Source organism: Balaenoptera ricei, chromosome 10 (assembly GCF_028023285.1).
Source record: "Balaenoptera ricei isolate mBalRic1 chromosome 10, mBalRic1.hap2, whole genome shotgun sequence".
Classification (NCBI taxonomy): Eukaryota; Metazoa; Chordata; class Mammalia; order Artiodactyla; family Balaenopteridae; genus Balaenoptera; species Balaenoptera ricei.
The window spans coordinates 87,683,991-87,756,079 of record NC_082648.1 but is presented as its reverse complement, the minus strand read 5'-3'; the positions used below and the strand labels follow the sequence as shown (position 1 = coordinate 87,756,079).

The window sequence follows — 72,089 nt, the reverse complement described above, 5'->3', positions numbered from 1 at the left end:
AGATTTATGGAATTACAGAATTGAAAGAGATCTTCAAGTTTCTGCCAGGCATTTTGCAAAATGGAAATACTGTGAATAGTTATTGAGAGGGAAAAAGGCTTCTGTGCTTAAATACGTTTGGATAGCTTTGAGTTAAAGTTACTACTGCTAGATTTCTTAGAGCCTTTATTAATATTTTCTGAAAAAGAAGTCTCTGAATTTTTGTTTTGCACTGTGTCCCACAGATTATGTAGCTGGTCTTGCTGGGAAGGCTTAACTCTGATGGGAACTTTCGCACAGAAACTTGAAGGATGTAAGAGAGAAACTGAGGCTATGGAGGAAGAGCATTCCGGGCAGAGGGAAAACCAAGTGCAAAGCTCTTGAGTGGCAGTGTGCCCAGTGCATTCTAGGCACAGCAAGGAGGACGAGAAAATGAGCAGGAGGGGAGGAAAAGCAGCTGAGATCGCAGTGGTGCAGGTGCGGGGAGAGGCGTGAGGACTAGCATAGGGCCCTGGAGGCCTTTGTGGAGATTTCAGCTTTTCTCTGAGTGGGATGGAAACCCATAAGAGGACAGTTTTGAGCAGAGGAGTGACATGATCTGACTTACTTTTTAACAGGATCACCTTTGCTTCAGGGTTGAGGATAGATTCCAGCAGTGGTGTGAGGGTAGGGAATGGGCAGGGAGAATATTAAGGCCAAAGCAGGGAGGCCACATAGGAGGCATTGGCCATAATCCAAGCAAAAGATGATGGCGGTCTGGACCAAGGTGGTTGCAGTGGAAGTGGTGAGAAGTGGTCTGATATTGGGTATTTTCTGAAAGGGGCACAAACCATGCGTGCTGAAAGATTGGCTGCAGGATGTCAGAGACGGTTGAGATGACTACAAGAGTTTTGGCTTACAACTAGAAGAATGGAATTGCCAGTAAATATGATAGGGAAAACTGGATGGAGTGGGTTTTAGGAAAAAGCTTCCACTTTGGACATGTTAAGTTTAAAACTTCAGAGCAAACACTAGGATATAAGCATTAGGACTCAGGGGAGATGCTGAGGCTGGAAAACAAATTTGAAAGTAGTCAGTTTACAGATGGTATTTAAAGCCAGGGGGTTGGATGAGATTCCATGGGAGAGGGAATTGATAAAGAGAAGTAAGACACAGGTCTGAGCCTTGGGTCATTCTAAAGTGAAGTGACCAGGGAGATGAGAAAATACTTCCAAAGGAGGCTAAGAATTTTCAAGAATACCAGAATCTTTACAATCATCATCATCCTCTTTTGATACTCATAATATTAATACGTAATACCTATCTTGTAAGGATTTCAGGGCATTATAGATATTTAGAACAATCGCTGGCCCAGCATAAGCATTCAATAAATTATAGCTATTTTTGCTAATATTTAAAGATTGCTCTCTTCATTTCTCCAATAAGGAAACAGGTTTAGTAACTCCCAGAAGTTCACTAGCTAATAACTGACAGAACCACAGTCACATCCAAGTCCTTTTGTCTCCAAATATCTGTGCTTTTCCCACTACTTATCCTATATGACTTTGTTTCCAAATATTTTTACATAAACCAACCAGGAAATAAAATTTAAAAATCATAACCATCAAGCACTTATTGAGCACTTTAATGTCCAAGAAACAGGTTGGAATGGAAATAGAGACTGTTACAACGTACTGAGCACTTAACACGTGGCAAGCATTGTGTTATCCCGTTTAACAGTCCTATGGAAGAGGAAATAGTATGACCCCTTTTTACAAATAAAGAGTGTGAGTCTTGGAGCAGTTAAATAAGTGTCTCTAGAGAGGTGTGCTTAGATTATAAAAGAGAAGAGTTATTAGAGTGAGATGGGTGGACATGGGCAGGGGGCTGTTTCAGGTGTACGGTTTCAGTTTGGGATCTTGGTCATCCTCGGCATTGACATTTAGTATTTACCAGCTCACCTGGGAATATGAGCAATTGGCCAAAACTTCTTTTTTTTTCAGGAGTGCCTATTCATTTATTTGTTTTCAGCTTTATAATGTGTGATTGACAAGTAAACATCGTAAGTATTTAAGGTGTACAATGTGATGGTTTGATATAAGGAAGGTACACCTGCACAGGGGAAGCTTAAATTCTATCAAGAATTTTCTCCAGAAATTTTCTCCTTCCTTCTTACCTCCCTCGCTTCTTCCTTCCCTTGCTCCTTCCTTCATTTCTCCATTCCTTTCTTCTTCCATCCCTCCCACCCCTCCTCCCTTCCTTCTTTCCTTTCTCCCTTCCTCTCTTCGTAGATAGATAGATAGAATTTGATATTTGGGACTTAAGGAAATTCCAGTTTAAAACAGCTTGTGTCTGATTACTTGTTTGACCACTTACTGAAATGTGACATTAGCATGTAATGCCTGAGGTTAGCTTCATTTGAAATTAGTCCTTGAACACTAAACATTCTTCATATTTGTTCCTGAAAAGCTAAAGGAAGACAATTCATGAGGCTTGTGTGCAGGGTTATTTGCAAATGTTTGCCTCAAACATTCTAGCTAACCTGCCACTTTTGGTCATAGCTGGGTAGCTCCTATATGACAAACGTCTTTAGAAATAACAACATAAAGTCTGGAAAGAATATAAGAAACAATTACCTGAAGGCATTACCAAAATGGGCAGAATCTGTGGGGGGATTGACACTAGGAAAAAGGAAATGGCGCTGAGTGAGTTTCCTGTTTTTATGGCAAGCCACAGTATTACTGGCTTGAAGAATTAAAGAACAGAGCAATTACAGGAAAAGAGGAGAGTCCCTGGATGAATAGAACAGAGAGACAGAGCCATAAACTCTGCGTATAAACTTTTGATCAAGTCTCCGGCTGATCTCTAAACTATACATGCATAGTTTAGGTACAAACTCCTAACAGTTCATCCAAAGCTCAAAGAACTGAACTAAAATTTCAGCTGCTGCCCACAGCAGGGAGACAAAATTTTGCAGCTGTGTTCAGCCAAGTTAACTGATAAAACAAACAAATAAAAATCATTACTCCTCAGAGGAATATAACACTATCAAGAGTCTAAACAATGTATTATTCACAATTTCCAGGTACAACTCAAAATTATTTGACATTTAAAGAAACAGGAAAATGTGACTTGTAGTTAAGAGACAATCAGTGGAACTGACTCTGAGATAACACAGATTTTGGAATTATTGGACAACAATTTAAAACCAGCTATTATCCTCATAATCTAAAAGACAGAAAAACCAGCAAAAAATAGAAACCATAAAATTCAAATGGAAATTTTATAACTGAAAAATGTATTATATGCAATAAAAGTCACTGGATAGGTTTAACATCAGTCAATTTCAAGATAAATCAACAGAAATGTTTCAACATGAAAAACAGTGATAAAAAAGATTTATCAGAACAAAGCCTCAGAGAGTTGTGAGACAATATCAAAAGGTTTAATATATATGTAATTGAAGTCTCAGAAGGAAAGGAGAGCTATACTAGGACATAAAATATTGTGAAGAAATAATGGCTGAAATTTTTTCCAAATTTGGTGAAAGACACAAAATTACATATTCAAGAAACTCAACCAATACCTAGCAAGATAAATAAAAAGAAAACCATATCTAAGGATATCATGGGCAAATTTATGAAAACTGAAAGAGAATAACCTGAAGGAGGCCAGATAAAAATGACACATAGCTACAGAGGAATGATGATTGGAGTGACCATTGACTTCTCATAAAAAATGATGGAGATCAGAAGATAGTAGAAGAACATTTTAAAAGCACTGGGAAAAAGGCCAATCCAGAATTTTATATCTACCAAAAATATCCTTCAAAAATTAAGGCAAAAAAATGACATTTTCTGATAAAAGAAAACTAAGAGAATTTATTGGTCGCACACCTATGCTACAAGAAATGCAAGAGAAAATTCTCAGACTAAAGGAAAATGATGTCAGATAGAAATATTAACTTTTGGGAAATAATGAAGAGAACTGAAAATGGTGAATATGGGAATGACAATAAAACACTCTTCCCTTTACATTCTTTAAAAGTTTATGTGACTGACCCCCAAATTATAACATTGTAATATGCAGTTAGTAATGTATGCTCTGTATTATAGAGTTAGTAACATAACTGTATCATAAAACATGTGGGAGGGATAATTTTATCTTTACAATTGTATACATTTTACATGAAGATACAACACTAACTCACAGTAAACTGAAATGCTAAGGATGTCTGTTGTAGTTCATAGTGAACACTGAAAAATAATGCAAAGAAGTATAAGTCATATCTTAAAAAAAAATCATTGCCAAGACCAGTGTCAAGGAGATTTTCCCTTGTTTTCTTCTAGGTGTTTTATGGTTTCAGGTCATACATTTAAGCCTTTAATCCACTTTGACTTAATTTTTGTGAGTGGTATAAGGATCCAATTTTGCTCTTTTGCATCTGTATATCTAGTTTTCCCAGCACCATTTATTGAAGAGACTATCCTTTCTCTATTGAGTATTCTTGGCTCTTTTAAAATATTAGTTGACTGTATATGCATAGGTTTATATCTTTCCTTTCAGTTCTGTTCCATTGGTCTATGTGTCTATTTTTATGCCAGCACCATACTGTTTTGATTACTCTAGCTTTGTAATATAGTTTGAAGTCAGAAAATATGATGCCTTCAGTTTTGTTCTTCTCTATCAGAATTGCTTTGGTTATTGGGAGCCTTTTATGGTCCCATATGAATTTGGGGATCATTTTTTCTATCTCTATAAAAGATGCCATTGGAATTTTGATAATTGCATTGAATCTGTGACTTTGGATAGTACAGATATTTTAACAATATACTTTTAATCCATGAACATAGGATATCTTTCCATTTATTTGTGTCTTTCTCTGTTTCTTTCATCAATTTCTTATAATTTTCAGTGTACATATCTCTCACCTTCTTGGTTAAATTTATTCCTAAGTATTTAATTGTTTTTGAAGCTATTGTAAGTGGGATTGTTTTCTTTATTCCTTTTTGCAGGTAGTTCATTGTTAGTGTATTGAAATACAACTGATTTTTGTATTTTGATGTCTGTGCCTTTGAAGGAGCAAACATCTCTTCCAGTCTTTACAGATTGGTTTTGGCAGGTTAAGTCCTTCTGTCAGTTCCCTGGGCTGACAAGATTACCTCTGGAATTGTAGTCATGCTAGACTGGAGCTAGTTTTGATGCTGCCACTAGGTCTACAGTGGGGTCTGCCATTAGCAGGCTTGTTACAAAGGATAGGGGTAGGCATGGATCCTTTCTGGTCTCTGGGTGGATGAGACTGCCTCAAAGACCTTGTTCAGTAGGGTGATACAGGGACAAGTGTCCGCTTCACGGTCCCTAGTTGGGTCCTCAGTCAGTGGGCCTATTACCAGGTGCACAGACAGGTGTGGCTCCTGCCAGGTCCCTGGGAGGGCACCTGTCTAATCACTGAATGTGTCCCTGGGTGGTCAGGACTGGCCCTGGACTGTGGCTGAGAGGGGCCAGAACCAAGCCACGGGTCTGTTTCAGGTTGCACAAGCCAAAACTGAGGTCTGCAGACCTGACTCTGGAGGCATGGATGGGCGTGTCTCCCACCAGTTCCCTGGGTGGGCTGGACTATTCCTTGACTGTGGGTGGTGGGGCTGAGGTGGGCTGGACTGCTCCCTGACTGTGGCTGGAGGGGCTGGAGCCATGTACAGGGCCTTTTCAGGATCTCTGGGGGGCACAGACAGGTGTGTCCTTTATCAGGTCCCTATGCCAGCAGGACCACTTGCAGACTATGGCTGGGATGGTCAGAAGCCCCATTAAGGGGAAACTTTCAGAATCTACAGTCTGGCTGAGTTTGCTGGGTTTGCCTCCAGAGGTTCCTGGACCATAGCTGAGAGGGGCTAGAGCTGGTTCATGGGCCACTTCAAGTCAACAGCTGGGACCAAGTTCTGTATGCTTATTATCCAATGCACAGGTGAGTGTGACTCCTTCTCAGTCCCTTGGTATATGGTGCTGGTGACAGGACCAAGCCAAATGGGCTGTGGCTGAGTCCTCAGGAATATGGAGTTGTTTCTAGGTCTGTAGCCAGGACCACAGTTGGTGAGTCAGCCACCTGGGTGCTAGCCTCAAAATGGCTCTCCTTGGTCTCGGACTATACCAGTGCTTCACTGTCTCCTACCTGGATTACAAAGCTCCCACAAAGGCACTTTTGTCCATAGATGGATGCCAAATTATTGTTGTTCAGAGGTGATAAAGGAGAGGACACCCTATTTAGCCATCTTGCTTTCATCACTCTCCACAACCTTGGTTTTCTGATCCAACTTTTTTATGGCATATTAGTCAGGTTTCTCCACAGAAACAGAACCAATAAAATATATATATAGAGAGAGATTTATTATAAGGAATTGGCTCAAGTAATTATGGAAAATGACAAGTCCAAACCTGCAGTGTTAGCCAGCAGGCTCAAGACCCAGGAGAGCTGATGGTACAGATGAACTCCATAGACCATCTGGTGGAGAATTCCTTCTTGTTCCAGGAAGCTGGTCTCCTTGTTCTATCAGGTCTTCAACTGATTGAATGAGGTCCACCCACATGATGGAGGGCAATCTGCTTACTTAAAGTTCACCAGTTTAAGTGTTAATCATATCCAAGAACACCTCCAAGTTGACACATAAAATTAACCATCACATATGTCTACTTATACTTCACTGTTTTCAAGAGTCTTGATGTTACCTGGTAACAATATTTGCTTTATTCCAAAGTCTGCTGGCGGTGGAAGGGAAGACATCTGAGGCCAGGCAGTGCTGAGTTTATATCCTGACTCAGTGAGACTTTAGGCAAGTTTATTAATTAAGCTCTCTGAAACTCATTTGCTTTATCGGTATGATTAAAATAAAAATGTCCTTGAGGCATATAGTTGTTAAAAAGATTAAAATATTACACACCTAACAGAATGTCTGGTACATGGAATATATTTAAATAAATATTAAATCTTTTCCTTCCTTATTCTCAATTTTCTATAGTTTTCATATGCCAAGGATATTATCTTTAGATACTTTGTCTTATTCAGGGAGTCATTAGCTGTAAACTAGCAAAAACCTGCCGAAATTAGCTCAACTAAAAAGAAAAGTGGGGGGAGTGAGGATTATTAATGTTGTAAGAGGCACTCTTACATAGTTCTTTAAAAAGGAAATTGGAATCAGCTGAGCCTCGCTGGGAAGGAGCTGGGAACTGGGCTCTGCATCCGTGGTGTCTGCCCCATTCATTTCTCTGTGGAGTCGCTTCCTCTCATTTCTACTTCACTCATCACTTCTACTCCTCCTTCAGTTTGGTTTGCATCTAGTTTTGATCAGAACTGACTCTGCTCCAGCTTGGTGTGATGTTAGTTCTCTCAAGAGTGAGAATTTGATTGGCTGTAGGCCACCCAATAGACTTCCTGACACCAATGCAAGTATCCATCCTGGTCCAATCAGGGGGTATGACACAGTACAAGCATGGTCGCTTAGTTTTGCCTGTCAGGGAAGACAGTGATAGAAAAAAGACTTCTATAGGGAAAAGCACTCCCAAAACATGTTGACCACTGCTCCCTCACTTTCCACCTATCAAATTCTGCATTTTTTTTTTTGCATTTTTTTAAGTTTCAGAGATAGGTACTCTTTGCTCTCTCAAAGAGGTTTTCTTCTCCCAGTGCTTCCTCCAGAGAAGAAAATTCTGTTTTCCCAAGAAAACTATGTTTTATTTCCCCAAGCTGAGATAACTCCAGTTTATTCACCTTCTTTTTAATAAGACATCTTAAAAAACTGTTTGAGCTGACATTCTCCCAAGAGACAGAGTCTGTGGGCTTACTTTCTTACTTATTGCCATGCCACTTAATTTAATTATGTCATCTTGTCATTGCTACACATAATCTCAGGGGGCCCTGGGAAATCGGGCCATGCTGAATACTTTGCATTCCAAGTACCTCATTCTCTTCTCATCAAATTGTAATTATCTTCACCCTGATGTTATTTATACAAAACGACCATCCCAAGATAGTTATGCCCACATGGTCAAAACCAAATGGAGACTTAAGGTATTATCTGATCAATTTTACCAGTTTTGACAACTGGTTAAGATAATTAGAGCAGGAGGAAAAGGATCTCTTTTTCTCAAAGTTTTGTCTTCTGGTCTAAATTGTTCATGTCACAGCTTTGTATCTTCTCTTTGCTTGATGGCTACACCTACGTTTTCTCAAGTCACAAAGCTTATTATCCAGGCAGCTTAGTAAATTTTCGGCTTTAGCCACCGTTTTTCCTGGGAAGAAAATTTTCATGGGTAAAATTATTCATTTTAGAGTATACAAGGCCAAAATTGACTCTGGCATTTTACTTTATGAGACCAAAGTTTGCATACAAAAGATCTACATACTATGCACATGTATTTTTAGTTTTTCTATGTAGCCTTCATAAAGCTTGGCAACTCCTTCCCCAAAGCCCTTAAATAATGCACTTGAATTTGAGATAGGTTAATTCAATAAAAGCTTTACTTTCTTTTCTGAAGGCACCTGAGTGACCAAATGCTGGCGTGTTATTGACACTGCCATAAAACAGTGTAATCTCACTCATTTATCAGTTTTTGCTCAGGAGGACCTGAAGCTGAGCTCATTTAGAAGCTGAATTATCTCTGGCCCTCAGAGCCAGATGGCAAGTTCCTGTGAAGGTGGGGGAATATTGCTTCCAGGAATTATTGGAAAGTAATCTCCACACCTGCCATAGCCTATGGAGCAGACTGATAAAAACAGAACATGCTACATTCCTCCCACCAACCCACAGCCCCAGACACTCCACAGCCAGAACCAAAGTCAGCGTGAAATGTAGAAGTGATCGCCCCCTGTGCTCACCAGTCCCATTTGACCCAAACTCTCACAAATACTAATTCTATATTTTCAAAAAGAAAAATTGGATTAGCTATCGCTTTCCATCCAGGTGCTTAAATAAGTCTTTTCTTCTTCTTGTCGTTATGAAACGGCATGGTCAAAGACAGAGAAGAATGGGAAACACTCATGGGTATGTTTACCAGAGTATTACTAAAGAGAAGGAATTACTTTGCTTCAAAGGTGGAGATTTACAATACCTGTATAATGTTTCTAAAGGGGATAATGAAAGGTTTGGCCAGAGTTCTACTTCTTATACTTATGGGGTTTTTTGACTTGTATGTATATGTTAAGCACACACACAAAATATATCTGTAATATATGTATCCCATATATCCTGCCTACCTCCTGGGGTTATCAAGAGAGTGATTCAATACTTACCTGGCAGGGGAAATACCGTGATCACGAAGGTGGTTTTCCCAGGGCGAGACTTATTCATTGCACTCCGGATGTGCTGAACCCTGCAATATCCCCAAACGTGGTAAACTCGACTACATAATTTGTGGTAGTGCGGGACTGCGTTCGCGCTTTCCCCTGTAAAGAAAAAAAAAGAGAGAAAGAGAGAGTGATTCATTCATTTTCTCACTTAATAACTGTGTTTGGTTGAAGGGATCCCAAAATGGAGAAGGCATGTTCTAGTTTCTAAAGGAATCCATCTTGGAGAAAGGATTAAATTATGTAATGATATGGATAGTAACTCATGGTGTTTAAGAAAGTTGTCATTGTGCTAATATGTTTTCATAATTGTGGACCTTTTATTTTCATCCAGAACTGCTAAATATAGGTGCTTTCAAAATTATTGGAGCAGGATGATTTATAGCAAAGACATATGCTGTGTTGGCATTTTCATAGTTCTATCTATTAGAATCTTATCATTTTAACAGGAATGCTTCTTACTATTTTCCTTTGGCTGTATTAAATTAATCAGAAAAAAGTGTTAGAGATTTTAAAGTCAGCCAGACCTGCAGCTGACTCTTGGTTTTACCAATAAGTCACTGAGTGACCTTGGGAAAAAAAATCACATAAACTCTCTGACCTTTATTGTCCTCATCTATTAAATGGGGATAACAGTCCTTAATTTTCAAGGTTTTTTTTATGAGTTATATATGATTCTGTATTTTAAAAGCACCTAAGAGAGTAAGTGGTTCTATAAATGGCAAAAATAAATGGTGGTCAGATATTGCTCTGTGGAAAACCTGGTCATTATAATATGACAAATTAACTGAAGAACTCAGACAAATTGATACCTTGTCAAGCCGAACTCTAGAGAATCATCTCAAGGAGGTCTTGAAATTTAAATAAAAACTATATATGAATTCCGTAGGAGATTTTTATCATATTAAATAAGTCTAGAAAATCATTGTATGATATCCTTCTCAGTCTGCTAGGAGAAAAAATGTTAAATCCAACAAGAGGATGAGGACCTGCTTTTTTTTCCTTCCAAGAGGGATAGCTCTTAATCAGAGTGCATTCTCCATTCAAAATAATCTGTGAAGATTGGCATGAAAATGCAGATTCCTAATTGAACAAAGACAATTATTTCCAGATTGAAGTACAGTGGTGAATAGCTCTGTGCTCCAATTACCGCCAGACTTTTATTTCAAATGGGAAGCTGAAATCACAGATGAGTTCGCCTTAATTGGGAGAAATGGCTGAAATTGTACTTTTAATACCCTACTGTAACATCGTCTATGTAGGTCATCTTTTTTTCATGTACACATGACAGTGCCCTGTTTATGTCCATTTGGGACAGCAAGCTGTGATGGTGAGAGGGATAGCCTTTTTTACCAACAAAGGTAAAAGCATCCAAAAGTTAATCAGAGCCATAAAACTGTATAGCTTGTAAATAAAGGAATGGAAGAGTACATTCTTTTTTATAACTATGTGTGAATTCACTGACTAACATGAAAACCTAACTCAAGATAGCGTTAGTTCAAGCAAGATTTTCCTTGAACCTGATTACTCCTTCGTAATGTATCCACTTAAAAATTATCAGAGGGTAGCCCAGCCATGAATACAAGGGCTCGCCAAATTAGGGTAGGTCTGACAGATTTTCTAAAGATTGAAAGAAAGAAAATTCAAAGGATAGATGTAGTCTGTGCTTCTCAAACAACCAGCAAACAACAAAGGAGAGCCTACCGTATGGTTGAGTTGGAGGTGGTGCTGGGTTGACAGAGATGAGGGTGCGGGAACTTAGGCAGTAAAGATTCCTCTTCTCGGGTCCTCTGTCACTCCAACTGGGGACTCTAGATCAGACATGAGGCCTTCTCACCAACCACCATGAACCATCGGTGTCTGTGTAGACGTTTCCTGTTTTCAAAGGGATTTCACAAACTATTTCGTTGTATCCTCATCCCTCCAGACTACAAGCTAGGTGTGGTGGATATCACCATCTCCTTTTACAAATGAAGAAACTAAGGCCCAGATCCTTGCTTAGGGGGCAGAGTGAATGAGTATAGGGCTAGGATGAGGACCCAGCCTCTGATTAACGGTAACCAATCCAAAGTGTCACATGTCACTGGAGGAATCCTAAATGACTTCCACGCCTTAGTGTGAGGACCACCACATGCCACTGTCTTTCAGGCGGTAGAAATAATAAGAAAAGTAACTGTGCTGTCTGTCGTCTTACAGTCATTGGCTTTCACCATTAGCTATATCCCGCAGATGTGGAACCTGGGGTGCACAAAGGTTAAGTGACTTTTCCAAAGTCCGACAATCAGTTAAGTGTTGGAGCTAGACCCAAACGAGCCTCAGTGACTCCAAACCCTGTGCTTTTTCCTTTCACCAGGAGAGACCCAGGTTTTTACATCCATCCCTTCTGCTTCTCTTCACAGAATTTATTCATTCGTTCAACAAAAATCACAGCAGTGGACAAAATAGACCCAAATCCCTGTCCCTATAGAGCTTACCTATTCTAGTAGGAAAAATAGACATTAGGCAAAATAAGTAAAAAGATACTGTACGTTTGATGGCGGTAAGTGCTATGGAGAAAAATAAAGCTAGAAAAGATTTTCTGGAGACTGAGAAGTTGCAAGTTTAGATCGGGTCATCTGGGGAGGCTTCACTGAAAGGTGGCAGTTCAGCAAAGTCCTGAGGGAGGTGAGCGAGTGAAGCTGCATTTCAGGCGGAGGGACAAGCAAGTAGTCCGGCCTCAGTGTTTGCCTGGCTTGGTCAAGGAACAGCGCAGAAGCGAAGGTGGCCGTAACTGGGTGGGCAGGGGGTGAAGGAGTAAGGGAGGAGGGCCTAGGGTAATGAGAGGTCAGGCAGACCCAGGCTCAAGCCAGTTTGAGGACTTTTCCGAGTGAAATGGAAGCTATTTCAGGGTTTTGATTAAAGGACATCACCATCTGACTTATGTCAAAAGGATAGCTCTAGATCTTTATGAGAATAGACTAACAAGGGTCCAAGATGGAGGCAGAAAAATCAATTAGGAGGCAGATAACAACAAGAGTAATTATTAAATTATTAAATTAAAAGGGCATAAAGATGATTTATATTGGCTTCAGCTAGGGAGATGGTAAGAAATGGTCAGAAAGATAAGAAATAGGGCTGGCTCTACCCCTGTTGCTGCCTGTTTGCCTTGGTTGCTAAAGTGTCTTGGAGATACTGAGAGGGAGGGAGCCCTCACAGGAAAACGCTCCCAGGTGCGGCAGGCAGCCACAGGAGTGCCTTGCTCAGATCTCCCTTCAAGAGATAACCTGCCAGTGGTAGTTTGATAGGGATTGCATTAAATCTGTAGATTGCTTTGGGTAGTAGAGTCATTTTCACAATGGTGATTCTTCCAATCCAAGAACATGGTATATCTCTCCATCTATTTGTATCATCTTTAATTTCTTTCATCAGTGTCTTATAATTTTCTGCATGCAGGTCTTTTGTCTCCTTAGGTAGGTTTATTCCTAGATATTTTATTCTTTTTGTTGCAATGGTAAATGGGAGTGTTTTCTTAATTTCACTTTCAGATTTTTCATCATTAGTGTATAGGAATGCCAGAGATTTCTGTGCATTAATTTTGTATCCTGCTACTTTACCAAATTCACTGATTAGCTCTAGTAGTTTTCTGGTAGCATCTTTAGGATTCTCTATGTATAGTATCAGCTCTATTTACAATAGCCAGGACATGGAAGCAACCTAAGTGTCCATCAACAGATGAATGGGTAAAGAAGATGTGGCACATATATACAATGGAATATTACTCAGCCATAAAAAGAAACAAAATTGAGTTATTTGTAGTGAGGTGGATGGACCTAGAGTCTGTCATACAGAGTGAAGTAAGTCAGAAAGAGAAAAACAGATACCGTATGCTAACACATATATATGGAATCTAAGAGAAAAAAAAAAAGTCATGAAGAACCTAGGGGCAAGATGGGAATAAAGACACAGACCTACTAGAGAATGGACTTGAGGATATGGGGAGGGAGAAGGATAAGCTGTGACAAAGTGAGAGAGTGGCATGGACATATATACACTACCAAACGTAAAATAGCTAGCTAGTGGGAAGCAGCCGAATAGCACAGGGAGATCAGCTTGGTGCTTTGTGACCACCTAGAGGGGTGGGAGGGAGATGCAAGAGGGAAGAGATATGGGGACATATGTATATGTATAGCTGATTCACTTTGTTATAAAGCAGAAACTAACATACCATTGTAAAGCAATTATACTCCAATAAAGTTAAAAAAAAAAAAAAAAAGAGATAACCTGCCGAGGAGAGGGGCTGGTTGGTGACCTCATCTGCACCCTGGGTGCTGTGCGGCAGTGCTCTTGCTGAGGCCACACTCTCCCCACGCTGCTCCCAGCCAGGTTCCTGCCTAATCAGGGCTCCTCTCACAGGCCGTCTTTGCTCCAATCCCCCTTCATCCTGTCTCTTCCTTCACAGACCTGCACAGACTGACATCCCTGGCCTCTCTCATCCACCTTGGGCTTCAGTAGCTCTGTCTTTCTCTCTGCTGAGGTTCTTGGAACCCCAATTGGCATATCCAGTTGTGTGCTCTAGCCAATAGCAAAAATGATCCTACTACTAATAAAAATAAATACAAACTGAGTTCTTACTATGTGCAAAAAACTGAGCTAAGTGCTTTACATGGAGTATATCTTTTTAATCTTTACTACAACCCAATGAGGAATGTACTATTCTATGTATGAGGAAACTGAGTCTTAGAAAGATTAATTGACTTCCCCAAATTCAAATATCTGGCAAATGGAGGAGTTGCCATTGAACTTGGGCAGCTTGGGTATAGACTCGAAACTCTGGCGACTATATCAGTCTCAGGACAGGGTCCTCCCACTGCCCTGCCTGACTGACTTCATGCTTCTTAGCTAACCTACAAACATCTTCATAAGATTTTAACCAAACTTATCCATGAGGTTCAGCAAGAAGCTAGTACCTTAGTACCCTGGTACCCTAGTACCATAGAACCCTAGTACCATCCCTGTAGTTAAAGTTTCCATTAACTTCCCAGGGTCATACAATTCCACCTGTCTAGAAGAGAGCTGTTCTCATTTCTCTGCAAATATTGGTCTGATGCCTGCCTAGTGTCTTTGCCACCACATTTCATAATTTGTATTTTATTATTTTTAAGTGACAACTATTTCATAAACTATCACGGGATGAAGAAAAGACCCCTGAATTGAGATCAGAAGACCAGATTTCTAGTTCCAACTCCAACACTAAGTCAGTTCAAGATGTGCCCTATTGCTAGTCATGAAACCCCATCTGAACTAGTCAAGGCAAAGAGGGAATCTATTTGTTACCCAAACTGGGAAGTCCAAAGGGTGACTCTAATTTCAGACATGACTGTGTCCAGATAACAGCATTAGGACTCTGTCTCTCTCACTGCATCTATCACCTCTGTCTGCCACTGTTTGGGCTTTGTTCTTTGTAGGCCCATTTTATTTGACAGTAAAGATGGCTCTCCCCAACTCCATGCTACATTTTTCTTAACACTGGATATCACAAAAGAAGAAAACCTCTCTCTCTGTATTCATATATATCCCTAATTAAGGACATGATTGGCCTTGTTTGGGGAAGGTGCTTGAGCGTGAATCAGCCATTGGGTCTAGGATGATGACACATTCTGATGGGCAGTCCGGGTCATGAGTACATCTCTGCAGTGTGGAATACAGGACCAACTGATTAATCATCACATCAGCAGGAGATATTTATTCCTGCAGTAAAAACAAAAAAAGATGCTTGGCAAGTAAATGTAACAACTTTACACAACAATCATCATAGGTCTTCCAAATATAAAACACATGCATGCCCCTCCGCAGGGCAACCCAAAGCCTCATCCACCTGCCACATCCAACTCAAAATCCCATCTCCTGGGTCATATGCAGTCCTCTTCATCAGATCTGGACCTGATGTGGCTCCCTGTGATGCAGCAGTTAAAACAAGACATAAGTTATCTGACCCCATACATCTCCCCCCCCCCCGACTCATATACACACATACAATACACTCAATATACATCATACACACACATACAATATACTCGGTATACAAGAGTGAAACAAGGACAGGCAACTTGCAACAAATGTCCTCCATTCAAGACAGAGAGGAATGGTAAACTAGCAGCCTCTAGTCTTTAGGAGTGACAAAATCCTTGACCTGGTAGTGGAGGAAGTTCCTTGATTGGATCCTAAATATGTCTTTTAGGATCTATTTGATTTTAGCCAGTTCTAAGGGCCAATAACCAAATCCAAAGTTCTTCCCTAAAGGAGTTTTTAAATCCTGCTTTACTTATTCATTTTCTCACCTTCTACTTCTTTCTTCCTCTCAGTTTAGTGTTGGCTCACTGGAGGTTATCTCAAGCAATAGCCATGATTAAGAAGGCAACACAATCTGAATTCTGCTACAGATCCAAGTCCTTCTAGTTAATTGAGAAATCTCTGGGGTCTTTTGTTATTTGACATCTTTCTGTTATTTCCTGCCATTTGGGGTCCAGATGTAAATAACTCTTCGCTATGAGATTCCCTATTTCTGGACCCTCTCTCTGTTCCCTTTCTTTTCTTTGCAATTATACCCAGGATCAACCTACACACACTAATATCCAGCTCTTCCAAATTCTTCTTCTAGAGATACAAGCTCCAAAGGTATTGATTCTGCCTTCCAATAGCTGCAGGCAATAGTTTTATCAAGCATTTTCTTTTAGCACCAGGGATTTCTGGTCTCAGGCTGCTCTGTTTTCTCGCCACCTGACAACCAAATACTAAGCCATTACCATATATTTTAGACTTTGCTTATGACATTACACCACTTCAATTAGTGGTAAGGTAATAAGCTACATGGCTGTGACAAATACATCTAAAAATAAATGATTCAAACACTATAGAGTTGTATTTCTTATTTATATACCAGTCTGGGGTCAATATCCCTAGTTTGTGGTTGGCTCTCTGCCGTGGTGATCATTTGGGGACCCAGGTTCTTTAGATTATTTTAATCTCACAGATCCACTATCCCTTAAAACTTTGCTATCATCTTCATTCAGTCAATAGACTGGAAAAAAAGAGAGCATGACAGCAAAGGAAACCATAAACAAGACGAAAAGACAACCCTCAGAATGGGAGAAAATATTTGCAAATGCAGCAACTGACAAAGGATTAATCTCCAAAGTATACAAGCAGCTCATGCAGCTCAATATCAAAAAAACAAACAACCCAATGCAAAAATGGACAGAAGACCTAAATAAACATTTCTCCAAAGAAGATATACAGATTGCCAGCAAACACATGAAAGGATGCTCAACATCACTAATCATTAGAGAAATGCAAATCAAAACCACAATGAGGTATCACCTCACACTGGTCAGAATGGCTATCATCAAAAAATCTAGAAACAATAAATGCTGGAGAGGGTGTGGAGAGAAGTGAACCCTCTTACACTGTTGGTGGGAATGTAAATTGATACAGCCACTATGGAGAACAGCATGGAGGTTCCTTAAAAAACTAAAAATAGAACTACCATATGACCCAGCAATCCCACTACTGGGCATATACCCTGAGAAAACCATTATTCAAAAAGAGACATGTACCACAATGTTCACTGCAGCACTATTTACAATCGCCAGGACATGGAAACAACCTAAGTGTCCATCAACAGATGAATGGATAAAGAAGATGTGACACATATATGCAATGGAATATTACTCAGCCGTAAAAAGAAACAAACCTGAGTTATTTGTAGTGAGGTGGATGGACCTAGAGTCTGTCATACAGAGTGAAGTAAGTCAGAAAGAGAAAAACAAATACCATATGCTAACACATATATATGGAATCTAAAAAAACTTGGTTCTGATGAACCTAGGGGCAGGACATGAATAAAGACGCAGATGTAGAGAATGGACTTGAGGACACAGCGAGGGGGAAGGGTAAGCTGGGATGAACTGAGAGAGTAGCCCTGACATATATACACTACCAAATGTAAAATAGATAGCTAGTGGGAGGCAGCTGCATAGCACAGGGAGATTAGCTCGGTGCTTTGTGACCACCTAGAGGGGTGGGATAGGGAGGGTGGGAGGGAGACACAAGAGGGAGGAGATATGGGGATACATGTATACATACAGCTGATTCACTTTGTTATACAGCAGAAACTAACACAACATTGTAAAGCAATTATACTCCAATAAAGATGTTTAAAAAAAAACACACAAATATATTATTTTACAGTTCTGGAGATCAGAGGCCCTAAAGTCATGGTTGATTGGCAGGGCTGAGCTCCTTCTGGAGGATGTAGTGGAGAATCCATCTCCTCGCCTTGTCCAGCTTCTAGAGGCCACCTGGACTCCTTGGCTCATGGCCCCATACTGTATTCAAAGACAACACCATAGCATCTTCCAATCTTTCTCTCTGCTTCCCTTTTCACTTTGCTTTTTTCTCCCCAATTCTCCTATTTCCTCTTTGTGATTACATTGGCTCCACCCCAATAAACAACCTACCTCCAGGTCCTTAACTTAATCTGTTTCGGAAAGTCCCTTTTTCCATGCAAGGCAACATATTCACAGGTTATGAAGATTAGGATGTGGACATCTTGGGGGTGGAAGGTGGTTGGCATTATTCAGCCTGCCACACGTGTATTATCTCAATCTCACAACAACACTATGGAGTTGAAATTAATTTTTTTTCCTTTTATAATCAAGGAAACAGACTAAATAAGACTAAATAAGCCATCACACTCAGATCTATTCAAAAAAAGAGAGAGAGAGAGAGAGAGAGAGCATGGAAGGACCTACCCACTTAAAGCTTTGGCTCAAAAATGGCATATGTCACTTCCACTCACATTCCATTGACTAGAATTTAGTCACTAGGACTCACTTAACGGCAAGAGACTGGGAAATGTAGCCTAGCTGTTAGGCCAAGAAGAAAAGGAAACAAATTTTAGGTAAACAGCTAGGAGACTCTGTTGTGCTAAGTAAAGAAAAAGTGTGTCTAAAGGGAGAAAGTGTTTTTAACTGCCAGTTGAAGCTTAGGGACCAAAGAAGTTGAGAGGTGATATATTACTAAATGACTTGGATTGTTGATTTTAATGAGAGTTTCTACGGAATTAACCAGATACAAGGTGGATTGCCAGAGGTTGAGAAAGGAGTGGGAGGTGAAGCATTGGAGGCAGCAAATGTAGTTGATCCTTTCTAGACCCTTGGGTGTGAAGGCATTTCCTATAACAAAGGGTCAAATCAAAAGAGCAGAGACTAGACCAGGAAATAAAGTATATCTAGTATAAGGGCATGTTATGAATTAAACTGTGTCCCCACATTAAAGATATGTTGGAGTCCTAACTCCCAGTACCTCAGAATGTGACCATTGGAGATAGGGTTGTAAGAGAGGTAATCAAGATAAAATGAAGTCATTAGAGTGTGCCCTAATCCAATATGGTGTTCTTATAAGAAGAGGAAATCTAGACACAGACAGATACATAAGGAGAATACCAGGTGAACATGAAGAGAGCCATCTACAAGCCAAGGAGAGAGACCTGGAACAGCTTCTCCTCTCACAGACCTCAGGAGGAACCAACCCTGCTGACACCTTGATTTCAGGCTTCTAGTCTCCAGAACTGAGACAATACATTTCCGACATTTAAGCCACCCAGTCTGTGGTACTTTGTTATGACAGCCCTAACAAATGAATACAAGACCTCTGTTGTTTTTTGCCAGCCTATCATCCATTCCCCCTATGGTTCTTTTGGGGAACTTCTCCTCCCCTCCTCTTAGTTCATGTGGTTCTTCTGGATCTGATCCAATCTGTAGTTCCAGGAGCTAGCAATGACCCAGGCTTAATCAGTGTATCCCATCCCCTGACCACAGCGATTGGTCAGTGAAAACAGGCCAGGTTTTTTGCTGAAATCTTTTTCAGGAGTTGCCGTGCTGACAGAATGCAGGCCTGGAGCTAGTGGTGGCCACCTTGCTAGCATGAAGGAATAACCTTCCTGAAAGTGGACCAATGCAGAGAAAATCCAATCTGAGAGATGGGGAGTACAAGAGTTCTATAATATGTAATTTGAGCACTTGGATACAACTGTTCCTGAAACTGCATACTCCTCTACCTTTCCAGATAAATCCAATAACTTTTCTTTTATTTGGATTTGATTTGGGTTTCTTTCACAGCAACTGAAATAGTTCTGGTCAAATGATACTGCTAGTTATTCCTGCCTGCTTCCAACTGCCTCTTGACTTTCTCTAGTCACATTTTTCCTAACCCCATCCTGAATTCTCCATCCAAGAGTCCCTCCCCTTTATACTCATGGAGAAACTCTAGTACAGAAGTGAGTTTAAGTAGCATTTATACACCTTTCATCTTCCTTGCTCTACATGAAACTTGAAAGAAAAGGTAATCCTAATCTAATCTTTTGAAGACTCCCTTCTTCCCTATGTCTCCCTTTTAAGCACACATTCAACCTCAGTTAGAGAACATTTTGCTTTAAAGTATCAAGGACATTTTGAAGGAAGAATGTGAGAAAAATATAGGTTTTGGTAAATTGTGTCACTCATTGCTAAGTAACATCAAGTGAGTAATTAAAATTGAGAATGGAATACCCAAAATGATTAAAAGTGGGCAAAATTAACTAAATACCTAGGATTCCCAAACAAGTCTTCTTTTAGAGTAAAAATACAAATTTGAAAATAAATATTGTATAAGTAGAATGCATGCGTAATTTTACTTTTGACCATGAAATGAAATATTTGGACAGGAGGTGAAAATAAACTGAGCTGTCTGTGGTCCTGAAAATTCAATTATTAAGAACATGGATACTTTTTATTATTTACTTTTATTACAAGAAATGATGAAACATTTTCCCATAAAGACAGAATGACTCTTAAAGAATTCTGAATACAGATAACTTAATCTCATTTTCTTTGACTTTAAGTACTCCTAAGCAGATAAATTAATGAAGCAGATTACTTTTCTCATTCTGACAGAGAGCTTTAAATTACAGTAATGTACAGCTACAGAGTAACAGTAAATACAAACAGGAAAAAATACTAAACAGGAACTAGAATGTCTAACCTTCTTGGTCTCAATTATAATTTTCTTTCAAGAAAAAGCATCCAACTCTCTTATCAAAACTTAAATATTGTCACATAATTTTCTTTGTTAGATTTTTCTTTCTAATATTTATAAACAAGAGCCTTTTCACAATTATGTTATGTTATTTCTTTTATTATGATATTTAAATAAATGTAGTTCTATATTGCTGATGTTTTCTTGATGCTTTTTCTATTTTCAGCAGGTTTTAGAGCTTGGTTTGTTGTGTTTTGGGTTTTTTTTTTTTTTTCTGTTAAAGTTAGAGGGAAAAGAAACATTTCTGCAATATGGGTGTCCACCTTGGTCACTGAGCTTTCTATAATATAGCTTTCCACAGGGTGGAAGACAGAAGTATGCCTGTGGATAAGGTATTATACATTCATATTATCAATGAGGAAAACTGAGTTTCACAGCACTTTACATTGTTCAATAAACAAGTTACAGGATTCAAACTTGACTGTCTAAGTTTATGTCTAGTATTAGCCTTCCTCAAGAGGATGTTTAATCTCCATAGCCAGGTAGTAAGCTCCTAAAGACTTCAATTCATGTTGTATCTTTTTTGATAAAGATAAGCCACTTGACCTACGGTCAGAGCATTGAGCTTTGTAGTCGGACAGGCCTGGTTTCAAAGTTTGGACTGCTAGACTGCTCTGAGCCTCAATTTCCTCATTTGTAAAACAAAGTTGACAATACCTACCTTGTATAAATGTGTGTAAAGAGTTTAGCAAAGTATCAGATACAATACATCATAATGTTCAATAAGTGTTAGCTTTTATATATGCTACATATGTGTGAGATATACAGATAAATGGTTGCAGTGATGGATACCTACCACACAGCAGCTTGAATTCTGAGCAAAAAGAAGAGATTTGGTGGGCTTTGTGGAAGGTACATTATGTGATAGCTTAGGTTCTCAAGTAACATCAAATGCCAAGAAAAGAAAGTATAATATAAGAGTCCCCCTAGTTCTCAGTAGGGACTCAATATGTTTTTGTCAAACTTGACTTATACGTTGGTTTGCCTCCACACGCTTCTCTTTGCCTCATTCTGTACCGTCGTCTCTCTTGGCAACTTCTCTTATACCTGTGCTTCCATAATTATTACTAGAGACATTTATAAATCCAGCCAGGTGATTTCTCTTAGCGCTCTGGGCCTGCATATCTTACTGCCCAATAGACTCTTCTGTGGCCTGGAGGTCAGTATGTCATAAAATGAGCTCACTATTATGCTCCCCGGCCCCTGCACTTCATCCTCATTCCCTATCCCAGCAAATGAGACTCCAGTTGACTAACCAGAAACCCGGATTCTTCCTTACCCTCACATCCAATCAGCCCCCAGCTATTAATTCTACCTTCAGAATATCTCTCCCTCCACATCCCTTCTCTTTCTCCACTCAGATCCTCCGCTACCACTGCTGTCCTAGTTAAGATCTCCATCATCTCTTGTCTTTCTATGTGGATTAACAAATGGCAATATCACGTAGACTACATGCATCCTCTCTCCACTGTGTACAAACAACCCTTATGCCATGTATAAAGAACCCAGTTCAAGATTGTTGGGCCTTTCATCTTAGCTGTCTTTTCTCTAATACTGAATTATATTAAAAATTTAAAATTAAGCATCATATTTTATAATTTTAAATATTTTCATTAGAGTAAAACATGAAACAATATATTCATGTCTTTTGAAATTAAATTTCCCCAAAATATGAAAACATCAGCCTAGAAAATATAATCATTAAATTAAAAATTTTTAGTTCAGTTTCAAAAAAAGAAATCTTCATCACCTCTTTCCTTCTAAATCTCCTTACCCTCTCCAATGCGTCCTCTGCCCAACTGCCAAAGTGACACTTCTAACATAAAAACCGTATCATGCCATTTGTTCCCATGCTCACCCTCCTCCAATGGCCCCCTTCCTGACCACCTTAGTTTGCCTTGACATTTCAAGGATTTAAATAATAGTACTCACTTGAGAGGAGCCAAAGACAGACAGATCTCAAAATGTCAGCTTTATTAATGAAAATACAGTCAAAACCAGGCTAGGTTTAGGGAAACAATAGCTTCCTAATCTTACACCCCAGAATTAGATTGCCTAACAGCTGGACACCCACAGACAGGTCTCTCCCTATAAGGACAGACTTCTTTTACAGGTGTCCAAGAATACATCAGAAAGGCTGCTCTATACAGGATAGAAGAGAAATGGAGCTGAACTCCCTGCTCGCGGACAGGAGTGAGTGAAAAGGCAGCAAAGCTGGGAGAGCAATGCTAATAGAGGACCCCTTGCAGGGAAACATGGAGCCAGCAGAAATGAGGCTCGTCATCCCAACCTCAAGAGTGGGCACATCAGCAAAGCCCTTCATGTTGTCACCAATTAATTCTCCAGCACCTCCCCTGCCAGCCCTCTTGACTGCCTTCCCTCTCCGACTTCCATAGCCTGAAGCCATTCTTGCGGCAGGACTTGCAGGGTCCTGAACACACCAGCTCTTCTCTTGTTTCTATGCCCACGTATGTGCCCTTCCCTCGGCTGGGAATGCTCCCCGCTAGCTTTCCGCCCTGTAAAATTCTCTCTGTTACTCATCCTTCAAGTCCCCTCCGCCTCACTCCGGCAGGGTCCTTCTCTGGTGCCCCCAAGGTATATGGCACATTCAGCTGCCCAGTTATCTTTCCCTTGCAAGGTCGGAAGCTTTTTGAGAAGAGAGACCTACACTTTGATCTTTGGATTCCCAGGACCTAGAGCAGTGCTTGGCACACAGAATAACCTCTAATAAATATGCGATGGTTGAATGAATGTATCCTGGACCTCCATTATTTTGCCACTTCAGCACTCCATTCTCCCTTCTTATAGAAACAACAGCTTGATTTTCCCTGGAGAGCTAGCACCTTCCTCCCCTGCCCGGTACAGGAGCCAACAAGATGCAATTTGAACCTTGAGCAGAGTGTCCCAAAATCCAGAAGGGCAGCATTTAGTAATTTTGATAAGGGTGCCTCAGTGTACCTAGCTGATCATGAATGATGAATGTTTATTGAAGTAAAGAAGAGAGAGAAAGGGAGGGAAGGAGGGAGGGAGAGAGGGAAGAAGCAGCTTAGGGTAGCACTCTGGTCAGAACCCCCGGGGATCTCGAGGAAGAATCAGGCTGGCTGAGCCGCAGACTGGGAGCTGTAAACCCTGGGGTCTGGATGCCTCATACCTTCTCCACTAAACAGCCCTGTATTTAAACGGCTGCTTTCTCGCCTGGACTATTTTGGTACATCTATTATTGGCTCCCATTTAGTGTCTGTTTATTTAAATCTGCTTTCAACTGGAACATAATTCTCTTGATTACCGGTTGAGGCTGCGACACAGTAGGAATACAGATAATTGTCACTGTGCACATTCTGCTGGAAATATAAAATTATTATCTTTAGAGAGGCTGAGTAGGGTGTTTGAGCACGGATGTTATGCAGCGCGGGCACGTGGGATTTGTAGAGCGCTAATTTGTTGGCTGCTTCGCCTTGCTCCGCGGGCTGTCACAGGAGCCTCCCGCAGGAACTCAGGCAGACACCCAGCTCGCCATCGTCCTGCCACTACTCAGCTGCGAAGAGAACGCAGTCGCCACTCTCTCAGAGGCTTGAGGATTCCTTCATGGTCATCAAAGACCAAGGGGCTGGAGGCCGGTCACCGTCTCAGGCTCCACTGCCTTTTGGGGGCTGCCTGAACCAGGGGACCGAAGCTGAGCCCCACGGCCGCAGTAGAGAGCAGCTTGAAGGCATGGGGTTAGAGCGGGGGCTGGTTGGGGCAGAGCGGGGGCTGGTTGGGGCAGAGCGAGGTCCACTTTCCACCCCCCCACTCCTCCCTGGCCTCCCCTTCCCCTCACCCACCCCTCGCCTCACCCCTTCTCCTCACCTGCTCCCATCACCCCCCCACCTCTCACCCGCCTCGCGCACCTACCTCCCTCCGGGCCCTCAGCTCCCCACCCCAAGCGAGCTGCCTCTTCATTTACCAGAAGCGTCACTAATTGCTTTTTAGGGTCTCTTTTCTGCTCTCTGTTCAAAATTCACGGGGCGTTCCCTAGCCCCTTTATGCTACTTTTCTGAACCTTTTCAGCCTCTTTTACAAACTTAGCACTTTCTGTGCCTCTTTTAGTCTTTGCGAGAAGAAAGAGACTTGAGAGGGTTTTTTTTTTTTTTTGGCAGTAAAGCTCCTTCTCCTGGACCCCCCTCCCCCCCTCCCTCCCCCCCCCAGTCTCACCACCACCCCCTCCAAAAGCACACGCATTGACCCTCCTCCCGCTGAATGGGGCTTTGTGCAGGGAATTTCCGGAACATAGCCCAGTGCCCAGGCCTCTGTGTGAGGAGAGGAGGGGCCCAGCCAGGCAAGGAGACCCTTAAGCCCACCCCATTACCACGGTCACTGTTTGCCCTGGATTCTCTAAAAGGCCTATTGTTGCCGGTTGCCAGGTATTCCATAGCAACACTTAAGCCAAGCTGCCTACCCTATTTAGGCCCAAAACTTTTCAATGGCCTCCAAAACCCGTGCTTGTCAGCGCTGCAGAACGCTCCTCAAACAGCCTCAGAAGGGAGGGAGAAGCCAAACCATCCCCCAGCCGTCTCTGCTTTTCAAATATCCGTGTTTGAGGCTGCTTAAGGGCTCCTTGTCATTTCCCTAGGATCAGCAGGCCAAATAATCGCAATTAAAATTTCTCTCTCCCCGACCCTGGCATCTCCCCCTCTCTCCGCCCCCCAGCCCGCTTGCAGACCTCTCTCTAACTTAATATTCAGCTGGGACTGGGTTTCATCATTTTCTGCAAAGGCCTCCCGACTTTCCTTCTCAACCATTTCAAAGGAAATTGCTTTATTATTTTAGGAGAGTTTGGGTGCGCTTGCATGCAGGGTTTATGTTCCTCCCCACCTCTGGTGAAAAGGAAAATAATAGAATCAGAGAGTCTGTTCTAGAAGGAATCTTAATCATGGTCCCCAGATGAGGGTCTGGAGGCCCAGATCCGGGAATGGACTTGCTCATGTCACAGAGTTATTTAAGAACAGATGGGGCTCCAGAGCTCAAGGCCCCTGGCCCACAGTCCCGTGCTTTTCCTCACCATGCAGCTCCAAAATAACATGAGAAGCAGATTGGCAGAGCGAGAAAAACACAGTCTGTGCACCTCAAAAGTTGAAAACGGAAGGAGGGCAGGTTCTGCTTTCAGAGGAATGTGGCATCCCAGCCCTAAGTTCTTCCCACTCCCTCCTTTCTAGGTGAAACGTGAGTTTGCCCCAGCCCAGTGAGGACCACCCCTGGAGATGTCTAAGTTTTATTTGCTGCCTTACTTTCCTCCCTGTAGAGATTTGGGGCATCTCTCCCAGGTCCTAGGTTAGATGAGGCTCAACTTAGCATTCTAGAACAGACAGCCATTCAGCTGCTCCACCACTACACCCCACACTCACCATTTGACAGAAATTGAACGACTTGCCCAAAGTCACAGAGCACTTAGAATAAAATCAAGCTCTTTCCCACAGCCTATATGGCCCTGCATGATCTGGCCTGGCCCATCTCCTGCCTCACCTTCTACCTCTGTCCTCCCAACTCAGCTCATTCCAGCTACGTCTTTCCATTCTTTGTACGGGACAAACTCACCCCTGCCTTGGGACTTTCATCTTTGCTCTTCTCTCTGCCTGGAAACTCTGCCCCAGATCTTCATGGGGCTGGATCCTCTCACCACTCAAGACTCAGCTCATATGTCGCTGTCTCAGGAAGACCATCTCTGTTCACATTCTACCAGCTTAACTTCCTATTGTTCTTTTAAAAATTCTTTATAGCATGTATTATAATTTTTTATAATTAATTATAATTTACCAGAGACATCTATTACATTTATCATCATCATCATTATTTATAGATATTTGGATCTTATTTATTATCTGCTCCTTTCCCAGACATAAACTCTATGAGAACTCTACACCTTGTTTATCATTGTACCTCCAGAGTCTAGTGCAGTGTCTGGAACATAGAAGGTACTCAATGAATATTTGGTGAATAAATAAATGAAGGCGTTTGCTCATTGGTGGTAGATATGAAAGTTAGAACTCAAGTCTCCTAACTCCCGATGCAATATCCTTTTCTTGAGGGCATTGTGGGATGAGAGAAGGAACAGCGTTCATGTGTTTTTAAGTACTTCCTTATAACCCAGTGTTTCCCAACCCTTAAAAAAGTATTATTATTGCTCCACTAAAGGAGCCTTTTAAGATTGTTTTTGCCTCATTGGCCCCAATGAAATTATCAAAGATATGCTGTATATCTATTTATGTACTGTGGTCCTTTGAAGGGCTGCAAATCGTTGTAACTTCTAAGATTTCCCCACCCTAAGGAAATTTTTCCCCAGTTTTTGCCTCTTTAAGAGTGACGTAACCTCCCTTGAGAATGCATGTTATAACTAACACAGTCACTCAGAGTAAAAGCTTACAGAGTCCTGATGGTGCTATAAAACCCGGGAATTAATTCTGCCCCAGAAGAAAATGGAGGAGGATTGTCTCAGAGCTTAGGTGTAGAAGAATTCTAACCATTGAAAGTGACAAGAATGGGCAGAAAGGATGGTGGATGTGTTAACTTTGGGCTTCAAGCCCAGCCCTCATATTACATACTTCACAAAGGTTTTTTAAAAAGATCTTTAGAAAAACCCTTTCAGCTTAGGTAAATGTGGTGTTAAACCACTGATCGTTAACCCCTTGCCTCTTCTTATTCAGCTCTTAATCAGATTATACAAAAGCTTTCAGATGTTCTTGGTTACCAACGACAGTGTGGGAGGATAAAGTAGAGTTTCTGAAATGCTGGCTCAGAAGTCAAAAATTTTGATATTTACTGCTAGACATAGGTCCACAAAATAAATTCTTCATTTAAAACAAAAATCAGCACTGCCTCCTGAAAGCACCTATAGATTAAGGGCTGACATATCTGTCTGCAGTATGTTCATTTATGCATTCACTCATTCAACAAGTGTTCACTGAGTCCCTCCTATGTGCCAAGCACTGTGCTAGGGGCTACAAAAATATATTATTTTCATAGCATTTATACATCAGTACCAGGTACTAGAGAATGAAATGTACTCTTTGTAGGTTGCGTGATTAAAGGCATAATCATTATTTGACCTCTCTGATATACATTATCTATGTGTGGCGTTCTTGATGATGCTACATGAATTCCGTTGTCTCCTTCGTAGAAAAGTTAGTAGCCTATCCCCAGTATAGTGGACATCTGCTTTGTTGCCTGCCCAGCATCCTTCCTTTCCTTCTTGTAGTTATAGTAACCCCCTCTTTTCAGGGGAACTAGCTCCCTATTCCATGTGGTCCTGCAATTATTGCAATTCAGAGTATCCTACTCTTTACCTAGATGGAGGACAGATAACCTAGGCACAAACAAACCCTGGCCAATTCACTGCACCAGAGATGAAGCACATGGCCCCAAAGTAACAGAGAAGAACCTTCTTCTGGGTGCTTCTCCATTTTAAAGATCCAAGTGACACCTCTGGAACCCATGCTTCCACTTCTACTCAAGGGGCCTGAGGGAAGGAAGAATTAATTTTAGAAGTTGAACGTCCCTAGGGATCTTGAAGGCTGCTGTTACTCTCTGCTACCACATTGAAAAAGAATGAAACCAGAGGGCAAGTCAACCTGAATTCTGAAAGGAAGGTCAAGGGCCACATTCCTGAATATCATGTCTGGATTTAGATCTGAGGGTCAAGTCAGGAGGTTAGAGCTGATTAGGGAAGGCCTGGAGAGCTAATATATCAGGAACTGGTAAATAGGTCCTGCATGATTGAATCATAGGCCATTTGGCATTTTTGTTCCTTTTATAGGTCAGCAACAAGGTAAACCTAGAGATTGGCAGGCTTACAGGGTCTGAGGCAGGAAAGATTGTTAGAGTGTTTTAATTCCTGCTTTTAGAAATTTCTTGATCCATTGACTTCTGAGAAACACTTATTGTCCAGGTATTTCTTTTCTCTTTCTGCCATTCATGTGCCCCAGATTTTTGCATTCAGCCCTTCTATTTCCTCATTCTACCACTTTTTTCTCATCTACCCCTGTGGTAAGGCTGAACAATCTCCCCCTCAAAGATGTTCACATCCTAATCCCTGGAACCCTGTGAATATGTTTCCTTCTGTGACAAAAGGGATTTTTCAGATATGCTTAAATTAATATCTTGAGATGAGAGATTTATTGGATTATCTAGATCAGAAGGGGGGTCAGAATCAGAGAAGATGGTATGACAACAGAAGCAGAAGTTGGGTGATGCACTTTGAAGATAAAATAAGAGGCCATGGGACTTCCCTGGTGGCGCAGTGGTTAAGAATCTGCCTGCCAATGCAGGGGACACTGGTTCGATCCCTGGTCCAGGAGGATCCCACATGCTGCGGAGCAACTAAGCCCGTGCGCCACCACTACTGAGACTGTGCTCTAGAGCCCGCGAGCCACATATACCGAGCCCACGTGCTGCAACTACTGAAGCCCGTGCGCCTAGAGCCCCTGCTCCACAACAAGAGCAACAAGAGAAGCACCGCAATGAGAAGCCCGCGCACCACAACTAAGAGTAGCCCCCACTCGCCGCAACTAGAGAAAGCCCACGCGCAGCAACGAAGACCCAACGCAGCCAAAAATAAATAAATAAGTCTTTAAAAGAAAAAAAAAGAGGCCATGAGCCAAGGAATGAAGGCAAATTCTAGAAGCTGGAAAGGGTAAGGAAACAAAATCTCTCCCTAAAGCCTCCAGAAAGAATGCAACTCTGCTGACATCTTGATTTTAGCCTTGAAAGACTCATATCAGGCTTCTGAAAGATAATAAATTTGTGTTAAGTCCCTAAGTTTGTAGTAATTTCTTACAGAATCAGCTGGAAGTTAATATAACCTCTATTTTCCCCAAATCCATTAACCTTCCATTCTGACCTCTGTCCTGAGCTCCAACAGTCATTTGTAACTGATGACTCGGACATCTCCACCTTGGTGCTTTCCAGGTTCTTTAAATTCAACACATGACTGTCATCCCCCACTCTTGCTCCTCTGACTGTGCTCTCATGTTAACAGCCTCACCACCTACCTGGAAGAGGCTCATTTAAGAAACTTAAGTAGATTATCCTGACAGCCTCCCAACAGCCTCCCTGCCTCCAGTCTCTCCCAACAAGTCTAGTCAACAATCCCAACAACATTATCTCTGATACCTGAGCATATCAGTCTCTTACTTGAAAACATAAATTAGCTATATCACCTAGGACCAACACACCTCCAGAATAAAGTCCAAACCCATAACATATTCAAATATCCTTGGAATTTCACTCTACCGTTTTTGGTCTCATGCCTTATCACTCTTTCCCATCATATGCACACACACACACACACACATGCACTATTATCTGAGTAGACTTCACACAATTCCCCCACTCAAAGGTTTCTATCTCTTTGTAAATGCTTTCTGTACCTTGCATGCCCTTTACCATCACTCTTCTTTGCCAGCGAACCTCTTCTAATCTTTCACTGTCAATGCCAGTGTGAAGACTTCCCAAACCCCTCTACATTTCCAGTTGGAATGATCCACTCTGTGATTCCACACCATTTAGTTTATGCTGTTATAATATTTATCACATCATATCATGGTCTTTCATTTGCATACCTGTGTTTTCCCCACAGGGACTGTGTCTCATTTCATCTCTTTATTCTTAACACCTGAAACCCAATTTGAAGCATTACCTGTGAGAGGCCTAAGGAGCAAAGTAGACCAGCAATGTGCTTGTTCCATATCTTGGAAGGCATGAGCAGGTGTAATTTAGGAATAACGGAGTAAAACAAAGGAACTCAACTCCTCTGCCTAACAATAAGATTTTCTGACTCCATGACAAGAGGTTCCTAGCAAGTTGTAAGACCACTGGGTAAACATTTTATTTCTCCTTAGGTGCTTGGGGTTTACTGGCACTGAGAATTAATGTTTGTCCTTCAGAGATATGTTTATGTGCTTAATGAAATAGGTTAATGTTTGCATGCAAAATATTAAAGAGAATAAATAGGTATGACTATAATTTTCACTGATGGGAATATCTCAAAGGAGACTATACCTGGAAGGTTTCTGCAATTCTCTATAAACTCGGAGCCCCAAACCTTCCTTAGTCCAGTGTCTTTGGTGGAATCCCAGATGTGAGGGGTCATCACTATACATTCTGAAAAGCCCCCATCGCCCTCATACCTCATCTAGTATGAGACTGAGACAGTTTGGTACCAAATTAGAGAAAAGAACTGCAGAAGGTGGGGATATCAGGGAATAGAATTCCTCCTGGACAGCAGAGAGGAGAAGTTCACCTTAGGGAGGTTAGAAAAAATAGCTTCTTTGGGAGAGAATAAAAACCGAGAATAGGATAGCCAAATTAAAATCTTGGCATGAGTCCCCTTATTAAATGGATCTAACACCATGCCTAGCGCAGAGCAAATGTCAAATCATTCTTGAATTTAAAAAGTGAAGGATTTAGTGTTTTATATGCTTTCTCTTGGACTCTGGAGAAGTCACAATTATCATACAGCTTTTAGATTTTTTCCCTTCCAACATTATAATTTTTCCTAATTACTCTTTAAGTCTTTGTTAAGGGAAGCCATAATCACTCCTGCAGCTCTGTGTGGAGTGGTGCTGGGAGGTTAAAGGGGAAGGACAGTTAGAGAAGAGAGTGGTCTGCTCTCACCCATTTCTCTGGTGTTCTGCAGAAAATCGAGCTGTGACACAGGGTAGAAGTGGGAGTGATAGAAAAATACAGAACACTGAGCAGCAGATTCCAAAGCTCAGTTCCAGAGAAATCTCAGAGGAAAACTCCCACTTTTCCAACTATATTTTCAAGGAAGAAAGCCCTAGAAAGGTGGGCTGGGGAAGTGGGAGATGAAATACAATAGGGTATGGAAGTTGGCTGGTACTGCCTTACAAGAGCCAATTGCTAAATTTTCCTGAATTTGGTGAGCCAGTTTTTAAATATAGCCACTATTAAAAGTTAAATTAACTTACACCAAAATAAATTATATCAAAATAAGTTATATCCAAAACTCATTACTTCCTATTTTACTACATATTATTATCTATGCTATTGAGGTTATTTTCATCTATTGTATCTGTAGCTCTATGATGGAAATATTACATAATGCTGTGTTACTATTCAACTTTTCCCAACTCTGTGTTCAGTGATGTCATGTTGATTGCTTGAAATCAGCTGCAACAAGAGGATTTCCAGATAATGGAAAATACTACAAATCAGGCTGCTGTTTCCCCCCTGCTAAAGAACCAATTGTTAAATATTTTCCAGAACATTCTTAGTGAATTCTGACTCCAAGACTATAGAAAATTTTACTGGACTACTTAGAATGCATGAGACAAAAGGGACTCATATTTGTTAAGACCATAGTATGTGAAGGCACTAGGACATACTTTAGATAAACTATGGCATTTAATAATCATCATAATAACCTGATAATATTATCTCCATTTTTATAAACAAAGAAATTGAGACTCAAGAGAGTATTTTTTTTAGTGTCTCCAAAGTCATTCAGCCATATATTGCTTTTAGTTGCAAGGAGAGACACAAAGAAATTATATTTGGTCCTTGATCTGTAGGAATTTAAACTGTAAGTGAGGAGTCAAGCATAGGAATAGAAAAAGTTTAGTTTAAATTTACTTTTAACCTAAATTGAACTTCGAGACATGAACATTATAATGCCTCAGGTGAAAAAAAAAGTGCTGATTGGATTAGTGGCAGATTGGACATTGAAGGTTACTGAATGTGAAGACATAACAATAGAAGCTACTGAAATGAAATGAGAGGGGAAAAAAGACTAGAAAAATAAATAGAACATCAATAGGTCGTGAGAAAAGGCATGTGGCCATATACACACATAAATGGAGTCCCAAAATTTCAGGAGTTGGGTGAGGAGAGTATCTAGAAAAAATATTTAAAGAAATAATGGCCAATATTTTTCCAAATTTAAAGAAAACTATAAACTCAAATTGCCAAGACTCTCAACAAGTCCTAAGTAAAGAAACATGAAAAAAACTATACCAAGGCACATCATTATCAAATTGCTTAAAACCAGTTATGAGAAGAAAATCTTAAAATCAAACAGTGGGGAAAAAGGCACATTACATACAGAGAAACAAACATAAGGATTACATCAGAAAACTCATCAGAAAAGAATATAAATGAGAAGATAATGGACTAACATTCATGTGAAAAGGATCAAAAGACAAGCTGCAGCCTGGGAGAAAATATTTGCCAACTATATACCCAACAAAAGACAGCAATGTAGAATATGTAAGAAACTTTCCAAATTTACCAGTAATCAATCGATCATTAGCCATCAGAAAAATGCATAGTAAAACCATAAGGAGATATCACTACAGGCCTATAAGAATGACTAAAATTAAAAATTGTTACAAGAAAAAATGATGGTAGGGATGTGAAGACACTAGATAACTCATACATTGCTAGTGGGAATATAAGATGGTAAAACCCCTGAGGAAAAGAACTGACCAATAAACAAAAGAGAAAATGCCATTTCAGAATGGGTAAGATTTGCAAAACTGGAGAAGATAAAGGAGTACCACTTCTGTGAAACAGGCTCAGGTAATCTCAGGTGACAGGAGGTTGCAAATGAAAAGATGAAAGCTCAGCAATCAGTGTCAGCAGCCACAGAGCCAGCCCTCAGAGGACAAAATGATTATTTCATTGGCCCTGCCATCATCCAGTCCCCCGTATTTTAGTTAAAGAAGCCTAATTTCTGTCAAATAAGATTTCCTACAATTCTCCAACCATAGGCAGGTCCAGATGAGGCATTCAGACTATCTCAGTGATGTTAACTCTTAGGCAGAGTGAGGTTGGAGTTGAACTGGACTTATTGCAGAGTTAAAACTCAGGAGGGTCTTGATTCCTGGGTTTCAGGAGACCTCTGTCTTGTGCTCTTCACCAAGCCTATGTCTTTAGCGACTCTTTAGTTCTAAAAGCCTTCCCACATCTTTCCAGCACACTTCCTGTTTCCTCAAATTACCAGAGTTCGTTTTTGTTGCATGCCATCTAAGAACAAAATAACAGACTCTAGATTACTCTTCGGGATGCTTTGAAAAGTTTCTGGTGACTCAAAGGCCACGTGACTTACAGTCTCCTTATATGGTCCTACTCACAACTCCTCTGTATTCAAGAGTCACTCCCCTTCTGCCTACTTCTACTCCACTTCTCTCAGGACAGGACTTCCCTCTGTCTCTTAGTTTCTGCTTCCTAGTGGCTTCTGTTTACTGCTTTCCCTTGGCTGGTGCCACTTCATCATCCATATTTCTTTTCGGGTGTCTCCAGTCTAACCTCGTCAGGAGTTAAGAGTTCTCTGGGTGCTGGGGTCACCATAAGGCATAGAGCTCCCTTGCTGGTTGGAAATCTTAAGCCATGCTACTTCTCAGGCTGCCTACAGATAGCTTCCCTTGGGGGCAGCACTGATCCCTGATCTAAATAGCTGTGGTCAAATTTACATGGCTAGAAAGCATCAAGATTTCTGTGTAGAGTGACTTCCCTCAGAGAGGGCTGTTGGTACAGCAGGCTCCCTGAACACTGCGCCTGGACCAGCCCTTGTCTGAGTGAGAAAGAAGCGAGGGTGAGATGGAGAAGGGCTGGGGATGGGAGCTAAGAGGCCAAGTTCACAAATGAGGGATCCCCAGGGATATCAGCAGAGGGAGCCAGGCAAATGCTTTCAAGGCTGATTAGAGAGCACCCTGGAGAACACGTTGATAGATTGTTTGTCTTGCCTTGAGTTGCTCATGCTGAAACAGGTCTAGAGAAGCCAGCCACGTGGTAACTCGGAACAACCCCAGACTGATGGAGGCCGTGCAGGTCACGAAGTGTGCAGACAAGGAGGGGCTAATGAGGGACTTGTCAGAGACCCTGAGACCTTGCAGAGCCTATGATGAGCTGACGGCCCTCCCCCTCCCCAGCAGTTGAACATTCAGGACTTTGTGGCAGGAGCTTTCGTCCTCCTATGCGGCCAATCTCCAACCGAGAGAGTAGCTCTGCCTTTAAGGTTGACTCAGAATCGATGGTCAAACCTGGGTGATGTTCAGTTAGGAAAAAACCCAGAGAAATTCCTGTGGCCTCAGAGGGCACATGATCCCATCAAGCCCAAAATACAATGCTATTTTAATAATTGACATTAATTAGAACTTTGCACTTTAGAAAATGCTTTTAAATACCTAACTATAGGTCATCATTGAGGGCTTACTATGGCCAGATACTGAGCTAAGTATAATATATATATATATTATACAACATATATATATATATATATATATATATATATATATATATATATATATACTGCCTGAAAAATAAAACCAGCACAATGTTTAGCGGGTTAAAACAACAGCTATTTATTTAGCTAATGATTGTATGGTCAGCGATCTGGGCTGGGCTCAGCTGAGCAGTTCTTCTAGTACTGGCGGACTCATTCCTGCATGTGCAGTCAGCTGCTGAGTCAGCTAGGGAGTAGCTGACTCCCTGCATCACTGGGTCTCTTATCCTCCAGAAGCCTTGCCTGGTTTACTTATCCTCCAGAAGCCTTGGGTCTCTTATCCTCCAGAAGCCTTCCTGGTTTACTTCCGATGCATCACTGGGTCTCTTATCCTCCAGAAGCCGTGCCTGGTTTACTTCGGATGGCAAAAGGACAGGGTTCCAGAGGCACACAGGGCAGAAACACACAAAGCCTTTTAAGATCTAGAGTTGGAATTGGCAAGACAACCACCTCTCGCAGACTCCTCTGTGCTGCAAATGAGAACATGGATAGATCTGGGTAAATAAATCCCTACTATAGTAGGTGAGAAGATTTCAATGAGTGTGTCACATATAAACAGTGGCACTGCATGAAAGACACAACTGAGAAGTGGTACATGACCCTACAGCCTGGGGTGAGTTGGTTAGGTTATTTTGGAGGCCAGTTTGGCAGTATATATTAAAGTGAAAAATGCTAATGCCCTATAACACAGCAATTTTACTTTTCAGTATCTATCCTAGAGACAAACTCATCAACGTGTGACAAGGTTATGTGCTAAGGGGAGTATTTGCATGGATACTCAGGCAATATGGACAAACAATAGCTGTCTTTAGGATGTAGATGCATACTTTGTGCAACTATTTTTTTTTAGTGAGATGATTCATTTACACTGACCTATAATATATATATATAATTAGCACATCAAACAAGGGATTTCACGGATGTTATCAATTAGGATTGTGATAAAGTGAAATTTTAAATTAAAGGCATGAGTCAATTTTACATGGATATGGCAAATGTAATGAAGTCATAATTGAATGAGTTATGTTTGAAAAAAACTGACTTTCAGCATTATACAACAGGCTTTATTATTCTGTACCAACCTCAGCGTCTGAAGAATCGTTTTTACATCTGTCTTCTCCATACTCTGTGAACTCCCCAAAGGCATGGACCATCCCACTCTCCTTTGGATGGCTTGCTCTCCTGTGCATAGAAGATTTTTAATGAGATATTGCCTGTGCACTGAGTGACAATTGTTCTGACACTGTGACTTGTAAGATGGCTTTCCTCAATGACAGTCCTGGAAAGGTTATGGTGGAGTTGGCCTTCTTGCTCTAGATCTGTGGTTTTTGACCTTGACACCTGGGGAGCTTCATAAACTCTTGATGTCCAGGATACACCCCAGACCAATTAACTCAGAATGTCTGGAAGTGGGACCCAGGCCTCTATATTTTTCTAGTTCCCAAGGTACTTTCAACGTGCAGCCAAAGCTGAAAAACACGGAGCTTGGTGATAAAGCTGTCACCAGTTAGCTAAGTAACTGAAAGCCAGTCAGTCTCAAAGAAAATGACAGCATCAGTAGTCTCTTAGACTGTTAAGGACTTTGTTCTAGAATATTCTTTCTGCCATAATGCTTCCCCCCCTTGGATATATACTTGACTGACTCTCTCATCTCCTAAAGATCACGGCCAAATTCCACTTTATTGCCAAGGCCTACCCTGACCACCATATTTCATAATGCAGTCTACCTCCAATGCCCACCCCATGATGCTCCTATTCCCCCTTTTTCTGTCCTAATTTTTCCTTTTCCATAGTATTCATTATCTTCTACATATACAATTTACTTATTATCTTTATTGTTAATGATTGTCTCACCCCTTTAGAATGTAAGCTTCTTGGGTATAGGGATCTTTGTCTTCTTTCTCCCCTAAATAACTCAAGAGCCTGGAAGAGTGCCAAGTACATGGTGGGCACTCAGTAAATATCTGCTACATGAATAAAAACTAGAGCCAGAAAAAGCCTACTGGCTTGTTTGCTAAGCCCAACCTTCTCATTGAACTCATGAGAAAATTGCAGCCCAGAGAGGAGAAGAAATGTATCCAGGGTCACAGTGCAAGGCAGTGGCTGAACCCACCACCAGCCTTATACACATTCACTCCCACACACAGGTTTACCGTTTCGACATGTGCAAACACTTCGAAACAGCACACCCGGAAGAGGAGCCTTTGTTTCCACCTAGAGTTTTCAAAAATCCACTTTTTGCTTTTGGAGGACATTATCAGCATTAAGCTTTGATGAATCCGATTCAAGATTTGGGAACACCGCTGTCTGCTGTCCATGTAATCACTCAGAACCTAGAGATCAGTTTTTACCAGGCTTTTTTTTTTTTGGAGCAATTTTTGGTTTTTTGTTTTCCTTAATCTGGGCTGAAAAAAAAAGCCCTGAGATCTGCGCTTTGGATTTTGTAAATGAGTCCGCTGCTCATCGCACTTTTCAGTAAGATAAGGCCCAAATGGCATTTGCAGAAATGCTTCACTATCTCTCAAGCAATCCAGCTCCTACGCGGGCCCCTTGGTAACAGCTTGGCAAATCTGCAAAAGGAATGCGACTATATAGTTTGTGTGTGGACCGTGGAGTTATTATGGCTTCCAAATTGCCTAGCAGGTCATTAATCATAGGCCAAGATAGGCCATCGCAGCCACAAGCGCGGTGAAAGCGCCCAGCATAATGCCAGCGAAATCACGTTTAACATGCAGCTCTTGCCGGCATAGATATGGAAGGGGGAAAGGGAGGGAAAAAAATCATTCCCCTTTTAGGAAAGAAAACTTCTACTTATCTTTGATTTGCATTCAGTCCTCTCTCAATAGTCCTTAAGCCTGTTATTTCATTCATTTTGGTGCCAGGGTTCATCACAAAGCAAAACCCTAAGCGAGACCTATGCAGTCTGTGACCTCCAAACCCCCTGTCTTTTCTTGTCAGTTCTATGTCATTTGTGCAGTTGAACTCGACCAATTTGAAATGCTGACCTCTTCCACAGACAACCTTATTCTCCTCCAGTGAAAGAAAGGCCCGGAGCCGACAAACCACTCAAGCGGGAGATGGCAAGAAAAAAGTGGTTGACTCGTAAATCAATTTCCACAGCCCACCCAAAACCCCCACACACACTGAATTTGTATAAATTTTTTAAAAAATTGCTGAATTGATTTAGAAAGAAGAGGGCTCCAAGAACAAAATGAAAAACTATGAATTAGGGATGGAAAGAATGGAAGCTGAAACCCTGCCCCAATGGGCCAGAACGAAGCAGAGGACTTCTCCACTTCTTTCACACCTGGACTGTTTGAAAAGTTGAAAATAAAATGCGAGAATATATTTCCATGTCACTGACGAAGGCAGCAAAAGAGAAGGGGGTTGTTGAGACTTCCAGATAAACAGGTCTTAAGTTATGTATATATGTACATATATGTTTATGGCCCATCTGCCTTGTGCTATCTGTGTGCACATACACTGCTGGGCCCAGGTCCTGCCTGCCCCAAATATAGAACTAGGAAATCCCCTGTGACCTGTGGCTTTACATAGCGAATGTTTTTTCATGCCATTTCTATCATTCTTCTTAGATTTTAGATCTTTTTCCATCAAAACCAGTCACCAGCATTACAATGTTATTTAATTAAAATCTGCATTTACTGAGCACCTACTATGTGTCTGCACTAAGCATTGAGTATATAAAGCACAGTCTCTTTCCCAAATACCTAACAGTCTAGTGTGAAAACAAAATATAAAAGCCCCTTTTTATAGAATAAAATACATATATATATACATATATATACACATACATACGAGAATAGAAATATGAGTTTCTCCTTTACATGAATCAGTTTTCCTTAAATTTTCCCTCCACACGCTATTTTCCTGCTAGGATTTTTTTAAGCTGAGAAGAAAAAGTCCCAAGTCAGTTTGCATTTTGCTATAGACTATTCTTTCTGTTCCCTAGACCTTCTGACACCTAAAGAGAAAAAAAGAATAGTTCTCTTTCTGTGTTCTGAGAATTGAGGGTTTCTCCCTATTATGAAGCACACGCTAATGACCTCTTTTATTTCAGTTACTTTTAAGACTCATGAAACATTGTTAGACAATTAATGAGAATTCACAAATTGTTATAGTTGAGTGAGATGAGACATCATGGAATTTCCTGGCTTCTTTTCTTAAGAGCTATTGTTCTCAGAGTTGCAAAATACTCAGTGAAACTCCTGGTGGTCAATATAAAAATTGTCATCATTTCTCTTCTTGATACAGCAGAGTCTACTTCAAAAAAAAAAAAAAAAAAAAGTGATTCTGGCAATTTTTCTGGATTTTAAATGCAATAACAATCCTTTTATTTTTCTCATTTCTCCACTCTAAGAAAAAAGGAAGGACTGTAATCAAATAAGTTAGGGAAAATTGTGATAAGGGCAACTAAATAACAACAGAATATGTAAAAGTTCCAGAGAAAAAGTGGTTCATCTGTGTAAGGTTAGGTCAAGGAAGGCTTCCTGGGGGAAGTGATGTTTGAGCTGGAACTTAAAGGGCAAATGAATACACCAGACCAACAAAAGAGGATGTGTGCAAAGGTGGTGAGGAGGAAAAGCAGGGTGTGTGCAGGACTACAAGCTGTTTGGTATTGCTAGGATATAAAGGTCAACAGGGATGGCGGAGATTTGGGTGGGGCTGCAGCAGAAGTTAGGTCAACCATTCATTAGAATAGAAGTTCCATGGGAGTATCCACCATGTTTGCTTTATTCAGCATTGTATGGAAACTGCCTAGCTTAATACTGGCACGTAGTTGGAAGCTCCATGAATATTTGTAGAGTCAGTAAATTAACTACTTTCATGAGCAGTGGTGAAACCATAGAAACGTTTTAAACAAGAGATATATATGATCACATGTCGGAAAGATCAATTTTGTGTCTACATATTGTTTTTAAAGGGATCAGGTGGCCACAATGTGGAGGATGGGTTGGAGTGACAAGAACAAGGAAATTCTTTAAGAGTCAGAGGTCCAGGGAGAAATGGTAAGGTCCTGAACAAAGGCAGAAACAATGGGGCTGAGAAAGCAGGAGCTGAATCTAAGAGATACATAGAGGGTATCTTAAAAGTCTGGAAACAGAGAAAAAATGTGTTTAATCAATACATTTGTTACGTTTTCAAATAACATGCTTCGTAAGTTTCCTTCAACCTCCAGATACCTTTACAGGCAAAATATCTCTAAATTTAAAGCCTCATGGGTGTAATCATTAATCTGGGGGGAAAGTCCAATAAAAAATTGGAATATTTTCCCTGTTTTTATAGATTTTCAGACATTATAATATAGAATCTTTTGGATTTAGGGTTGCTCACCAGGTGCCAGTTGGAGAGGATGAGAGAGAGGATTAGAAATGATTCTTGAGTTTCTGGTTGAAGATATTGGGTGTGTGGCAATATTAGAAACCAAGATTTAGAAAGCAAGCTGGCATGTTCTTTCAACCAGCATATTCAGAGCCTACTAAACGTTAATGAGGGGTGGATTGAGACCCTTAGAAGTGCTAGGAATGGGAAAAAAATAGGAAAGACTGAGAATATAGTTCAAACATCAATGCCAGTGCTACGGGCTTAAATGCAGAGTCTAGTAATGAAAGAAACTAGTTAGAAAAGATTCTCCCAGTATTCTTTTTTTTTAAATTTATTTTTGGCTGCTTTGGGTCTTTGTTGCTGTGCAAGGGCTCTCCTCTAGTTACAGTGAGCAGGGGCTACTCTTTGTTATGGAGCATGCGCTCTAGGAGCGGGGGCTTCAGTAGTTGTGGTGCACGGGCTTAGTTGCTCCGCGGCATGTGGAATCTTCCCAGACCAGAGCTCGAACCCGTTTCCCCTGCATTGGCAGGCGGATTCTTAACCACTGCGCCACCAGGGAAAGTCCACATTCTCCCAGTCTTGATGGTTTGAAATCCTTGCAATCTTGAAATCTGACTGAGAACATAATTTCAAAAGGATATACCTGGCATTCTCTCCATGCATTCTAATCTTGGATGTACCCCTTACTAGCTGTGTGATGTTGGGCAAGTCATTTGATAACTCCAGGACTCCATTTCATCATCTGTAGCTCAAGAGATTGAGAGAGGAGACCTCTTAAGTACTTCCACCTTTAAACATTCAATGGCTCCATAAGTGAAACTGATGACACTGTGTTGAGAAATCTGACCTATTTTCCAACATCAAAGTACAAACAAATAAAGAAGACTGAAAGGATTGGGAGCAGATGCCAGCTTGTTGGGGTCCACGAACTGGTGCAAAGCAGCTCCTGGGGTAAAATCTACTGTAAAGAGACCTTGAATCTCCTTGAGACCCATTATCCATCCTCCTCTTCTTCCTTATTAACAGAATCCCACTTGTGTTTGAAGCAGCAATATTCCTGGCTTTAAAAGCCTATTCCTGGCTTCTTTGGCCCCTTCCATTAGCCATTTGGTATAGTTCTGACCTAAGAGGTATAATTGCGACTTACTGAGGGGACTTACAGGAAAGCATTTTAGAGGAGAGCAGCTTTAGCCAGCCCAACCCTTCTCTGCTCTTTATTTTTCCCCTTCTTGCCTAGAAAGCAGACATGATCTGGAGCCAGAACAATCATCCTGTGACCACAAGACACAAAGCCAACGCTAAGTAAGGATGGAAAGCTAGTCAGCAACTGTGGCCTGAGAGCATTGTGGGCCATCATACTAACCTCGATTACTATATCCAGCTTCTTCCTCTGGAGGGAGGAAGGAAGATCCCTCATATTTCGTTTTACCATCACAGGTTGGATTTCCTGCACACACCATCAAACCTATTTCTGGTAAAAGTGATGACTGACCTCCCTCATAGAGTGATGCTTAAGCCCATTTCCCTGCAACATGTGCTGGGGAGAAACAGATACAATAAATGAGTGCTCCCAGAAAAAAAAAAAAAAAAAAAAGACAAAACTAATTGAATGTCTTCTAGGACAGAGACCATATTTTATTCATCTTTATAGCCCCACTGCTCAGTGTAGACATGGCATACTTCAGGGTCACAATTTCTATGACTTAAATTAATGATGTAAAGAGGAAACAATCTTTTTCCACCAAGGAGTTATTTTACCTCTATGGCAGCAAACATTCACACCTGAGGACTTGCCATTAAGTCCATTGGACTGACTCTCCTCCCTCCCCAGGTCACATAAAACCAGTCTATGGGGACATCACATAGGACACATAAGAAGCTACTGATTATTTTGCCAGTGTGGCTGACATGCCCTTAAGGAAAAACTAATAGCCAGGCTCCTGGAGTAAACTAAGTGCCCTTCTGATACCATCCATACCCAGCAATGATGACACTTGCCCTAAAAGGTGTGACAGTGCGGCAGAGCTGAGGAGAGGAGTACCTGGGAGACCCAGGGGCGCCCTGGGGTGACCGTGCAGGAGGGCAGAAGATGAAAGAGGCTCTTCTCCTCCTTCTCCTCTGCCACACTCCTCACCGGGAGGGGGCTCAACTGAACTTCAGATCTGAACTACAATTCTATTTACAAGATATTAACCCCCTACCTAGGAAAGAGTTTTCACAGTGAAGCCAGCAGTTACCAGGCGCAAGATGATCAGATGAGAGGAGATGTCTTGCCACAGCGCAATTTAAAGAATTGCTACTATCACCACCTGCATCCATCTCCAGCCAGAACTCAAAGGCAAGTTTCTCAAGTTGCCCTAAGTTGTCACCACCATCAACACTCTAGAGCAAGGATATGAAATCTATGACCTGAAAGCCAAAGCCTGTTTTTGTATAAAAAAAAAAATGATTGGAACACAAGCATACTTTTAAATTTACATATTGTTCCTGCCGCTCTTGTACTACAATAGCAGAAAATATTTACTTGCTACCCTTTATGGAAATAGTTGGCTGACCCCTGCTCTAAAAGCTGCTTGTCTCTTTGTTGTTGTTGTTTGTTATTTGGTTTGGTTTGGTTTGGTTTGGTTTGCGGTTGCCCAGCATCTGAGCACCTTTCCATTGGAGGTTCTGAAGCATTTTGGTAGAAAGCAGAGTCCGTCTCCTACTATAAAAGTGGGCAAGGTCAGACACCACTTTCCTGGCCTCCCTTGCATCTATAATATGTCTCAAGATGCTCCCTCCCCAGATGTAGACTTGATAGCTAGTGTCATAAAGAAGCAAGGACAGCATCTTTGTCACAATGGCAGCTGGGGCTACGGCTACAGCCAGCCAGTTTCTAGGCAGCAGTGGCCCCATCAGTCCCAGCAGGAAATCCAGTGTCGAGTCCTGGAGATGGTGTCAGTATAGACAGTGGTGTCCAGAGGCTGGAGGCAGAGTGGCGGCAGCCTCATCCAGCGATTGTGGGGAATGATTTTATCCATGATTTTGGCTTTGGCTCAGCCTCACCTTTTCTAACCCACTTTCTGACCCTCGAATTAGCCTTTACAGTAATTCCAGGAATGACTCAAATCCTCTTGATAACTTTCTTTTCAGTTTAAATCAGCCAGAGTTTATTTCTGTTGCTTGCAACTGGGAGCTCTGATGGATAAAAACATCTACTTTTTTTAATGTTCGTAGAGCGACTAGCAGATTACAAATCAGCATCGCACAACCTGTTTTGTTCTTGTGACAACCCTGTGAAGTGTGGTTTTATGCCCACTTAACAGATGAGGAAGCTGAGGCTAAGTGAGGTTAAGCGATCTCTTTGAGTCGACACTGGAATCCCTCTCTACTGTGCCAAACAGGCAGAACTCCTTTTATAACATCAGGCACATGCGCATCGGTTTCACTTATAAATTAAACAAATCCCATCTCTTCTTCAAAGCCCACAGAGGGCTGAAAGCTCCGTTTCTGCTTACCAGCATCTTGTCATTTTTCACCTCCTTTATTCTAAGTCCAGGTGGCTTTATTTTTTCATTTGAAAATGTCATCACCACGTCATTAGCAATGCACTGTTACCTGACAGTAGGAAGAAGCGTCCCCAGGCCATATGGCTGAGTTTAATCTACATGGTCACGGTGTAATCCCGTTGAAATGGCTTCCCTTTGCAATCAAAACCGAATTTCACACTTTACCAAGATGGGGACAGCTCTCTTCTTCCCCAGAGTAATATAGATCTCCCCAGGCAGCCAAGGCCAATGGAAATGGCTTTCTTCTCTAGGCCAGCAGCAGGTGGGGGGCAGGGCTGGGAGGTCAGCATGAATGGGAAGAGGCTGGAAAGGAGTCAGAGTCTAGAGTAATCCTCTGTATTCCCCACGTACGGATTACCACTGGGGACATTCGACCCCTGGCACCTGGGAAAACTAAATTTGGAATAGAAGTCACTTTTATCCAATTGGTGGTTTTATCATTGTTGTTGCTTCTAAAGTTAGTTATCTGACATATCTCCAGAAGGGCTACAATTAAAATCGCTGTCCAGAGCATGTAGTTAATCAGGATCTCCAGGAACATGTATTTCAAGCAGACATCCTCCTGCGTTCATTATAAAGCAGTCATCTCAGTCCAGTGTATGAGAACCACTGATGTAAATAGATATAAAAAAGTATTTGAATGTCATGGGATGAGGAACAAGCAGAATGAAAGAATGTGACATCACTTACAATTGGTAAAGTTGTTTGTTTGTTTAAAATGCAATAATATCTAGTGGGTACTCTTCACTGCTGCTGAAATTGTAACTGATTCCACCTGTCTGAAGGCAATTGTAGGTGATATGAATCCAAAAGCCTTCAGAAAGCACATTTCCTTTAACAAAACAGTTCTCTTTCAGATGTGTCTTGGGGACATAATCTTGTGTAATTGTTTGGTTATAAGGTTTTTCATTTCAGAATTTATTCACAAATAGCAAAAAAATAAAAATAAAATAAAGAGAAAGAAACCTCTCTGTGTAAAACTACAGATTGTTTAAGATGTTATTCTATCAACATTTAAAATTATGTTGTAGAAGACTATTTGAGGATTCAGAAATGTGTAACTACCAGATTTTGGGGTGTCTTTCTTACCTCATAAACTGTAAGGGCTGGGATTGTGTTGGTCTTTTCCAGTACTGTATCCTGAGGGCCTAGAATAGGGCCTGGGAAAATATTTGCTGAGTTAATGACTAAACTGATTAATGTTCATATTTTTTAAAAATATGTTCATATTTTAAAAAGTGAATTGTATGATGCCACTTTGTCAAAAAAAATATAGATAATTAGACTGAGTGGTTTCCTTTGGTTGGTAGAGTTATAGGTGATGGCTAGTCTCTTCTTTTCACTTATAACAAGATACTTATTATATCACAGATATATTTCCATGTTATTAAACATAAATCTACATCACCATTTAAAATTCTGTACCATATAGCTTCCTATGAGTCTGCCAATATATATTTGAACAAATACTTCCACACTGAAGTTTCAGGTTGTGTTATATTCTTCAACACTGTAAAAAATACTACTACTACAACAACAAACACTCTTTGCTGTGTGTCTTTTGAGCATGTCTGATGGTTTTCCTTAGAAAAAGTACCTAGAATTAGAATTAGCATGTCTGTTTTCATCTGTAGAGGCTCTCTAGCAACAAATTAGCTGTTCTCTGAAATATATACCCTCTTCAGATGTCACGGAATAAATCCCCTTCATTTGTGTGTCCCAGGGAAGCAGGGTAATATTCTTGAGAATGGGGAGATGGGTGTAGATGGGTGTAGGCCTCTTCTTGGTTGGTCCAACAGGAAAAGACTGGGGAAGGAGCCTGCCTAGTACAGGTGCTGCTTCTCTCCCAAGTTTAGCTTCCGTGCCCTTGGGAAGTGGAGATATTATGAACCATGTGAATGCTGATGCTGGACTGGTCCAGCCTGGCCCCCTCCCAGGGCTGTGGTGTTCGCTCATTCTGTCTTTTCATGGGAAAGATCCCATCGTTAGTTTATACAAACCACCTTTGGCTACATCACCGTGGTTATACAAACTGTACAGTTTTCACTTTAGCAGTCTTATATTAGGTGCTTGGGGAATGGCGTGTTCATACAGTTGGTCTGCATTTCAAACATGACTGCATTCTAAGCATCTTTAGCCAATGGAATATTTTCATAAAATACCTCAAAAGTAGACCTTGTGTTTACACTCCTCCATTATTCATGGCCAGCGGACAGAATATCTGGGAATATATCAAGGACAGAATCTGTCTTCGCGAAGATGAAGAAGGTTACTCAGAGAAGGAGGAAAACAGGAAAATGTGGGAGACACAAAGAAGGCCATGAAGATCATCCCTACTCTCTGGAAACCAAACCATTCACACCAGGAACCAGTGGAAAAGCAATCACTGAGAAGCTGACCACCTGTTGCAGAATTGGGAAACATTCCCTGGATTATAAACTTTTCTTGCTCGCTTTCTTTTTCTTTTTTTAATTGGTGTCTTGGAACTTGGAAGAGCTAATTGCTGGGTGGCAACAGCAAGCCTGGAGGTTTGGGAGTTGATGCAAATCTAAATAATCTAAATAATAGTGACAGATGCAATGGAAGTGGTGGCCATTCCTTGAATTTCTATGAATGGTTTTCTGAAGATTTTCCTTCTAAGACCTGGGAAGAGGCCAGAGTTCTGAAGCACTTCAGAATGCTGAGAGAACAAGGCTCCTGGAGGGGAGCCCAGTGGCCAGTTCTGGCTTCTAGTGCTCACTTTCTTCCAGCAAAGCCATCACTCCTTGGAGCTTCATTTTTGTCTTCCACGAACTGGGCTGAGATTTCCTCCCTGCCTCACCAGGGGTAGTAAGCAACAGCAAAACCAGAGAATGACCGCTCACCTCTCAGAGGCACTGAAACACTTCCACGCCACCAGGCAGTCTCCCTAACATCCATGAACATGGACTCAGCTTTAGCTCACACCATCCTTGTGGCATGGCCACCACAGAACAACAGAAGACAAAATTCCCTGATGTTTTTGCTATATATGTTTCATGAATGTAATTGCTTATGTGACATATAATTTCCTGATACACAAGAATAAAAGACCATATCCTATTTCATTTTCAACAGAATTTTCTTGAGCACCTACTATGTGCTAGATACTATGCTAGGCACTTCTGCATAGTCTATTTCATTCTATCTTTATAATTAGCCTCACACATAGGTGTTATTATCTCCACTTACACAGATGAGGAAACAAAGATTTGTGATGATGCATGGGGAACCCCAGCAAAGTCTCTTGATCCCCAAATCAAGTATCTTCCAGAACAAAATTATGTTCAAAGAAAATCAAAAGGAATCTAAGGAATCCCTCCCTTCCTCCCTCCTTTCATTTCTCCCTTTCTTCCCTCTTACCTTGCTTTCACATGTTTTCGAGTGTCAAGAATGTGCCAGAATATTCTGAAAGCAGGGAATATTTTTGGCAATCCAAGAAAGATGGCAGAGGACATGCTCTCATACTGGTGGGGTTTTCAGAAGCAGACAAGCATAGAGTTGGTCTTTGGATCTCATTGAAGAAACTATGGGCTGGATTATGGTGGAAAGAACATGGAATTTGGAGTCAGACAAACCTGAGTTCAAATTCTGACTCTGCCACTACCTGGCTTTGTGATCATGGACAAGTCACGTAACCTCCCTCAGCCCCTCAGTTTTTTCATCCATAAGGCAAATACATATAATAATACACCATCTTATAGGATTGCCCTGATTATTAGCAAAATAAGATGCCTGGCACTTGGAAAAAGCTCAGTAACAGGAGCTGAGGGTGTAGCTACTTTAACTATATCCTTTGTAGGAAAAGGTCTTGCTCTCCTGCTCTGGGCTGGGAGGTCTGTTCATCTGTCCATCCTCACACCTATCTCCTATGACCTCTCCCAGGCACCTTGTGCTGATTCTTCCAAAGAAGAAGCTGGGAGTATCTCCTCGCATCTGACACTGCTGAAACCGCACTCAGGCGGCCTCCAGCTTCTTTGGCTTTGAAATCCCTGCTCCTTTGGCTGGCGGGCGCTTCAAGGGGTGGAGGGCCAATTCGCCATGGCGGTTTGTATCTGCAGCCGGGCTGACAGGCTGGGAGAGGAAGGCGTTAATGTTTTCTGACAGGCGACCCCTAATTGTGGGAGCTTTTCTTCTTGGGCTTTCTGTGAAATTCTGACTTAGGCGAGCAGCATAACAAAATGGGAGGGCATTGAGCCGGGCTTGCACTACACTGAGCTGGGGGGAGGAGGGGGGTCGGGGGGGGGGGGATGCTGGCCCAGCATTATTCATGAAGATTTTCAGCTGTTTTTGTCTTTTAACTAAACTTTGAGTTTGATCAGAGGGCTGGCCGGCCTCCCTTTCGCCAAAGGCCCCGCTGGCACCTGGACAATGGATGCAGACTGTTTTTCCTGGTAAAAGAGCAGAGCTGGGGGAGGCCGAGGGCTGTGTGTCCTGGAGGTGGGAAGGGAGGGCTGAGCGGGGGGGGGGGGGCAGGTTTACTTCTGTCCTGGTCTTGGGCAGAGGGGTGGTTACTGATAGAATTTCCAACTCCCCCCAACACAGGCAGGCACCCTCTGACTGCTGAATTTCTAGGCTCTACAGCTTCATCCATGAAAATGCACACAGCTGCTGGTTCTCCCGTTTGCTGTTCAAATGCCACACTCCCTTCCCCTCCAAATAGCTTTCTTCTGCTCTGTCTACCCCACTGCACTCCCTCCTTCCAAAGGGCCCACTGGCTGGAGTAAGGTTCCAGTCTACAAGTGTTTGGGTGGTGCTGCCTTTTATGGTTATTATTATTATTGTAAATAACGACGGCGAAGAGCAAACAAGTGAAGAAAGGAGAGGGAGAAGGTGACTCGGATGATAGTTAGAGACCCACAGAAAGGCAGGCAGAAGTGTTGCGCCCCAGAAAGGATTGAGGAGCCCAGAGGCGGTGGTGCTGGGCAGCGCCCAGCGGCGGTGCAGCTTCCCTGCCCGGGAGCAGGGAGTGCGCGGGGCGCGAGGTGCTCTCCAAGTGCTCTGGCTTTTGGCAGGTGCCAAGCTTTTGTCCCCTGCATCCACTTCCTGCCCGGACAGCCCGGACCCAGGGCCCAGTCCTCTCCAACGTACTTTGCAGAAAGTGACTCCCTTTAAGGAGTGCGGGTTGGCGCCTTTCCCCCATCTCATCCCCAAAATAGCCCTGGTCGCCAGCGCATCAAAGGCGGCTTTGTGAGCGGCCGCCTGCAGGCTGCCTGGAGGGGGGCGCACGTGGGGCGTTCTGGGAGCGCGTCCCACTGCCCTCTCCAACCTCTCTCTCTTCTTTCATTCATTCTTTTCTCCTCTCCTGCTTTGTCTCTATCTCCCTCTTGTTTTTCTCCTCGTCTTTATCTCTCCATCCTTCCCTCTCTCCTCCCCTCCCCCACCTTTCCTCGTTTTTTCCCTCCTCCTCTCTCTTCTCCCCCCCTCCCTTCTCTCCCTCTCCCTCTCTTCCAGTCTCTTTCTCTCGCTCTCCTTTTTCTCTCCATCTCTTCTCCCTCTCTCCCTTCCTCCACCTTTGTCTTTCTCTCTCTCTCTCTCACCTCCGTCCTCTTCCTTTTTCCCACCTCTCCCCTCCAAGCGGGCGACCAAGCTTCCTCTCCCCTCCCCCCCCCCCCCACCTCCCCCATCCCTGCCGTCAGGTAGCCGGGCGAGGCCCAGGCGCGCGCAGCTGACAGCGGACGCATGCCTACAGCCAATCAATGCCCGGATGCGCTGCTGCTTGAATAAATCATTAAGCCTGACACGCGCTCGGGCCCGCGCTCTGCGCTGCAACTTGCTTCCTGCCATTAACCTACACACCCTCTTTTGTAACAACCTAATCTTGCATACAAAGGAAGTAGGAATATAACTTCAACCTGCGCTGGAGCCCAGCCCTTGGCATTCGCAGTGGGAAAAAGAACGTTAGTGTCAGCGAATCCACTTCCCTCCTTACCTTTGAGTCCGGATAACCGGGAGTTTCTGAGGAAATCCGAAAACAAATCATTTCTTGGGCCAGGAGTGGAGAGAGGGAGAAAAAAGTTCAGAGACTTCTCAACAATAGGAAAAGGGAAACAGCGTTGAGGGCATTTAGTACATCAGAGAAGCATCCATAGTGTTTTAAAAAACAGGTTGCCGTAAAACAAGCTCGGAGAGCTCGCTCTAGACCATATAAAATAAGACAAGTCCTAGAAATGTTGACAAAACTTAATCGTGTGTCCCTCCCTTTTTAAATGAGTGCGTAAATGGATGAGTGAATGAATGGGTGAATGAAAGCATGAATGGCTGCCCCACAGCAGCATGGTCTTTAGCTTGGTGGAAAGTCCCCAGCACCACCTCTCTACCTGGTTCAGGAAGCTCGTGAGAAGAGGGTATCCCTCGTGCTGATATAGTCAGGGACAGCTCTAAAGCCCTTTCATTTTCTATTCATCTGGTGATCTATGCAAGGGAAGGCATTTTCCTCATTTTCCGGAAGAGAAAACTGAAACTGACTTCTTTTACAAACTTTCAAGTAAGTCATTCCCAGCTCCAAAACGTAAAGTGATCTTCCAGAGTTTGGTTTTGAATAGAACTAGGTTCACCTCTGCCCTACGAAGTTTCTATGAGTCCCTGAAAATCATACACAAAATGAGTATTTCCCTGAGGTCCTGCGGGAGAATAACCTGGGTATCAGCCAGGGTCAGCAGGAGCCGGTAGCACACTTGAAAGGGCAAATGAAAAGAGTTTAATGGAGAGACGGAGGTGGGTGGAACTAAAGGAATCAAAAGGTTGCAGCACCCAGAGACTAGGAACGAGGGGGAGCCTTACCATCTCTGGCTTGCAGGGGACAGAAGAGGAAGCTATTACCACATCTCAGCAAGAGCTGTTGCTATGGGAGAGAAGCCTCCTGACAAGAGCTGTCCTGAGACCAAGAGCCACCGCCAAAGCAACTGAGGAGCTTTGCAGGGAGGAGCAGGGATAAAAGTGTCCTGACCTACCCCCACTCCTACCTCACAAACTCCTAGTGGTGCCTCCTAGTGGCCAAACCCAGCAGGAAGCCAGAGGGCAAGAGAGACCTAGTGAAGAGGTCCACAAAATCAGCTTCCTGAGATGCAGAGCAGGGCAGGAGCTGGAGAGATTCCAGTGAACAAGACAAGTAAGGTCCCTGTCCTCATGAAGTGTACCTTCTACTAGGGGGCAATTGATAGCAATTGTATAAACAAACAGGTGTTTTTTGTTTGTTTGTTGGGTTTTTTGTTTTGTTTTGTTTTGGTAGGACTAGATGCCAGGAAGGAGAAACAGCATAATGGATAAAGAGTGACTGTGGCCGTGGGAAAGCTGCTTTAGACAGGATGATCAAGGAAAGCTTCTCAGAAGAGGTGGTGTTTGAGGTAAGGTGACCTGGACTTCCCCCGGGAAGCCTACCTTGACTCCACATCTACTCCCAGACTTCTTTTCATGTGCTTTGTGGGTAAGCCTCAAATCTAGGCTGATTTAGATACATCAACTAACCAGTCCCCATGAAAATGAGAGACTAGAATAACGCCACCAAGTGCTCATATTTACACATAGCTTGTAATCTCCCCTACAAGGCCCTGTGCTAAGTCCTTTACGTAGCCTCCTGTTGCTGCTGTGGGTACCCTCAACCCCATGTTATAAACAAGAATACTGAAGCTCAGAAGGAAGGGGGTGTCGATTCCCTGCTCTAACTTCCCAAGCCCTGCAAGAACAGCGAAGTGTAAATGCATACTCTACTCCCTCTTTCTTACTAGCCTCAGTCCTAGCCCTTTGACGCTCTAGGCAGAGGTTTGACCGGTGTCTTCCTTCTTCGGTGGGCCCGTCTGATATGAACTTGACATAGCTATTTCTCCATGCACATCCCCCTACTCCCAGTTTAACAATGTGAAAGGCAGAGTCAGGGAGGTGAGACGTGTGTCCCAGTAGCTCCAGCACAGCCTCTGATAATACTCGCATTCAACAGTTTTGCAGCCAGCGGCGGGTCTATTTTTTTCTTTCTCTCTCGCACTGCCCCGCTCCTCCTGGTCAATTTCAGGAGGCTCCAGGCTGAATTCGGTGGTCTCCAGGCCATTTTTTTGAATAGGTAAGATTTCTCAGTCAATAAAGTCAAGGCAGTTTTCTTCCCCAGCACCCTCCTCCCCCCCAAAAAAGAAAGCGGGAGTTGGGGCTAAGACGGGGGAGAGGCCGCGACTGCTAGCCGCTGGGGTCTACGTTTTGTATTTCGCTGACAGCCCAGGGCCGCTCCAAAGCCCGCCGCGCAGCCAATGGGCAGCGGTGATTTATGGAGCTGACTAATGCTGGCTGAATGCGGCCTGTCAGAGCGCCCTGAATGGCTTCCCTTCGCCGCACAAGCCCCGGCTTTGTGTTGCTAAGCGATTAGAGCAGATGTAATGAGATTTTGCCCAATCCCCGCTTTGCCCTTTCCTAGCTTCGGCAAAATTGTGTGTGTGTTTGTGAATTTTTAGAGTTTGCCTCCGCATTGTGGCAAACAACGGCTAACTTTGCCCCGAGTTTAACGAGACTGGATATCTCCCATTCAGAAGTGAGTAAAAGAACACCTGTCTTCACAAGGAGAAGGGGGGAAACATCCCCTTTGTGGGGACTGAAACATTATCCTAATGTTATATTCATAGCCATAAATGACTTGCTACACTTTCTTTGCGTACCTTATCTGGAAACTTGCAAAGGAGCTAAATTAAAAGAATAAGAAATGCATGGCGGGGGGGAGGGGGGGGACCCAGCTCTGGTCCTCCAAATGAGAAGATAAAAATAAAGCAGGCATCACAAAAGCATTACTTCCCTCAAGTAAGCTCTAAATTGGCCCACTGCTGGCAGAAAGTCCGATTATTTATGGCGATGAGGAATTTACTGATTTTTTTTTCCGCCTTAATTACGCTCATCTCTTTGAAAGGGACTGAAGCCTCAATGTGCATTCTATAGAGGGTCATTTAGCAAAATGACATCAGACGCTGTGGCGTGCTCCGCGCATCGCGGCTTTAAAAAATGATTATTCTGTGCCACTAAATGGTATAGATGTACCAACACGGACTAGATTTTTAACTCTGGAAGACGTGCTGGCTCCCTGCTCTTTGTTGGGTTTTGTAAGATGCATTTTGCGCTCGGCTTTCCGCTTGGCTGGAGACACGCTAACTGAATCTGCAAGTAATGCAAGCGGCGAGCGAGGAGCCGGCAAGAGGCGGAGTAGGATTCTGATCACGTCCGTGCTAACTGACAAGAAGCAAGCCAGCCAAAAACCCACCAATTTCTTTTTGAATCTTGGTAATTGGGTACTTTTACACGCAGCTCACGCCATTCGGATAGAGTCACAAGCTTAGATAGGCCAGTGTCTCAAAGCGACCACACATTTCTAAGGCTTTCATTTAAATCTAACTCCTGTAAGAAATTTACATCCTACGTGCCCTTTACTTAAAACCAATATGGAAAGTGTGTGCTGTGGGGAAAAGGAGTAGAAAATGCATGCCTGGCAGTGAAGGAAGAAGAACACACCTACCACTGAGAGTGTGGACAGGGCTACCTCCCCTAAGCCCAGCCTCAGGCACCGCATCCTTTCTCCCACCCCTAGCGTTCATGATCTCATCCAGCCCTTCCACAGTTTCACAATGAGAAACTCGGAATGGGGGTAAGGGTTAGAAACTGGGGTGAGGACCCTCTCTTTCCAGTTCACTTTTGGAGGAATTTTTTCAATGTAAAGTCATGTTATCAAAAGGTGATGTAGCCATTAATCACCACCTATTCTCTAGGTGTCTGTGTACATTTGCAACATGAACGTCGAGAAGAACCATATACGTGTGTGTGCATATATATATATATATATGTACATTCATCATAGAATCATCTTGGATAGGACTGGTCACAGCACTTATCTTTGTCATTTCTGCCACTTAGCATGTTTCTTACCACCTTCTTCTCCCCCGCTCTTTCCCTTTGACATTTTCATAATAACTTGGGCAGGGGCAGTAGCGTCAAAGAAGACTCGGAGGCGGCTGATTATTTTCATTTGTAAAAAAAGAAAAAGTTTTATTATGAAACTAGTTTGTATAAAACAGGGTTATACATGGGTTTTTTTTTTGTAAGTTTGTAATAAAACAGTAAGAAAAAAAAAAAAAGGCAGTGATAGAAATTTCCCAAAAGGCAACCCATCAAAACCAACTGGCTGCCACTTTGCGTTTGGACAGTAGCTGCATAAACTTTGTTCTTCTTGAACAGTATTTAATAACATCATTAATACATTAACAAAGTTTCTATAAAGTAAGACACATTGGTGCTGAAGTACATCTGGTGGCCTTTTGATCTCACCTATGAGGACAGTTCTTTACAAAACCACATAGGGAAAATGGCAGTTGTAAGGTGAACTACACATCTAAAATATGCAGAGGTAATAGCATTACATGTTAAAGTATCAAGATATACACATTTTAAACCATTTGTACAAAACTCTATAAATTTTTTCTCTCTCTCTTATGTACAAAAATATCTTAATATATCCCCAAACTGGTTAGGATAGATACAAATAGATTTTTCTTATAATAAAAAAAATTCACAAAAGATTGGAAGCATTCTATGATGAAAAAAGTAGAAAAGATGGTGTGAGGGAGTGGAGCTTGGGGAGGGAGCCCCCACCCCTCCCGGAGAGGATTGGGCTTTCAAAGAGGATACTTTCATTGCAGACAAATGTCCACGGCTTATCGGGATGGAGGATACAGAGACGAAAGACACCAACCCATTTCTAGAGGGCTAAGAACTGCGCTTTCAGAGGGGGCGGGGAGGTCAGCTCTGCCTGTTAGTGGTGGGTGGGAGTTTCTACAGGGCGTGTGCTGCTCCCTTCCGCCAGGAGCCCGCTGTTTTTGCACACAAGCTGCATTTTGTGCATTGACTCGGGCCCTAGTCACTCTTTCTATCTCCGTGAATGATTGGAGTGCAAAGATACTGGTCTGAGCGCATTCCTGTTTTGCGAGAGCCTTGCTTCTCAGGCATGCGGCGCTTAGTTGGCGTAGGGGTTGGTTGCCTGGATTTGTTTGTTTTCTTCTTCTTCTCTTCTTCTTCTTCTTTCTTCTTTTTTCTCCCTTTCAACATCGCTGACGAGAAAGCACTAAAGATGCAGGTCGCGCGGTGGCCCTGTAACATAAGAGTGACGGGAGAGGTTAGTGTGCACTTGGAGGCCAGTAGTGGGAGGAAAAGGAGGTCTGGAGACAGATCTGTCAGGTAGAGCGCCTCTTTTGACAGGTCTTAGTACTCGGTTCCCCGCCTCAGCTCTACCCTCCAGTTTTGGAGACCCGGACAAAGCCACTCTCAGAAGCCAAGGCGGAAACTAACATACCAGGATTTGAAATCGACGGACTTTAACAAATCCTTTAAATCAACCCCCCTCCCTCATCTCCGTGGAGACAGTCCCCCTCCTACAGAAGAAAAAGGACGAAGGCAAGAAAATCTCCCCCGTTCCCTCCATAATGCAACCTACCTGCTTCCGAAGTCCATTCGCACCAGGGCCTGACCAGGCCGAGCCCCTCAGAACCAGTTGGTGAAGTCGAGCAGTTCTTGCTCCTCGGGGCTGAGAGGGTCGTAGGAGCCCTCATCCGACGAGTAGGATGAGACCGGCGACCCGGCCATGGAGTTCATGTCGTTGGAGTAGTTGGGGGAGATGGTGGGCGACAGGACGCCCGCCTGGAAGGCGGCGCTCACCGCGTCGTGCTCGTCCAGCAGCTGCTGCAGCGCGCGGATGTACTCGACGGCGGAGCGCAGCGTCTCCACCTTGCTCATCTTCTTGTTGGCCGCGCCGTTGGGGACGTGCTCCCGAAGGGTGGCGAAGCCCAGGTTGACCAGCTTGACGCGGTTGCGCTCGCGCTCGTTGCGGCGCGCCACGGCGGCCGGCTGCTGCTGCGGCAGGCTGTAGCCGAAGCCGCTGAAGTTGAGCCGGCGTTTGCAGCGCATCAGTTCGGGCGAGGACGAGCGCTGTCGCTTGACTTGCTTGGGCGCTGACTTGTGACCGCCCCCTGAGGGCTGGCCGTCGGCCGCGGGGCTCAGCTGCGGCGCCTGCGGCTGCGGCGGCGGCGGCTGCTGCGCGCTCTGCGCCGCCGCGGCCGCCGCAGCCGCCGCCGCGGCCGTGGCAAAGAAGCAGGCTGCGGGCGGCAGGAAGGGCTGCGGGCCTGCGCCGCCGCTCTCCATCTTGGCAGAGCTCTCCATGCGCAGCGGCCGCCGAGGAGTCGCGGGATCGGAGCGGTCCGGGGACGCGAGGTGCGGGGCGCGCGCTGGGGGGACACAGACAGGACCGGGGTGGGGGGTGGGACACGAACAGAGAGGGAGAGAAGGGGAGAGATGAAGAGGGAGCCCGGGGGGAAGTTACAAAAATACAAAATCCCCGGGAGACTTCTTAGGGTGGGAGCAAGGAAGGTGCAACTGCTTCTCCTCCTCCCTCCACTCCTCCTCCCCCCTCCCCTCCTCCCTTCGCAGGTTGGCTTCGGGAGCCTCGCGTGGCGCTCGCGTGTGAGGCTGCCGCTAGCGCCTTCTTGTTTAAAAAAAAAAAAAAAAAACAGCAGAAGAAGCAAAAGTCGGTGGTGAGCGCGCTCTGCTGAGTCTTCTGTTCTTCTCCCCTTAGGGCTGCGCTCTCTTGCGCCGGGTCTCGGTCTCTCCAGCCGCGGCTCGGGCTGTTTGTATTATTTTGTTAACCCCCTTTCTTTCTGATTTCCTTCTTTCACTCGCCCTCCTTGGCCGGCTCCCCGTCGCTGCGCCTTCCACGTTCCCTGGCCAGAAGTGAGAGAGTGCTGGGCGGCTGGAGTGCGGCCGCCTTTTCAATGGGACACCCAGCCCCACGCGCAGCCCTGGCCCCGCCTCGCCCCCCACTCCCCGCTGCTGCAGCGAGCGGCTGCAGCCCCCCCGCCCCCTCCTCTTACCTCCTCCTCCCACCCCCTCCCTAAACTCCCCCTCCTCCCCTCCCCTCCCCCCGCCCGTCCCCCGAGCCCGTTCCTTGCAAACTCTCCATTCAGCCGGGTTTGTTGTTGCAGTGCGTGCGCCTGGCGCGTGCCGGACTCCCGGCTGAATAAACAGGCGGCGCGCTCAGGGCGGGCGGCAGCCGGGGGTGGTTCTAGAAGGGGGGGGGGAGGGGGAGGGCAGCGTCGCCGACGGGCCAATAGCTCTGGAAATTGGGGGTGTATGGGTGGCAAGGTTTGGGGTGAAGCGTCCCGGGATTCTCCTGAGAACTTGGAGAAAATCACAGGGAAGGGTTTGGGCAGAAAATGTGACACGGGGCGGTGTGGAAGTTGGGGGCAGTGAGGCTCCGTTTTTTTCCTGTTTTCTTCTCCTACCCCACTGTCGCTCTCTTGGGGGGTTTTCGATGCTCTTGGGAGCGGAAGGAAATTTGCTACTGAAGTTCAGAAAGATGGGGAGGACTTCGTGGGACTGTTAAAGTACTCTTAAGACTTAGGTTCTGGTCCCAATGCATCCTCTCACTAGCTCCGTGACCCTTAAGTAAGTGACATCCACTCTGAGCCTCAGTTTCCTCGTCTGTAACAACAGAAGGTTGGATTAGGTGGTCTCTAACGTCCCATCCAGTTGTGAAAGCTAGGATATGCCCCCTACAACTGAGCAAGTGTGGAGGAGGCCAAGAAGAAGGGAGGTGATCTCTTTGAGGGGTGGTGGTAACCAGAGCTGTAGGGAGACAGGTGTGTATGGCCGGGATACTCTTCCAGGATGACCTAGCTGCCTGTAGCATTGCCGCCGCCCCCTTCCCCCAAAAAAGATTATTTCCAGACCGGCTAGGGGGATGCATAAAGAGGGGAGCGCTTTGGGGTATTCCCAGGGTGGATCTGAGAAAGGAGACGGGGGGAGGTGATGGAGCTTGGGGGTGGGGGCGGAGCAGCTTCGCTGGTTGTTCAGCGCCGCTGCAGGCCTCTCGGCGGCCTTGGCTCAGCCTCCATCCCGCCCCAGGCGTGTGCCCGGCGGGCCGGTGGCAGGCGACTGGGAGCCGAGCCCGGCCGGGCCGCGTGCTGGCGCCGCGAGGGAGGAGGAGGCGCTTGCAGCCGTCGCTCGGCCGCTTGGACGGCGCCCACCCAGGCGCCCTTCCTGGGCCCTCGGCCCTGGCCCTGTCTGGCCAGAGCCTGGTCCAGCTTCGGGGCTCCTTGGGACGCGGCGCTGCGGAGAAAGCGGACGGAGCAAACGGGTTCCATCTCTGTACCGCTCTGGTGGAGGGAGAAGAAGGAGACTGGGTCGCGTCTCAGGTGGGGTCTACACAGCAGGAAAGAAGCAGAGTGTCACCATCCGGTTGATTTGTCCACTAGAAATAGGCAGTTTGGGTTAGAGACCTGGGTACAGGGATGCTCGTGTTGACTTATCCCAAGAATTGCTTCTCATTGAACTTCCCTTTGTGGAGATGGGTCTCTCTCTAAAAGATCGTGTGGGTGACCGGGGAACCTCCTCTGGTATAGGCGAGTGGCTATGAGTGCTATCGGAACAATAGTGGTGGTGAGGGCAGTGGGGTCGGGGTCCCGAGGTGAATCACATCTCAGCCTCAGTTTCTTCTTTTAAGACAGATGCGTTTAGGAAGCATAGGACTGAATGAGGCCAACAGAGATCAGTTCTGTAAACTTCCCACCCACACGGCCCCCTCCCCTACAGTAGCCTATGGCCTGCTGACCCCAGAGGGCCGGGGTGAACTCCGTGGGATTCACACCTCTGGCCTCTCCCCCCGCCACTCCCCCACCCCAGGAAAGGAGCTGAGAGGGCTCCAGATTACATCTGTCTCCTCTTCCAGGAAGTACAGGAGCCCATGAAGCCTAAAGCAGAGCCGCGTTACCCGCTTTCCAACCGGAGGAAGCCTCAGACCACCTGGCAGGATAGCGGGCGCTCAGGCAAGTTCCGCCACCCGTTTGCCCCAGCTGTGCGCCCCGGGTGCGGGCCGCTAGGAGGCAGTCACCCTCCTGAGCAGAATAGGGGCTGGGGGGGGGCGGGGCGTGCGTGGCGTACGGGGCGGGGCGTCAATATCAACGCATCTAAAGGGCACTTTCCTTCACGTTAGGCTGTATCCCTTCCAGTTCAGACTCTATCCTTCCACACTTTACAAAGGCCCATAATCCTGGCTCTACCACCATTTCGCGTTGTAACTAACCTTAAACAACCTCTAAGGTCCTCGGTTTCCCCATCTGTGCCAGAGCGGGCGTCCGCCAGCTCATTTCGAACCGTATCTGCGAGCGGGGGAAATCTGCTGATGGCCAGAACGTGTTCTCAGTTTCCTTCTAGGGTGCGGGCTCAACGGGTGCACAGAGATGCTCATTATCAGGGACTTTAAGGCCAGAGCCTACTCCCAACCACACACACACACACACACACACACACACACACACACACGCCATGTAATGGGCGTTCAAAGAAAAGGGCCAACTAGTGAAGCCGCGCATTGTAGCGGCCCTACACTTTGGCCTCCGCCCAGGAGAAAAGACAGCGGGCGCTGGGATCCTTCCGGCCAAAGCCACGGAACATTTGTCCCTATTCTTCCCGCCCCAGCCCCGAGCCAAAATCCCGTCCTCACCCTCCCCACTCCCACATCCTCAGCCTATTTCCTTACATGCTTTGCAGAACCTCCAGGAACCCAGGCTTTCTCTTCCTCCTACTCAACACAAAGAATGCTCCCAGCCCGACGCTGTCCTCTCCACCTTCTCTAACCCTGAGGTAGAGCAGACTAGAATCTTTTCTTAGGGGCTTAGCCTCGGCCCTTGGGGACTGTGAACTAACTATCAAGGGTAGTTTAACATGTTCTTCCACTGAAATTGGCGTTCTGGTTGTTTCACCAGTTTGGAGCAAAGGACTGAGGCTCAAGGGCCAATTAGAATCCTGCCTCTGATTCTGTGACCTACAGTTGACCTCCCCAACACACACACTCACACACTTAAGAGAGCTGCCACATACTCTCCCAGGCCCAGGGAACTCCAGACCTTATACTGGGGGATGGATAAAGCAGAGGCACTTAATTTGGTATCCAGGCTCTGTTACTTAACAGCTGGGAGTTTGAGCAAATAGTCGACACTCTGAGTTTCGGTCTCCTCATCCTTACATGCCCATGGTTATAGCACCTACCTCCAGGAGTTGTGAGATTTCAAAGAGATGTACGTGGAGCTCTCAGAACTAGGTCAAATGGAAAGGGATTAACAGGAATGGCCTTTTCCAAAACAAGGAGGAAGGCCCTGCTCACACAACACGCCCAGGAAGGGTTTTGTGGGAAGAGAACGCCTGGCTGTCAGCTGCCTGGAACCGCACCGTGCTAATTGCTCCAGCCACTGGAGATCAAATGCCGCCTGTCTCACTGTCCCAGAACCTGGGAATGGGTAATTCCTGTCCTTTTTGAGGAATGGTGGTGATGCTTGCTGGCAAATCGGGGTGATTGATAGAGATAGAAACCAAGTGTTTGTTTGTTCGTTTTAAACACAAACAGTAACAAGTCAGATGGAATACAGACAAGCTTCATGGCTGGCAGAGGCAAAGGGCTTCAGCAGAGCCAGTGGCCCTGCCCTCCAGCTATCTGTGGCTCCTTTGACACCCAGTGGGCCTGACTCTGAGTAAATTTCCAGGCTTTTCTTGACCAGGACACTCAAGGTCCCATTTATCTAGAAGTGGAGGGAGAAGAAAACAACTCACAAAAGGAGGGTTCCAGGCTTTCATTCATAAATGGAGTACCGGCACTCCCTTTGCTTATCTGTCAAGGTCTGCAGGAGAATTAAATCTGTTGTTTTTTGTGAATTCACTTTGCAAATTCTTCCACGCATATCAGGGGTTACCATTCTTGTGATGGGGAGGCAGGACACTCACCCCCTTTGGTGTGTATTGCCCATAATATAGATATCCCAGAAAAATGGGGAGGTTCCTCTTTCTCCTCCAGTACAATAAAGGCCTCAGTTTCTGCACCTTCAGACCCCTCTTCTATGTTAGGGAATCCTGAAGCTGGACCATACCTTAGATTAAAACTGCATTCAACACCAGGATCTGCATGGGGAGATGACTTTCCTAGTGATGCATAGCAATCAGCTTCCCGGGAGACCCTGAGGTGCTGAGGCCCCAAATCTCCCACCACTTTCTTTCCACCTGCAGCTGAAGGCCAGGCCACCTTTGCTCACAGGCTACCCTCAGGCTCCGTAATTGTGCACCTTCTCTCTGCGGAAAGGAGATAGGCCTCATCTCTTTCTAAAAGTGCCTTTGGTGCTTTTTCTCTGGAGGGAGGGGAGTTCATATTGAAAGTGAAACTAGGTTACCCATTGAATGAATCATTTAATACAATTATATTTATAGTGGATCCTGAATAAAAGGCAAAGGGAGTACAAAGATGAACACAGGCCTTAGAGCCTTGATTTGAACGGGAGATTTTTGGTGCAAACTTCAATGTTGGTGAATGTTAAGCCCCATAAACCCGGGGTTCTTTGAGAAAAGTGCGCGTGCAAGGAATTCAGAGCAGACACCCACCTCCAGTAGCTGTAACACAGGGCCTCTGTCCTGGGATGTATGCGGCTCAAAGCCTGTGCTTGACACTGTCTTACCCAGGGGAAATGAGAAGTTCATTACTGTGAAGTCTGCTGTCTCCAATACACCCTTCCCAAGGTAACTTTGGAAGTGGCGCTGCCCAGCCTGGGTTGAGTCTGACCAGCCTGGGATAGGCTGTTGCGGTCGGGGGCAGAAGTACACAAACCAGAGATCTGGCTGAGCTTCTTGGTCACAGCAGCCAGGCCTGCACCTGCATTAAGGAATCCAGGCTCCAAACCAATCTATTTGCTTTTTCCATACGTCTTACAAGGAAAAAAACAAAGACAAAACTGGAAAAACAAAACAAAAAAAGCACAAACTATTATTTTCTCATGGCTTTTTGGTGAAGGAGGGGAGGTCCGGGAGGGGGAGGGGGTAATTTGCAGCGAACCTCACAAATCCTTTTGAAGTTCTTCAAATAAGGAGAAATAACGCTGCTAAGTCTTTATTTTTTCTAAAGCCCCATTTACATTATGATTAAATACCTTCCTCGGATAAGCATAAAGAAAGTCGTTAATCTATATAGCTCTCCAAAGAATCAATACATTCGAAACTTTTGTAGGATTTGTTACACCCTATTTTCTTACAGTAGACCAGCTCCTCTCTTGTCTAGGCACATGGCTCTCCTTCCCTCCCCCCTGCTTCCCCACCTCCTCCAAGAAAGGAAATAAAGTAAAGGTCTTTCACGGTAAACAAAACCAGCTGATTCTTCACAGAGAACCCATGAATAGCTGGAGAAGAAAAAAAAAAAACTTACAATAAATGGTGCATTTTTTCTCTGCTGGGTATAGTATTCAAGGATCAGGGCAGTATTCAAACAGAGGTCCATTTTTTGCTCAGCAAGAGAGTTTAGAAAAGGAGCGTGGGGTCCATTCAGCGCTTTCCCCCCTTCACAATCGCCGGGTTCTATGAAACCTATCTTCCATGCCTTGTCGGAGTGTTTCTGGGGACCAATTAGTGCTTTGTTGCACGGCTTCTTTGCTGAATCTTTGAGCAGCAAGAAAAAGCGCTCTCGACTCTCCCCTTATTTTGACCATTTCAGTCATTACTCAGTGTAATAATTAATATGACAACTGGACGCTCCAGTTTGTATAGAAACACCTCAGCTACAGGAGCGAGCGTGCAGTGGGTGGTAACGAGCCCTCACATCAGCCGGGGAAGCCACACACACAAAAAAGGAATGAATGGCCAGAGAGAAAGAGAAGGAATAAAGATAAAATAGTTGGCAGAACGCAGAGGAACATAAAACAGATGAGAACGGAGAGACGGAGGGGGAAGGGGGGACAATTAGAAAGGGAGGGGGAAAAAAAACACCCGATGGAGGTTAACTTATTTTGAAACTGTTTTCTGAATAGGACCCTGGACGTGAGTGGGCCGGCTGTCAGCCCAGCGCGTTTCCCGCCCCCCTCCCTCGACTTTCTGAACTCTCTTGGAACTCAGTGGGGAGGAGGGTTGGAAGGAGGACTCCTGCAGCCTTTAGGCTCTCCCCGAGGTCGTTCTAGAGTGCACCCAACACCCCACCCAGCTCCTAGTTTGCCTTCTAGTTTTGCAAAAATCCTGTTCCCCGTCGCTCCAGCTTCGGGAGGCAATAGAGAAGATCGGGCGCGAGTGTAGACGAGAGTTGAGTGCTGCGTCAGCTCCCCGCGGGTGAGTTTTGGGGAGAGGGCACGTCTGATACACCCCAACAACTCTGCAAAGCTGTCTCGTGGAACAGCGCCCCGCGGGGCCCTGGCGGGGAGGGTCTTTCCCGGTAGCGCACAGCCAGACTGCGCGCTGCGCCCCGGGTCCCCGCAAGTGCGCCCCGGGGTGGCGATGCGCCCCGGGCTGGCGACCCGCTCCGTGACGGCATGATAAATAATTAGAGGGTTTAAGCGCGTTAGCCACAGCTCATGCTAATGAGCCAGATAAAGGCTCAGTCTAACCCGAAGTGACAGTTTGCGTATAGCAGGGAAGAAAAAAAAAAAATCCGTTTATTTTTTCCCTATCTTGATTGCTTCTTCTCAAATGCAGGCGTCCCCAACCCCCTATTCATTCCCCTGATTCCCTCTTCTCACAGCCCCCCACCTCCTGCCACACACACAACACGCACACTCCACCCCCTTTTGACCCTTCCTCTGTCACCCAGGCCCTGCCCGGCCGCCTGGTGACATCGCAAAATCCCCATGTGTCTCTATCTGACCAGCCGGGAAAGTTCACTCCCAGCGCGCCCTGGCCAGTCTCAGCCCCCAAGCGGAGATGGTTCGCTTTCTTTATAAAATATGGAGCGCACCAAGGCTCGCATGCTGAGGGAAGGACTTTGGGGCTGAGGGTCAGAGGCCTCTGAGAGCTCCAGGGGCCCAGCAGGCCCTTGGGCGCCCTCTGCGCTCACCAGGGCGGGCGAGGGGCGCTGCCTGCTGGGGAGAGGAACGCAGGCGCCGCCGGGGCCCTGGAGCTGGAGCTCCTGAAACGCTCCTGCCTCCTCCTGAAAACAGGGGCAGTTTGCCGAAGTGACTGAGGTCAGTCGTGTGTCCCCATTGTGTGGCCACGTGTCCTGTGTCCATCATCACCTCCCCAAAGTCCGAGCTCAGCCCGACTCCTTGCGGCGCGGCCGGGGAATGCTCTGGCCTATAAATCAGCCAGCGGCTGCGAGCTGTCTGCACCTCGGTGCAGACCTGGACGCTGGCCCCCGCCGGCCAAGGGGAAAGTTTGCTCGCACCAGGTTAGCAAGAAAGAGGCCGCTGCCAGGGCCCAGGGGCTACTTGAGCAACTGTGAGCCCCCAAGGTGGGACAGTTAAACTCTTTCCTCCCCGCCCCCCCTTCCCTAGACCTAGCATTTGCAGAGTCTTTTGGGGTAGGAGGTGGAGGGAGGGGACGAGGGTAATTTCTGATACATGGTTATTCGTTGTCACGGAAACTTAAATAAACAGCAACAAAAACAAAATTAAATGAGCTAATATTTGTAAAATGCTGAGAACAGTGCTGGGCACCGAGTGAACACTGTATATGCATTTCTTAAGTAAATATAAGCATACTGAAATGCATCACAGGAGGTATGCGCTATTCATCTCAGATGTTAGAAAATATTGCTTTGATCCAAAAATGATCAAGGTTGACATGCTCACTGATTCGTCAAATAACTATTGAATATAATCAGAGATAAATAAGACAATCTGCCTTCAGTAAGCTTCTAGTTTAGTAGACAGAAAAGGAGGAGTATAAGACAAGAAGGTCCATTAAAACACAGTTTAAAAACAATGGAGAGCCCTCTGCCCTCTTCCCTCATGCTCTGTTAGTGTGTACTCCCACCCTCCCTCATCCTCCAGGTTACCCCCAAATAAATACACGATCTAGGTAAAAAGTGGACTTGTTGATGCAAACACATCCAACCCCTCTTCCCCAACCAGATGGTCACCGCCAGCTTCTCGTGCATGACAATAATTCATGAGCAGACACTAATGAAGTAAACACACACACACACACACACACCTTTAACACCTGTAGTATCAAGTGCAGTGAAAAGGCAAGCCACTTGAAGTCAGACTCCAGGTTCTGGAACTTTCTATCTCTGTGCCCTTGGGCAAATTGCTTACTCTCTCCTAGACTATTCTCCATCTACAAAATGAGGGGGCTGAGTAAAATGCCTCCCCTTCAGCTCTGACTACACAGACAATACAGGCACGACCACATGACCCCCTATTGGCAACAGCTTCCCTCTTTGAGCAGACAAACATCTTTTGCTGATCTTTACTGCAAGGACCTTCAGAAGGCACATGACCTCATACAGCTTCATGATGGAGACCAGTCCTTGCTAGTGCCAGGATTATGGCTCCTAGGGGCCAGAGGCTGCATTATGGGGTCAGCATAACTTTAGCCCTGGGGGCCAGAGTAAGAGATGGGCCGTTGGCTCATCAGGATTCACATGCAAAGAGAAGAAACTCACCACTCTGGCTAAAGGCGGCTTTGCTTGGGACACAGGATTCCCTTTGACTGCCTGAGCAGTTTTTGGTTTGGGATTTGGCGGCCGTGGAAGCTCGAAGTCCTCCTTAGTGGGTTGTGTGAGTCTCTCGCCACCTGCCGGTTATTTCTTGAACTGCAGTGAGGACTGCGTGAAAATCTTGCAATTCCATTCATTACAAGTTGATTTTACTAGTTCTATCCCATACAACTCAGTACAAGCACAGAGCACCGTGCTGTCTGTATCACGCCCACACAATACCTACATTAGAAATACATGACGTGCTGTTAATGGTCAGATTATGAAGCTTCAGCCCAGACCCACCAAGTCATAATCTGGCCAGTTGGCCTTTTTAACAAGCTATAGAGTAGTCCTTTTGTACACTGAAGATGGAGAACTAGTACTCTAGAGGTATTTCAGGTGATAAGACACAGTCTCCATTATTCAGAGCTATGAAGAATTAATCTCTTCTGATAAAGAAGTTACACTAGTCCCATGAATATACTTTCTATGGGTTAAGGGGTGTCCTGCTGACTTCTGAAGGGGGTGGAGAGGATTGGTAAGTTATTAAGGGATGGTCTTTGATGCTGGCCCTGAAGAATTGGCAAAAATTTGCAGTGGGAAGAAAAGGGCCATTGGAACAACCTACAGAGCACAGAGCCTCTCGCTTCCTCGACTTTTGAGACTCCAACAAACTTAACCTCCAATCCTCTTTGGCTACCCTCTTTAAGGCTATATCTTGGGTGTTGTCTGCGCTCAGAACAGCTCCACCTTGGAAATCTTAACTTTCCATCGATTCCCTCTCATCCTCATGCTTTATTACCAAGTATATTCCTAACAAGGAAAGAAATTCTGTTTTTTTTTTTAAATTGGGGGGTTGGGGGGAGTTGCCCAAGCATATGATATTTCCCCCAGCTTTATTGAGGTATAACTAATTGACAAATTAAAATTGCATATATTTAAGGTGTACAACTTGATGTTTTGCTGTTCATATCGCAACAATCAAGCTAATTAACATACTTATCACCTCACATAATTACCATTTTCTTTTTCTTCTTTTCTCTGTGTGCGTGTGCACGTGCACGCGCATGTGGTGAGCCCACATGAGATCCACCCGCTTAGTAAATTCCACATATACGATACAGTACTGTTAACTATAGTCACTTTGTTGTGCATTAGATCTCTGGAAAGGAAACTGTTTTGACCAGGGGCTGAAGAAAACTGGACACTTAGACCACACTCTCAAGGCTTCTGACCTCGAACTTTAAGACTCAGTGACCCAGGGCAGTGAACAGTAGGAGTGTCCCTGAAACCCTTCTTACAGCTAGACAACCAGCGAGAGCTATCCATGAAAATGACTGCAGATAACATAAATGCATCCACTAAATGCAAACTATTCAATAAATGTAACTTCATCTTAACTTCTCCTTAGCTTGATCTCAATGATGTCTGGGCCACTGGGCATGTAAAGTATGATGAAGAGGACACAGGGCTTCCCTGGTGGCGCAGTGGTTGAGAGTCTGCCTGCCAATGCAGGGGACACGGGTTCAAGCCCTGGTCTGGGAAGATCCCACATGCCATGGAGCAACTAGGCCCGTGAGCCACAACTACTGAGCCTGCGCGTCTGGAGCTTGTGCTCCACAACAAGAGAGGCCGCGACACTGAGAGGCCCGCGCACCGCGATGAAGAGTGGCCCCCGCACGCCACAAGTCGAAAAAGCCCTCGCACAGAAACGAAGACCCAATGCAGCCAAAAATAAAATAATTAATTAATTAATTAAAAGAAAAAAAAATTAAAAAAAAAAAAAGAGGACATCAGAGTGGAAAGAGATGACAGTCTTACCTGATTGTGGTTTAACTCTCTTTGGAAAATTTTACAGAAATATATGTCTATATATGAACCATCGCTAGAGTCCCTCCAGGAGCCGTGAAGGAGTCTATGTACGTGCAGGACCCTAATGCTTTAGCTTCATAAGCTCCATAATAAATCTGCCTCCAGTGCCTGTGAGTAAATGGTAGACATATATTGAATGAGTGAATGAATGAATGATTGAATGGCTGAAGTTAAGGAACAAGAGCATGGAATTTGGACTCAAGATAGCCTGTGTGACTTTGGACAAATCACTTAATTATTTCCTCATTTTCAAAATGGAAAGAATAATTTGTATCTTACAGATAATGTATGTGAAAATACTCTCTAAATCAAAAAGTAAAATACAAAATAGAAAAATAGTTTAAGAAACACCACACATAAAGGAAGGTCTAGGTTCTCCACCTTTAACTTAATATGCCAATGAGTTTCAGTTCCACAGGCATCTTCTCAATGGTTAGCCTGGAGAGCCCAACTCAATGATCTCTTCGGTCTGGAAAGAGTAAGCATGGCGCCATCTCTGAGAATGGCACTCTCTCCATCGACTCAGCAGCCTAGGAATCATCTTTGACTTGTTTCTCATCCTCACCCACCATATCTAAATGGATACCTTCTAAGTCTTTCTCAAATGCATCCTACTTTCTTCATCTCTACCATCAGTACCATTCTAGTCCAAGGAACCACAGCCATTTCTCACCTGGACAAATGTAATCACGTCTTAACTGCTCTTGCCCTGCCCCCAACCCCACCTCCACTCTCCACACTTCAGCCAGAGTGATCTCGTGATAATGCAAATCTCAGAGAAACACCCTCTCATTACATACTTCAATGGCTTTACAACTCTTTCGGCCTAAAGTTTAAAAAAAAAAAAAAAAAGTCTTAAAATGGTCTACGAGGCTCTGCATGGTCTGGCTTTCTCTAGCTCTCCAGATGCATCTTCAGCCACGTGCCCCACTGTTTCCACCACATACTTTTGCATATGCTGCTCCTTCTGCCTGGAAGTTTCCAGACAGTTCCAGGTTCCTCCCTTCCTCTTTCATCTAGGTATTTTCTACTTCATATTCTGAGATCAAGAAAACCTCCTAGGGAAAGGCTCTTTCAGTATCATGTACATCTCCTTCATGTCCTCTGTTACAGCCGTAAATTTGAATTTATTCCTGTAATTTTATTAAGGTCCACATCCTAAAAAGAACATAAACTCAGGGAGGCAGTTACATCCTTGAATCTAGAACAGTGCCAGTATTGCAGCAAAAGCTTAACATATATTTTTAGGTTGTATGGATGAATCTCACTCACTTCTAGTCCCCCAAGTGTCTCCTCAACCTTAGAGTTCAGCCAGCTTCCCCCTGGTGAGACAGATGCAGAAGAATTAGAAAAAGAATCTATGTCTAAGATCATGCATGTGTTTTACCAAGAAACTGAGCATCCCATTGGTCTGGTAGACTGTGGGCCTCAGTAGATGTGTTTCCCAAATTTATCACTCAATGAGTAATGACTGCAGCCACCAAGACCCTAGCTTTCAGATGGTCAAACCTACCAAGGCTCTACAGGGAAGAGGGGTCTCTGAGTGGACAGGGGTGTTTGTACCACCCTCACCTTCCACAGAGAGCTCTTCTGTCGCTCAAGAGTAAACAGGAAAGAATGATGAGTATTTTTCTCAAGACTAACATCACCACCCCAGGTCTTTTGCCTCCTATCCTACAAGACCACAATATCTCAGATTCCTCATCCATACAATGGGAATATTCAAAATCTCTCTCACTGGGTTATATAATAGAGTGGATTAAATAAGAAACCTTTGCAATATGCCTGGTACTGAATAAATATTTAAATGCAGAATAAATATTTGTCCCTTTCTCTTTCCAGAGAGGATGAGATGGAAAGAATAATGCTGAAGGATAGCTCATTTATGTCTAATTAGAAATCCAACATGGCTTTGGGCAAGTTTTCTAGACAAGCTACTTTTTTTCTTTGCAAATTTCCTTCCTCATAGACATTTAAATGGAAGAGATAACAACAAAGACAACAAAAAAAAAAACCTCTCTCCCAATCCCACAATCGAAAGAAAACACCTCTTTCTCATTCTTTTTTGTTGTTTTTGTATTCTTCCTGGCATATTTACACAATGGGATACAAAACTTTATATTTTAATTTTATCTGTCATGGGTTGAATTGCGTGCATTTTAAGTATGATAAATGTTTATGATTTAAAAAATAATTTTTATGGCTACTATGTGAATGAAATGTAATTTAATTATTTCCCATGTTGATGAAGTTTTCATTCCCCCCCAAAGTTTTCTGACCTGAACATTTTTGTACATATTTTTCTACATTTCTGATTAAACTAATATGAATTGAGTACTTAGTATTATGCACCAGGCACCGTGTTTAGTCCTGGAATTTAGAAAGACTAAGATTTGGTCTCTAGTCTGAGAGTTCTTAATCTAGAAGGAGGAGACAATAGTGAAAACAGGACAATGAGAGAATTTATGTGTTTAGTTACAGAAGAAAAGTCAAGATGCTATCTGAGTCAAGGAGGGTGATGGCTCCCACCTGGAGGAAGTGCTTTTTGGAAGAGGCAGTACTTGCATTGACCAACTGAGTACCAGCCCTTGCCAAGCCTCACTATTGCGTCAGCTTCCCCTGGCTTTGACCTTGGATTTTTCTTAAACCAAATCTTACCCTGATCTGCTTGGATTTGATGCCATAGCTCTACTGACCAGTAGCTGAGCCCACTCTGCCCCAAAGTGCCTTCAATCCCTGACTGACATTGTTGTCCTGCCTCTGAGGCATCTGACTTCGATCCAGTCCTACTTGTGGCTTTGCTACTGTCACTATTGTTGGTGGGATGGTGGTAAATGTTTAACAACCCACTGACTTCACCCCTGATTGTAGTGTTTGCTGATTTCCATGGAGTAAATATTCCCACTTTGGCAGATTTCAAGCTATCAATGTAAATATGAAGTTGAGAAGAGAGGTGTGGTAGCATATTATTATGTAGTATTTCTACCGCCCAGATAAAATGGGCATAAATAACCTCAAGAGCATAGATAATAAAATTTAGTAAAATAATTATGAAATAATTAAATCTTGAGGATTTATAACCTTTGTCTTAAATGTAATTTATTTAATTTTAAGTTTATATAATTTAGTTTATAATCAGGGATGTGTTTAGCAACAGGCTCACAAAACTGAAGAATCAGCTCTCTCACAACTATGTGAGCTGGCTTTAGTTCACCGCTGGGTATAAATACATGAACTGGTCCTGCCCACCTCTCCAGACTCAGCTCTTCCCTCTCTCCCCTTCCCTCTCTACTTCAGCCACAACTGGCCTCTGTCATTTCCTCAAAAAATTCCCCTGTTCATTGCATTAGAGATTTTGTGCAGATGTTTCCTCCAGTGGGACTCTTCTCCCCTCAGATCTTTGCATTTGGAGTGGAGCCGTCTCATAATTCAGTTCTCACTTCAAATATTACCTTGTTGAATAGGTCTTCCTTGTGGATCCAACTTAAATCAGCCTCCTCAAAACAGTTTATCTCTTTTATAATACCTCTTTTTAAGACTTGATTTCTTCTTGGCCATATCAGTAGTGAGTGTATCTTGTTTTTTTGTTGTTGTTGTTCTTTTCCTGGTTACTGGTCATGTCCCCTAATAGAATGTGAAATCAATGAGAGCATGGAATGTCCTGCTCATCAGTGTCTAGAACAGTGCCTGACACATAGGCTATACTCAACAAATATTTGTTTAATGAATGAGTGTATGAATGACAACACAGTGACTTCAATCTGCTTGCCAAGAAGCATGCTAAAGTAATGGCTCCAGAGTCTTAAGATTTTATGTATGTAAATTTAATAAATTTGATCAAGTGCATTTGGCTTACCAACTGATTTTATTATACCCCAAGGAAATGTCTAAGTTCTGCTAAGAATTCCTGGAATAGCCTGCCTTAATTTTTATTTTGATGAAAACCTCTTCATACATTAATTGTTAGTTTGTGTGGGCATTGATTGATAGCAATCTTCAGATTTCTGGGTTGTCTGTGTGGGAAAAGTTAGACTAAAAAGAAGCAGACCATAGAAGTGAGGTTCTGAAGAAGCTCACAGCCAGCTGCCTGTGCAGGGTGCAGGGTGGAAGGGTGGGATTCCTAAATTTTTCCAATGAGACATTGCATTGTTCTTTAAATTCTGATAAGGAAAGAGTAGTGCTTGGACAGATAAATCCATCTTAAAGAACATCCCCACATCTCTTCTATTGCTGGAAGTAGATTTGGTTGTGAGTGGCAGAAATTTCAAAATAACATGGGTTTAAACAAAATAGAAGTTAATTTTTCTCTTATGTCAATGTCTAAGACAGCAGTCCAAGGCTGCTGGAGTGATGGTCCATGGTGTCAAGAACCAGGCTCCTTCTATCTTGATTCTTCTCTATTTTTGCTCTGAAAAACATAGCTCCCATTCCTACTTTTACCTCATAATCCAATATGGCTCCTTGAACTCCAGTCAGCATTTCTACATTCTGACCTGCAAGAAGGAGAAAATAGAAGGAGAAGGGCAGCTTCCTTTAGGAACAATTCTTACATGTTGCACAGACCACTTCTCTTTGCATTTCCTTGGTCAAATATTAGACCTGTAATTACATCTAGCTGCAAGGAAGGCTGGGGAATGCTTTTATTTTGGGAGGCCTTGGGGCTGGCTAGCTAACATTCAGAGCTTCTATTTCCTGAGAGAGAAGGAAAGAAAATGGGGCAGCTAGCCACATATGCCACATCTTTGTTTCTTCTCCATCAAGTGGGTTAAGCAGTTCCCAAATATCAGTGTAACTACTAGGCCATGCCAAACTTCAAGAAATTGGCCAGTAAGGAAACAACAAGCCCAAATGAATTTAGGCAGTAAATTGCTCGGAGCAAAATAGACAACATGTTTCAGGTTTACATTGGCTCCCCTTGTTCCTCAAGTCCACGGACGTCAAAGCAGAGTGAATCTGGGTGGGTGCTGAGCACACACTAGATTTGTGTCACAGCTGAGGAATACTGAGCTTAGGAAACTCTGGTCTTATTTAAGGGTTGATGGCAACTTTCCCATCCTCCTCTCCAAAGAGAGGCATTATCTTACCCTGGAACAACAAAAATCTTCTCTGGGGAGAGGAGAAAGATTTTATTATGATAGAATGTCTTCAGGGATGGAGAGGTTCTCTATCTATTATGCTGATCAGGAA

At 43.8% G+C, this 72,089-nt stretch overlaps 1 protein-coding gene and 1 non-coding gene across 2 annotated transcripts; one reads left to right on the top strand and one right to left on the bottom strand.

Moving 5' to 3' along the window:
* The first annotated feature begins 9,230 nt into the window (after nt 1-9,230).
* On the top strand, nt 9,231-9,394 carry LOC132373893 (U1 spliceosomal RNA). Its single transcript, XR_009505549.1, has one exon. It is a non-coding gene; the product is annotated as a U1 spliceosomal RNA (small nuclear RNA).
* Nucleotides 9,395-55,084: 45,690 nt separating this feature from the next.
* ASCL1 (achaete-scute family bHLH transcription factor 1) lies at nt 55,085-55,759 on the bottom strand. The gene has a single exon (XM_059934799.1). It carries the CDS (start codon nt 55,757-55,759, stop codon nt 55,085-55,087), a length of 675 nt encoding a protein of 224 aa, XP_059790782.1.
* Between the last annotated feature and the right edge of the window lie 16,330 nt (nt 55,760-72,089).

Coding starts and splice junctions, on each gene's coding strand:
- ASCL1 (XM_059934799.1), bottom strand. CDS start 55,759: ATGGAGAGCTCTGCCAAGATGGAGAGCGGCGGCGCAGGCCCGCAGCCC.